Below are 60,948 nucleotides of genomic sequence, written 5' to 3'. Positions count from 1 at the left end.
TGTAATGTTTCTCCTCTTTTGTTGATATGAATGATGCTTTTGCTCAGTAATAAAGTCTAGGCTAGTATCTGTATTCTTTGAAAACATGGAGAACGTTGATGCAGGCCCACTATATTTTAGAATATCCATTGAAAATTCAGGTATTAGTCTAATGTAGTTAATGTTATGTGTGACTTTGTCTTTTTCATTCATAGCTTTTTGTATTTTTATTTCTATGTTCAGTTAGCCTTTGACTATTATGTGTCTACTTGATGTTTTCTATGCTTCTAGTACTTTAACACATATCTCTTTTTGATTTGGTGTGACAAATGCAAAGGATATACAAGGTTAAAGAGAGCTCAGTTTCAAAAATGATTTCCCTTTTTTCTTATATGCAGAGAAACAGAAAGGCTATATATATACCAAGCCACCAGTATATTCTGATCCAGCACCACCAAGAAAGAAATGCTTATTTGGCAAAAATCTTACAAGCATTTATGTCGACAGAAAGCTGCCTGCTCCAATACGTGTGAGTATCATTCTGGCTTTCTGTAGCACCTTTGTTCTCAGTAAGCTATTTAATCAAACTGAGGAATGTTTAGATAACCGATCTATGAGAGTAAGATCATTTTAAAACAGAAATAAGTTCCACTGTAATTTGAATAATGTAATTGAAAGAAAAAGAGAAGAAATACCATTCCCATGTTTTGCACTGACTGCATCAAAGATTCAAACCCACCAGCATGTTGGAGGAAATAATTCTATGGACGTGCCCCACTAATTACCCAACTGTAAAGTCTTGCAGCTTCTTTATGACTCCACATTTCTCTGGAATCTCCCTTAATATCATTTCCTCTGAAATTACTCAATACTTAAAAATATCTGTAGGCTTTTCCTTTAAATTATCAATGAATTAAATGAACACACTTTTTTATATATATATTAACATCATTTATCCTAGTGGACTATATTTAAGTGCCATCTAATATGGCTTAATCCATTTTAAATGAGTTATTAAACTTCTTTGGAAACATATCTTTAGTATCCAACATCTATTTTAGCACTATAGCTGTGTTAGGAATTTATGTTGTTTGTGAACAAATTTATCCTGTCAGACACATGAGCATTACTGCCAATTTCTTAGGTATTTTAGAGCAGAATTTTCTGGTAACCTTGTTTGTATTCATGTAATCAATTTAAAATGGAGTAAACCTATGCATGGTAGTCATGTTTACAGAGTAAATTATGGAAGAATGATAGAAATATGCTTGGGCTTTTAAATGTGAAAGCATCTGTAGACATAGTTGAAAATAAGAAGTCACAGAATAAGGATATAAAAGTCTCAGAAATATGGTGAAAAAATATTTCTTCAAAACACAAAAGTTAGGATTCATAATAGAGGCCAGGATGAACAGTAAGTAAGATAGTGAGTTGATCTCTGGAAGGGAAATATGCCAACATTTACTTAAGATGCCAGGCTTGAGAAAGATATTGATAGAAGGAAACACAAAGTAATAGAGGACCATTCACCAAAATGCTTTGGGGAACAGAAGTCCAACAAAGCCATGATGTGACAAATTGGGGAAAAAATGGACTAGGGAAGAAAATGTATTTGGAAGCTAAAACAGAAAAAAGTTCAATGACTACTTTATTCCTCTCAGTTATAGCTGTGCAGCCAAAACTATCCTTGCTCAGGTTCACAATAAAAGACATATTTGTGCTTCAGGTGTGGATCTCTAATACTACATCTTTATCCCACACAGGACATGTTATCCATAATTGCAGGGAAAGGACGAGAATCAGATCACATATTCGAAATTCTACCTGAAAATTCACACTGGTGCCTCAGAGAGAGGATTGACAGTGAACAACTCATTGAATGGATTAAAGAATGCGTGCTTGTAATAGCATCTGTCTTGAAGGTAAGGAAGGTTTTCACGTCACCAACATTAAGCATCCCTCTAGAGATGCATATGTGCTTTCTGTCCTTAAGATTACATGATGATGACTGTTTCCTAGAACTATGGACACGTGACCTCTTGATTAGAGGCATGGCAGGTAAAAGTCTGACAAACCCAAAGATTCATCATAAAGACACAGGTGAACAGCTTCTGTTGGAAGTTAACATCCTCATATATCAGATGGGCTTTAGTTTGGCATTACAAATATTCCCACTGATTTCACCTCTGAACATACCCTGTGAATTAATAGCTGAACAAGTTATAATGGTGGTAAAAATGTGCTTTATCAAATGCATGTATTAAATAATACTTACCAAAAATATCCTTCACAAATAACAGTTCAAATTGACAAGTCCAACACTCACCTACAATAGGCTATCAATGTTGAACATTACCCTCCTTCTTGTATATACAAAAAATCTTTTACCTTCTCAAACAAAAAATAATCCAGCACTTTCACTTTTGCCAGATATTGCCATTCTAATTCCATGTCAAATATTCAAGTATTAGCCTAACCTACTTTTAACTTGTCTAACACACTAACACTCCTAACTTGCCAGGGAGCTGCAGTGACTCTAGAGCAAATATCATTGTTTTATTTTTACTTGGGTCATGATCTGATTTCACCTTTCAGAAGTCTGTGGAGCTATGGCCCAGACATAAATAGTAAAAATAATGCTCTGGGATTAACCATGCTTACTAACATTAGGTAAAGGTACTGAATGATCCTTCCTTGGCCTTTGAGCTTGCCAAGTGTGTCTGATTCTCATTGCCAGAAACTTGAGACCTTACTGAAGTTAGCCGTGTGTATTCACAGCAATTTACAGGTACAAGGGCACCTGGGATTCTTCCATTTTTATGGCTTGCTATCCTTAGAACAACATGAAAGTTCATTGTTGTATTTCATGCAAAAGACAATTTCTGTTCTTCAAACAATCTGATGCTTACAACTAAATTTAAATAGTTGAATATTTACAAATTTTAAGAAAAAGACATGAAACTGTGAGACCTTCTCACATGGAAAATAAGTAAGCTTCACCACTATTCCTGCTGGGTCTGTAAGCAAGGTGTACGTGTATACAACAGCTTTACGCTGTGTGAGCCTAAAGTACAGATTCAACAATTATACAGTCAGGACGAGTTAATTTTGGGTGCTGTCATTTTTTGATTGTTGCCTATTCCAAGAAGAGGACTTTGGTTTTGGTTTGATTGTTTTGGTGGATTTTTTAAACCATCATCATCATCATCGTCATCGTCATCATTTTACATTTTTTTGTTTGTTCATTTTATGTCTTGTATGCTGCCCCCTACCTATTCTCCCCTCACAGAGTCTCTCTCCTTCCCTGAGCTGAATTGGGGCCCTTGGGTTATCCTCCCACCCAGGCACATGAACTCTCTTCAGGTTTAGCACATCTTCTCCCCCTAAGGCCAGGTGGGGACAGGTTTTCACAGTCAACAGCTTACAGATAGCCCCTGCTCCACATGTTGGGGGACCCACAAGGAGACTAAGCTTTACATTTGCTAGAAATTGTGCTGTAGGTCATGCTGCAGCTGCTGCAGGATTTTTAGATGTTAATTCAGCCTTTGATAGCTCCCAGTGGTGCTGCTTAGTTGATTCTGTAGCTCTTCCTGTGGAATTCCTATCTCCTCCAGGTCATGGAATCTCTCCCCCATTTCTTCCATACAAGCCCTTGATTGATCCATGAGATCCAATGATTGGCTGTGGCTCTACATAGCCTATTTCAGTCAGCTGCTGGGTGGAGCCTCTCAGAGGGCAGTTATGATAGGTTCCTGTCTGGATATTCCACATAGCATCTGGCGTTTTTCAAGGCAGAGAGAGCTTTGGGCTGGGAAGTGGAGTGCAGATCTATGATTGCAAGTCATGGTCAGGAGAGGCAATTTGAACAGACCATAGGTTTATTTCATTGCTATAGCAACTAGGACACTGCTTCATTGATTCTAGTCTTAGGGAAGAAAACACAAGATCCTGCATATAGGTTCCACATTTGAGCCAAGATTCTGGGGAGATAGAAGTTTGGGAGTCTTTTATGTAATATGCTTTCAACCAATGATTCTCAGCCATCCTAATACTGTAACACTAATATATTTCATTATGGTTTGGTGATTACTAACCATTACATCATTTTGCTGCTTTCTCACAACTAAAATTTTGCTATTGGTAAGAATTATAAAGAAAAATGGAGAGAATATCTGACATGGAAGATATATGATATGTGAACCCCTAATGGATTATGACTCCCAAGTTGAGAATCACTGGTCTAAACTGCTAATTTTAAACAAAATGCTTTTCATGTTCTTTCTAAAATGTACATTGACCATTACTTTTTTATTTTCATTTAAAAAAAGGAATTCATTGCAAACACTGAAGGAAGTTTACTTACTTCTGACTTATATGAGAATTGGCTTAGCGTCCCAGATGAAGGAACTCTGGTTGGAAAAATTAATGCCATCCAAAGGTAATGATACAGAAAGCACTTGCGGAACTGTATCAATATAGAAGCAGTGTTTTTGTAAGGTCATAGGCTTGTGTTTACAGTATTATAAGCTGGGGTGATGTCCCATGCCAAGAGGTTTCCTTAGTACAGACATGTATTGTCACTTTTTAAACATGTTCATTTCTCAAACTAGAGTGTTGACCCATGTCTGTAATCACACCTGGGTGTTTTCTTCTTTATAACGGTCACAGTTTAGAAGACAGCCTATGCAACACCTTGTGTGCAGGTCAACCTAGAGTATTGGTTTAGTTCCTGTGTGAAACAAATTAAAAGAAAGAGGTGTGTATAATACCTGTGGATTATTTTCATCCTAGTATTATTACCATGTTACTGTGAATATACCACATGCTAAATATATGTCATTGATTAGAACATGAAGCTATTACTGAATACTTCTTTCTCAAATTTAACTACCTCGAACAGTCTAGGTCAGGTATAGCTTTGACTTCTTTGAATCTTTTTTCTGTGCAATACTCCAGAGAATGATTTTGTGTGTAACAGGAGCATTGAGCTCCACTTGCTATCCAGGCGCCATGGATCTCTGTCTTGTTGTACCAAACCTTTTATAATCGCATCGTGTAGGGTCACTAGAGTGCTTTCTGCTCCTTACGTTCTAGAGTGTCACAAGAATGTTACATGGATTTATACTACATTAGATATTAAATGTGTCTCCACTCCATGGTGCTTGGGAAGATGGATTGATGTTTAATAACACTAGATGTTTTCATACACAGAACACACATGGTCTGCAACAATTCCATTCATTCTAATACCAATATCCTGACACCTTCCTCTGGCTTCTGTAGGTAGCAGTCAAATATCTATTACATAGAAATTCATTCATACTTTTAAAATGTTCCCATGTTTTATACAGTAAAATGATTCGCAGAAAATATTTTTTGTAGTACTCTACCTGTATATTATACGTCTTTTGAATTCTGGTTATACTATGAGTTGGTCTACAAAACATTTGCCCTGTTTCTTCATACTTAGTTTTGTAACTAACATTAGTTTTCAGATGGTTTAAAATAAAATTATACCTTTTCTTCGTTTAGACGTCTACTGAAGATTCCTCAGGCAAACTTTATCCTTCTAAAGCATCTCATTTGGTATTAGTAATAATAAGAGACTCATCCACGAATAATTTAGACACTAACAGGTTATCTATCCGGATAGCTCCTTATGTTTTGTGGGATCAGACTACAAAGGATGCATGGTTTGGGAGTGATGTATCAAGAAAGGTAAGGGGATCTGACTTTTGCCTTTGGGAACAAAATTCTTATTGTAATGCAGGAAGTAGGAACACTTTGGAAAGATCATTTCTGTAAAAGGAAACCCTAGGATTCCATTCTTCTGGAGTGGAGTGGAATATATATAGATCTGTTTCAGGAAGATTTGGAAAGAAAGATGATTAATGTAGTTTAAAATAAGTGAATCATTTCAGTCTTTCTTTTGTTCCTTCTTCATAGATATTGATTTTGACCAAGAGTATACTTCACATATAATGGTAGTCAAAGAAGACTAGAGTGAAGTTTAATAAAATCCTGATTACCCAGGATTTGCTTGTTTTTTTTTTCATTCCAGCCCTCTTTTTGGAGTATATAATAGTTGTGTTTCACAGTAATTAGACTATTATATTATTAAATATTCACATCAAGTGAATTAATGGTCATATAAAAGTACATTTCATATATATATGTATCTCATATGTGTGTGTGCATATTCGTGTGTGTGTGTGTGTATGTAGGTGACAAATTCGTGTATATTATTTTGTATACTTTCAATTATTTACCACTGATGTATTCAAGTGCAGTTTTAAGTTCCTTAGGTCTCAAGGACCTCCACATCAAACCAGACACACTCAAACTAATAGAAGAAAAAGTGGGGAAGCATCTTGAACACATGGGCACTGGAGAAAATTTCCTGAACAAAACAACAATGACTTATGCTCTAAGATCAAGAATTGACAAATGGGATCTCATAAAACTGCAAAGCTTCTGTAAGGCAAAGGACACTGTGGTTAGGACAAAATGACAACAACAGATTGGGAAAAGATCTTTACCAATCCTACAACAGATAGAGAGCTTATATCCAAAATATACAAAGAACTCAAGAAGTTAGACTGCAGGGAGACAAATAACCCTATTAAAAATGGGGTTCAGAGCTAAACAAAGAATTCACAGCTGAGGGATGCCGAATGGCTGAGAAACACCTAAAGAAATGTTCAACATTTTTACTCCTAAGAGAAATGCAAATCAAAACAACCCTGAGATTTCACCTCACACCAGTGAGAATGGCTAAGATCAAAAACTCAGGTGACAACAAATGCTGGCGAGGATGTGGAGAAAGAGGAACACTCCTCCATTGTTTGTGGGATTGCAGACTGGTACAACCATTCTGGAAATCAGTCTGGAGGTTCCTCAGAAAATTGGACATTGAACTACCTGAGGACCCAGCTATATCTCTCTTGGGCATATACCCAAAAGATGCCCCACATATAAAAAAGACACGTGCTCCACTATGTTCATAGCAGCCTTGTTTATAATAGCCAGAAGCTGGAAAGAACCCAGATGCCCTTTAACAGAGGAATGGATACAGATAATGTACATCTACACAATGGAATATTACTCAGCTATCAAAAACAATGACTTTATGAAATTCATAGGCAAATGGAGGGAACTGGAAAATATCATCCTGTGTGAGGTAACCCAATCACAGAAAAACACACATGGTATGCACTCATTGATAAGTGGCTATTAGCCCAAATGCTTGAATTACCCTAGATGCCTAGAACAAATGAAACTCAAGATGGATGATCAAAATGCGAATGCTTCACTCCTTCTTTAAAAGGGGAGCAAGAATATCCTTGGCAGGGAAGAGAGAGGCAAAGATTAAAACAGAGACTGAAGGAACACTCATTCATAGCCTGCCCCACATGTGGCCCATACATATACAGCCACCCAATTAGACAAGATGGATGGAGCAAAGAAGTGCAGGCCGACAGGAGCCGGATGTAGATCTCTCCTGAGAGACACAGCCAGAATACAGCAAATACATATGCGAATGCCAGCAGCAAACCACTGAACTGAGAAGGGGACTCCCATTGAAGGAATCAGAGAAAGGACTGGAAGAGCTTGAAAGGGCTCGAGACCCCATATGAACAACAATGCCAACCAACCAGAGCTTCCCAGGACTAAGCCACTACCCAAAGATTATACATGGACTGACCCTGGACTCTGACCTCATAGGTAGCAATGAATATCCTAGTAAGAGCACCAGTGGAAGGGGAAGCCCTGGGTCCTGCTAAGACTGAACCCCCAGTGAACGTGATTGTTGGGGGGAGGGTGGCAATGGGGGAGGGTGGGGAGGGGAACACCCATAAAGAAGGGGAGGGGAGGGGTTAGAGGGATGTTGGCCTGTAAACCGGGAAAGGGAATAACTATCGAAACGTAAATAAGAAATACTCAAGTTAATAAAGAAAAAAATATTTATTCACCAATTTATTTACTCTATATCCTGATTACAGTCCCTTCCTCCAAGTCCCATCTTCACGACCCCTTCTCCACTCCATTTTCCTTCATCTTAGTAGTGTAGAACTTCCACGAACACCAACTCACTCTCATACATCAGTTCACAACAGGAATAAGTGCATCTCCTCCCACTGAAGCTAGACAAAGCAGCCCAGCTAAAAGAAAGCAATCAAGTGGTAGACAACAGAGTCAGAGCTAGACCGCACACTAATACTTAGGGTACATACCTAAGATCAAGCTGCACATCTGCTACATATATGTAGGGGGCCTAGATCCTGCTGCTGGAGCATATCAAGGGGGAGGTCCTGCAGATTCAAAGCTGAAGGATCACAATGATTTAAAGGCTACAGCAAGATACCAAGATATAGAAGGAGAGGCATGTCTGGGAGGCTCCGGTATTGATGGTGTAGCAAAATCCAGAGGGCTTGAAGCAGGCCAGTGACTTATTTCAATGTACATTTGCAAGTAAACTTTTTTGGACAAAAGGTATAATTTGTGACATAGTATAGCACACCACATCTCACAGACTACATTTTTTAAAAGGATTTTAATTTTTTGTTTGATTTTTAATTTAACTTTAAAACTTTATTTAATTTTAATTTTTGAAGTTTTGCGAGGGGGGATTGTTATCAAGAGATAGTTGGAAGGATTGAAAAATAAAATGAGAGTTACTTGTGAGCATGATGATAAATTTAAAGAGATTCAAAAACAGACATATATTTTGAAAAGGATAAAAGGCAACAAAAAAGTAGAAAATGAAAGAAAGCAGGGTACATTTTAACTAGTAGTTTCCAGGGATTAAGTCCACAGGAAGGACGAATTAGTGATGTCACACACATGAATAGTATTCTCACCCAGGACTCAACTTGGCTTGGACTAGAAACCTACCTTTTATAGGTAATTTCTTATTACCAAGCTCCTGGAAACCTAAAATCCAAGCCTGAATCAAAGTGCATGTCCAAATGAAGCAACAAAATTCATTTTTCACTCTTAATAACTATTAATGATTCTTCTCTTATGGGCAGTTCTTTTTTTTTATTAACTTGAGTATTTCTTATTTACATTTCGAGTGTTATTCCCTTTCCCGGTTTACAGGCCAACATCCCTCTAACCCCTCCCCTCCCCTTCTTTATGGGTGTTCCCCTCCCCACCCTCCCCCATTGCCACCCTCCCCCCAACAATCACGTTCACTGGGGGTTCAGTCTTAGCAGGACCCAGGGCTTCCCCTTCCACTGGTGATCTTACTAGGATATTCATTGCTACCTATGAGGTCAGAGTCCAGGGTCAGTCCATGTATAGTCTTTAGGTAGTGGCTTAGTCCCTGGAAGCTCTGGTTGCTTGGCATTGTTGTTCATAAGGGGTCTCGAGCCCCTTCAAGCTTTCCAGTTCTTTCTCTGATTCCTTCAACGGGGGTCCTGTTCTCAGTTCAGTGGTTTGCTGCTGGCATTCGCATATGTATTTGCTGTATTCTGGCTGTGTCTCTCAGGAGGGCAGTTCTTTTCTAATATATTCTTTTGTATGGTCAAGCATGAAAACAAACAAGCAAAACTATTCTGCAATCTGCATATAAAATATGAATATCTTGTGCAGGACTGCTCAAACATAAACTTAGCTGCATGCTGGTAAGAAATATGTGATGAGTAGAGTTGACTTAACCTAAGCCATCATCTCAGAAGAAAAGTAACTTATCAGTGTTGCTCGATTTAGGAAGTGTTATAATTTTCTATGATTGCTATGACAAAACACTGATAAAAAGCAACTTATGGAAGACAGGTTGCACTCCATGATATACTTGGAGTTACCAGTTAACTCCTGAGAAATATCAGGGCCTAAACTGAAGCAGGGCAGGAACCTGGATTCAAGAACTGAAGTACAAGCTGAGTAGGAGTTCTGCCTCTTGCCTTGTACCTCATACCTTTCATTTTCTGACTAATAGCTCAAGGGTGGCACCATCCTGGAGATCTGGGCCCTACAAATTCCAAGGTTAATCAGGACAATATCCCTTAGACTTCTCTATACATTAGGTCAATCTGATGGAGGCATTTTCCCCATTAAACTCCCTTTTCTCACCAACTTCTTTTCTCAGGCATATTTGTTTTGCCTTAATAAACATCAGGATCTAAAACACTAAACAAAGATTGCACATGGGGGAACCTGTGGCTCCAGCTGAATATGTAGCAGAGGATGGCCTTATTTGGCGTCACTAGGTGGGCAGCTGCTTAGTCCTAAGGATGCTTGATGACCCAGGGTTAGGGAATGCTAGGGTGTTGCGGCCAGAGTGTATAGGTGAGGGAGGGAGCACTGTAATAGCGGCAGGGGGAGGAGATACAGGGTTTGTGGAGGTGAACTATGAAGGGGGATAACGTTTGAAATATAAATAAATAAAATAATCAATAAAAAAGAAAACAATATGACCAGGGAAACTCATTCAAGTAATGGTTCTTTGGGACTTAGAAATGCTGATAGAGTATAGCACTTCAATGTCATGACAGAGGAGCATGTCTGCAGAAAGGGAAAAAAAAAAAACAAACAGCAAGCTGAAACCTGATGTCTCTTGTCTTGGGAAGCAAAAATGTAGCAGAGAAAGTACATTGAAAATGGGCACCTGTATTTTATAATTCCAAATTATAGGCAATGGTATACTTCTATCAGGAGGGCCAAGGGACTTAAGCCACCAGAAAGTCGTCACAAAGAGGGTATTGCCATGCCTGGAACTAGAATGGCATCCCGTTCAAAACTTCCCAACAGAAACCCCCAACCTCCTACCCCCTAAAAATGTCAATGAACAACAGTCATTAATTAGATTAACTCACAGTGTTTTGCAGCACATCAGGTTTGAAATGTTGCTTTGGTTTAGTAGTTCTTCTATTCTTTGCAGTATGCCTTAAATTTTGACAAGTTTTGGTAAAATGCAGAGAACTTAGAGTCTCCATTTCAGAAACTTCATATCATGCATTCCTGTCTGTGGCAACTGTTATTTTCCTCATAGTTTTGGGTTTCATTTTTAAATTTCAATTTTGTAAACCATGTGAAATGACAATCTTGCCTTGTGTTGTTACAGATGTCCATTATACAAATCATGATCGACAACTATCATCAAATATTTGGAAATGATAATATATTTTATAAATGTATTGACAGAAGATCTGAGGATTTAAAGACTTGTGAAGATTCAATAAAATCTTCTGGCAAATCACCTATTATGAAAGAATTCCTAGCTGGCCACAACAAGAAAACATGCGATAATGGTGAAAAATTAAAAATTTCATCCATTGCTCTGCAGGAGGAAGGTCCTACAGGTGAGCCAAGATTTATTTAGTCATCAAATGAATGGAAGGATGACATCATTCACTTATTTCATAAATTTGTAAATATGAGATCAGTTTTGGGCACAAAATGATATTAGAGTATGGGAAAACTTTTTAACCAACACTTTAATTAAATTATACTTAAATTTATGCATATGTATATACAAACCAATATATATGTATATATAATTTATATGTATACACACAAACAGACACACACACACACACAAATACTTAGGTACTATATATACCACATGTAAGTATGACAGACTCTTTATTCAGCCTCTGTAAGAATCCCACAATATTGCCGTTCTTCCTATGGTCTTTAAGTCATAGAGGATTCATGCATGTGAAATTATTATTTTTGATAAGATCATTTAGAAACGATGTTTTAATTTATACATCCATTAGAGATTCTGCCTGTTTAAGTCCTGTACCACTGTCAACATGCTTTTTGATTTTAATGCAAAAATAATAATGTTTGTTTAATTTCCTATGAGAGACAATCTTGCCAAATGCTTAGCGTTGGCATAAATATTAAATTGCACAGGATCCACTACAAAACCTACATGAAGAAAGATAAAGAGGCTAAAACGCACCTGATTAATATGGTAGTACCACTCAAATTCCTATACATTGATAACGCAAGTAATTATTTGTATAGAGTTAAGAAAATATACCGAAATATTACTCTTATCTGAAGTGAAGTGAATCTATCATCTGAGAATGTTTGTCTAACAATGACATTTTATGGTTCATTTAACAGGACAGAACAGAACAACTACCACATATAAGTGGTAGAAGATGACTGAAGACATTATAAGGTCATTCTATTTTAATGTTCCCTTCTACCTTCCACTTAATCATAGCAGAACAATTATTACAACATCCTGCTTCAGCATTCATATGCTATCATAATAAATGTTATAATAAATAAAAGTGTTATTGCTTACACTCCAATGTGCCTTGATCATGATTCTCCATAGTCTGGAAAGTGACATTTTTCTGTCTCTGCCTCTACAGCCCAGTTATACTACTTGCTTTCCCACCTCAGTTTCTAAAGTGCAGCCAAAACTAATGACATTAAATAATCCCTCAGAATTGTGCCCAGGATTCTGTGCCATACAAAGTTCTAAATAAAATTCCATTACCAATCAAACGTAATCATCACACATGATGAAGTTAGAGATGGATCACGGTTGTTAGATTATACAAAATGACCTGAAAAGATCAGTTCTTAAGCAACTGAGATACAGGCTTTGTGACATGAATTTGAGTCATCGTAACATACTTTAGAACACAAACAAAACTGAGTATTGTTGCACAAGCATCTCTAGACCAGAAGCTTCTACCTGGATGGAGGTGGGACTTGGAGACAGTAGTTAACAGAAGCTTATTGGCCAGATATTCCTGACATGTTGTTCAGCAATGATCAAAAGAGACCTTTTGCCAAAAAAAAAAAAAAAAGAAAGAAAGAAACTGAGAAAGACCAATACTGGATGCTCTTTTCAAATGTAAATAAACATGCTTTACACACACGCGCGCACTCATACACACATATATTCATCCTTATACGATATATTTCTTTACTTACATTTCAAAGGTTATTCCTCCTCTTGGTTTCCTGTCCATAAGCCCCCATTTCCTCCCCTTCCCCCCACACAGGTATTCCACCTATGCATTATTAAAAATTGAATTATAGCACTATAGGCTGACTTTTCTCCCTTCAGTCACTGCAATCTCAAACTCATCAATATTGTTTTATATATGTGTTTATTTATGTATATTTGTATCCTAAAAATATGGATACAACTTGAGTCTATTTTCTTGTGTTTATGATTTAGTTTCCATGCTGTACAGTGTGTATTAGACAATCCATATGCAGGTCGTTTCTGTAAAAATTAACCTTCTGACGGTCATCTTTAGATGCCTATAACTTTTGACACATAAATTTTTTCCACTGTTTTACTAGTGCATTGATATTGCTAACATTGTGTTTTTGCACCCATTTTTCTCACAGGAAATTTGAAAACAGACTTTCAAGTATGGTGGCTCTTAAAGTCGTTGTAATCCCTCTTCTACAATGTTCCCTGAGCTATAGAGATTTTTGCTATAATGTACATGTACTCACAGGTGCTGGGTTTTACACAAAGCACTTTGTGTCCAGTTTTTCTTTTCTGTAATGGTCTCCATTTTCTATACAAAGAGACTTCTTTCATGAGGGATGATGGCCCTACTTATTGGTAGATATAATACTAATATTTAGAATCCTGTAAGAAGTGTGGCTAATTCAGTAAATTAATGTGATAAATTTTAAGGTTTATGACATCACTAGTTCCATAAATCTGACTAGATTTCTTGCACCAGCCATGATTTCATTCATTTCGAGAAAAATTCTTCCAGTTGTTAAAGTATTTCATGTGACTTTTTCCAATATATAGATGCTTTAGGTAGCACTTGGATTTCTGTCAAAGTTGGCGCCAGACAAGCTTGTAGCAAGCCTACTTTTCAGGATATAGACACAGCAAGCGTTTCCCATACAGAACCTCACATTCTTGGCGAATTCTCTTTGCTCCCAGTGGGAAAAGCTTGTAGGAAGTTTACTTTCAAGGTAAACACACAGCTAGTGTTTCCCAAAGGGAATTGCTGTTACTTGGTGAATAAGCTTAGTTCTAAGTGGGACTAGATCGTATTAAGCATACTTTTCAAGATATAGACAAAATATGTGTTTCCCGGACAGAATTGCACTTTCTTGGTGAATTCTCATTGTTCCTACTGGACACGCTTTTAACAAGCATACTTTTCAAGATATAGACACAGCAAGCATGTCCCATATAGAATCGCACATTCTTGGCAAATTCTCTTCATTCCAAGTGGGACGCACATGTACCAAGCTTATGTTTCAAGATAAACACACAAGTGTTTCCTGAAGGGAATTGCAGTTACTTAGTGAATAAGGTTAGTTCTAATTTGGACTAGCTTGTAATAAGCATACTTTTCAAGATTTAGACACAACATGCGTTTCCCAGAGAGAATTGCACTTTCTTGCTGAATTCTCATTGTTTCACGTGGGAAAAGCTTGTAACAAGCTTACTTTTCAAGATATAGACACAGCAAAGCGTTTCGCTTACAGAATCGCACATTCTTCGTGAATTCTTTTCGTTCCAAGCGGGACAAGTTTGTAGCAAGCCTACTTTTGAAGATATAGACACAGAAAGCGTTTCCCATATACAGAACCACACATTGTTGGCGAATTCTCTTCACTCCAAATGGAAAAAACTGAGAAAGTTTACTTTCAAGATAAACGCATACCTAGTGTTTTCCAAAGTGAATTGCTGTTACTTGGCGAATAAGCTTAGTTTTAAGTGGGACTAGACGGTAAAAAGCATACTTTTCTATATAGACAAAACATGCGTTTCCCAGACTGATTCACACATTCTTGGCGAATTGTGTTCATACCAAGTGGGAAAAGCTTGTAGGAAGTTTACTTTGAAGATAAACACACAGCTAGTGTTTCGCAAAGTGAATTGCTGTTACTTGGCGAATAAGTTAGTTTTAATTGGGAATAGACGGTAAAAAGCATACTTTTCTACATAGACAAAACATGCTTTTCCCAGACTGAATGGCACATTCTTGGCGAATTCTGTTCATTCCAAGCGGGAAAAGCTTGTAGGAAGTTTAATTTGAAGATAAACACACAGCTAGTATTTCACAAAGTGAATTGCAGTTACTTGGTGAATAAGCTTAGTTTTAAGTGGGAATAGACTGGAAAAATTCATAGGCAAATGGAGGGAACTGGAAAATATCATCCTGTGTATGAGGTAACCCAATCACAGAGCTCTTGAGCTCCTGAGCTGAGAACAGAACCCAGGCCCTTGTGTTTGCTAGGCAAGCGCTCTACCGCTGAGCTAAATCCCCAAACCCTCTCCTTCTCCTTCTTCTCCTTCTTAACCTCTTTCTCCTCCTCCTCCTCCTCCTCCTCCTCCTCCTCCTCCTCCTCCTCCTCCTCCTCCTCCTCCTCCTCCTCCTTCTCTTTCTCCTCCTTCCTCTCGTCCCTCTCCTACTCCTCCTTCAATCAAGATTATAATGTATACAGTTATGTGGTGCCAGTGATTTAGGTTAAGGCTAAATCTTGCTATGAATCCTTGCTGGCCTCGAATCTGTGGTCCTTCTGCCTCAGTCCCTGAAGGTCTGACATTACAGGTGTGTACCACTACACTGGGGTGTTAGGAATTCTTTCCATAGTCATAACTTGACATCTGTCCTTGAGAAATCGCTCTCACTAAAGTCCCATAAAACCGTATCAAAGTTTAGATACCTAAATATAGAAAATCCTTTGCCTTGTAGGTACGAAAACTATGACTTTCAAGACTTTAAGGTCTGAGTCGTCAACTTAGAAATATTCACATATACAGGAAAGTGTTCGAATCTGACCCGGTGCAAAGAAAACATAGCTCCCTAGGATGTCTAAATTCCCTAGGTGTTCCTGGAAAGTCCAAAGCTTATATAATTAGTGAATCACTCCTCTGCTATGTACACAGGGATTAAGTGTTACATGAACTTGTTTCTAAATAGCTTCCAGGATGAGAGAATCCTTAATATCTAAGAAATCACACTCGGGCTTGGTAGTCAGAGAGCTATGCCAGTCAATCTTCAGGGATGGGCTTAGACATTAATGCCCATCTATGAAAACAAAATGAATTTTGCTTCTCATATCTGAAGTTATGTGTAGTGAAGAAGGACTGAAAAGAACATAGAGAGGAGAATGAGAAACCTTTGGGAAGCTAGAAATTAATTCTGTGAACATCGTGTCATTTCCGTTTCTCTTCTGACATTTTATTAAAGGAATTTAAACCTATTTATTGACACAGCGAGAATACGGCAGACACATAGGTGAATGCCAGCAACAAACCTGTGAACTGAGAACGGGACCCCGGTAAAAGGAATCAGAGAAAGGACTGAAAGAGCTTGAAGGGACTTGAGACCCCATATGAACAACAATGCCAACCAACCAGAGCTTCCAGGGACTAAACCACAGCAGGACTTAATGGCCAACATCAGCTCTAACCATGATTCTACTTGCACACTAAACAGATTCCATGAATCATAACCTTTTAGTACAGATTTTAACTTCCTACAAAGGAATGGTTCAACCAGAGGAACCTTTACACAGAACAGCTGACTCGGACCTGCCTCTGTAGATCAGCTGGCCTCTTAAATCACAGCTCCACCTGCCTCTAGAGTTCTGGCATTAAAGGTGCGCACCACCACACTCGGCCAAGCCTTGTTGTTAAATCAAGCTACTACTTTGTTCAATTCCGTTTTCTGAAGGTGGAGTTAGTATGAAAATAAACTACTGTATTTACTTGATAATACATCAATTCTGATGGGGTTGGTTTTAAATATCCATACATTACAGACTCTGATAATCCAAAAGGTTATGGTTTCAGGAAAATGTTCAGGGTGATGGCCTCTCATCAACCTGTGTTTTCACGTTCAGCTCTTTTGAGTATTAAAAACAAGCTAAAACAGACAGGTTATGTAAGTGTTTTATGCATACACTGCATACAAACACACACACACACACACACACACACACACACACACACACACACACACACACAAGCCAGAATGGTCCTTCTGTGTCCCAGTTAAAGATAAGTTCTGACTTGAGTCATGACTGTAAAATCTCCCCAGCGTTTAAGAAAAGCTGTTCTTCAAGCCGAGGAAATACAACATGGTGTCAAGTACTCTACTGTTACAGGAAGCAACTACAGAGAGCTCTCACTCGCTCAAAGGAGTCAGTGCCTTTTGACGCAGAACGAAAACCAAAAATCTCCCAACTACTGCCAATACTTTCAAAACTAGCATATCAGACTTGATTTTCATCAGGATGCTATTTGTTCCACACTAGTAATTCAAAACCCAAGATCCAGATAATATATATATATATATATATATATATATATATATAATATGTGCATTTATATATGCAAACAATTATTGTACTTCATTTCCGTACAAGAATGCCAAGTCAGCCACTCCTCATAGAAGGCGATGACAATCTGAGGCCACTTCATATTCGCCTCCTTTGCTTGTCAGCAGCATCTCTCTTCTTCGATTTGCTCTCATCGGATTCACTATCAGATAAAGATTTCCTTTTTGGACCATCGTTTTCTTTACCAGCTTTTCGAGAATGAAGAAGTGCTTCAATTAATTCTGGACAATCTAAATTTTCTCCTGGTACCCAAGTATTATCGGCATCTGAAAACCCCTTCCACTTCACGAAATAGTTCACTACACAATGGTTCGGTACTTTTTCTACCACAAATTCTTCAGGCTCAGCCTCTTCAACTCTTTTACTCTTTCCATTCTGTTTTTTTTTTCCCATTTTTTTGCAATGTAGTTTTATTGGAGGCCATTTTTAAAATTTAATCGGAGACTTAGAGCGCGCTCAGATGCTCAGGGCCGCGGATTCTGCAGAGTCTCCCGACTGTGTGCTTCAGCTCAGCCACATCCTAGAGGAGGGGTTCCTCTGACATTTTTAAAGTCTATTTTTAGGGTTGGGGATTTAACTCAGTCGTAGAGCACATGCCTAGCAAGCACAAGGCCCTGGGTTCGATCCTTAGCTCTGGGGAAGGAAAAAAAGAAGACAAAATAAAAGTTGTAAAGGCGGGCTGGAAGGATGGCTTAGTGGTTAAGAGCACTGACTGCTCTTCCAGAGGTTCTGAGTTCAAATTCCAGCAATCACATGGTGTCTCACAGTCATCTGTAGTGAGATCTGATGCCCTCTTCTGGTGTGTCTGAAGACAGCTACAGTGTACTTATATATAAGAAATACATCTTTTTAAAAAAGTTGTAAATTCTACTTCTGTTTCTTTGTTTGGTTTGGTTTGCGATGGGTTTTTTAAGGTTGCTTCATTGTTTTGGTTTCAGTGGGCTCCTGAGCTCCGGAGCTCCGGAGCTCCTGAGCTCCTGATTTTGATTGCCTGCCAAGAGCTCTACCACTGAGTTAAATCCCCAACCCCCAAAAGCCTACAGCACCCGGTATCCCAGGTGGTCTCCCATCCACGTACTAAGCATGCCCGACCCTGCTTAGCTTCCGAGATCAGACGAGATCGGGCGTGTTCCGGGTGGTATGGCTGTAGGCTCTTCTGACATTTTTTTAAGGAATATAAAACTATTCATTGACACAGCCAGAATACGGCAGATACATAGGTGAATGCCAGCAACAAACCAGTGAACTGAGCGCAGGACCCCAGTTGAAGAAATCAGAGAAAGGACTAAAAGAGCTTGAAGGGACTTGAGACCCCATATGAACAACAACACCAACCAACCCGAGCTTCCAGGGACTAAACCACAGCAGGACTTAATGGCCAACATCAGCTCTAACCATGATTCTACTTCCACATCAAACAGATTCCATGAATCATAACCTTTTAGTACAGATTTTAACTTCCTACAAAGGAATGGTTCAACCAGAGGAACCTTTACACAGAACAGCTGACTCGGACCTGCCTCTGTAGATCAGCTGGCCTCTTAAATCACAGCTCCACCTGCCTCTAGAGTTCTGGCATTAAAGGTGCACACCACCACACTAGGCCAAGTCTTGTTGTTAAATCAAGCTACTACTTTGTTTAATTCCGTTTTCTGAAGGTGGAGTTGGTATGAAAATAAACTACTGTATTTATTTGATAATACATCAATTCTGATGGGCTTGCTTTTAAACTATCCAATACATTACACACTCTGCTTTATCCGAAAGGTTATGGTTTCAGGAAAATGTTCAGGCTGATGGCCTCTCATCAACCTGTGTTTTCACGTTCAGCTCTTTTGAGTATTAAAAGCAAGCTAAAACAGACAGGTTATGTAAGTGTTTTATGCATACACTGCATACAAACAAACGCGCACACACACACACACACACACACACACACACACACACAAACCAGAATGGTCCTTCTGTGTCCCAGTTAAAAATAAGTTCTGACTTGAGTCATGACTGTAAAATCTCCCCAGTGTTTAAGAAAAGCTGTTCTTCAAGCCGAGGAAATACAACATGGTGTCAAGTACTCTACTGTTACAGGAAGCAACTACAGAGAGCTCTCACTCGCTCAAAGGAGTCAGTGCCTTTTGACGCAGAACGAAAACCAAAAATCTCCCAACTACTGCCAATGCTTTCAAAACTAGCATATCAGACGTGATTTTCATCAGGATGCTCTTTGATCCACACTAGTAATTCAAAACCCAAGATCCAGATCATTCATATATATATAATATATATATATATATTATATATACATATATATAATATTGTGTATTTATATATGCAAACAATTATTGTACTTCATTTCGGTACAAGAATGCCAAATCAGCCACTCCTCATAGAAGGCGATGAAAATCCGAGGCCACTTCATATTCGCCTCCTTTGCTTGTCAGCAGCATCTCTCTTCTTCGATTTGCTCTCATCGGATTCACTATCAGATAAAGATTTCCTTTTTGGACAATCGTTTTCTTTACCAGCTTTTCGAGAATGAAGAAGTGCTTCAATTAATTCTGGACAATCTAAATTTTCTCCTGGTACCCAAGTATTATCGGCATCTGTAAACCCCTTCCACTTCACGAAATAGTTCACTACACAATGGTTCAGTACTTCTTCTACCACAAATTCTTCAGGCTCAGCCTCTTCAACTCTTTTACTCTTTCCATTCTGTTTTTTTTTCCCATTTTTTGCAATGTAGTTTTATTGGAGGCCATTTTTAAAATTTTATCGGAGACTTGAAGGGCGCTCAGATGCTCAGGGCCGCGGATTCTGCAGAGTCTCCCGCCTGTGTGCTTCAGCTCAGCCACATCCTAGAGGAGGGGTTCCTCTGACATTTTAAAAGTCTATTTAAGGGTTGGGGATTTAACTCAGTCGTAGGGCACATGCCTAGCAAGCACAAGGCCCTGGGTTCGATCCTTAGCTCTGGGGAAGGAAAAAAAAAGACAAAATAAAAGTTGTAAAGTCGGGCTGGAAGGATGGCTTAGTGGTTAAGAGCACTGACTGCTCTTCCAGAGGTTCTGAGTTCAAATCCCAGCAACGACATGGTGTCTCACAGCCATCTGTAGTGAGATCTGATGCCCTCTTCTGGTGTGTCTGAAGACAGCTACAGTGTACTTATATATAAGAAATACATCTTTTTAAAAAAAAGTTGTAAAGTCTATTTCTGTTTGTTGGTTTGGTTTGGTTTGGTTAGGGATGGGTTTTTTAAGGTTGCTTTGTTGTTTTGGTTTCTGTTGGTTTGTTACGCACATGGTCTCACTGTGTATCCCTGCTGTCCTGAAATCACTGGCTCCTGAGCTCCTGAGCTCCTGAGCTCCTGAGCTCCTGAGCTCCTGAGCTCCTGAGCTCCTGAGCTCCTGAGCTCCTGAGCTCCTGAGCTCCTGATTTTGATTGCCTGCCAAGAGCTCTACCACTGAGTTAAATCCCCAACCCCCAAAAGCCTACAGCACCCGGTATCCCAGGTGGTCTCCCATCCACGTACTAAGCATGCCCGACCCTGCTTAGCTTCCGAGATCAGACGAGATCGGGCGCGTTCAGGGTGGTATGGCTGTAGGCTCTTCTGACATTTTTTTAAAGGAATATAAAACTATTCATTGACACAGCCAGAATACGGCAGATACATAGGTGAATGCCAGCAACAAACCAGTGAACTGAGCGCAGGACCCCAGTTGAAGAAATCAGAGAAAGGACTAAAAGAGCTTGAAGGGACTTGAGACCCCATATGAACAACAACACCAACCAACCAGAGCTTCCAGGGACTAAACCACAGCAGGACTTAATGGCCAACATCAGCTCTAACCATGATTCTACTTCCACATCAAACAGATTCCATGAATCATAACCTTTTAGAACAGATTTTAACTTCCTACAAAGGAATGGTTCAACCAGAGGAACCTTTACACAGAACAGCTGACTCGGACCTGCCTCTGTAGATCAGCTGGCCTCTTAAATCACAGCTCCACCTGCCTCTAGAGTTCTGGCATTAAAGGTGCACACCACCACACTAGGCCAAGTCTTGTTGTTAAATCAAGCTACTACTTTGTTTAATTCCGTTTTCTGAAGGTGGAGTTGGTATGAAAATAAACTACTGTATTTATTTGATAATACATCAATTCTGATGGGCTTGCTTTTAAACTATCCAATACATTACACACTCTGCTTTATCCGAAAGGTTATGGTTTCAGGAAAATGTTCAGGCTGATGGCCTCTCATCAACCTGTGTTTTCACGTTCAGCTCTTTTGAGTATTAAAAGCAAGCTAAAACAGACAGGTTATGTAAGTTTTTTATGCATACACTGCATACAAACAAACGCGCACACACACACACACACACACACACACACACACACACACACACACACACAAACCAGAATGGTCCTTCTGTGTCCCAGTTAAAAATAAGTTCTGACTTGAGTCATGACTGTAAAATCTCCCCAGTGTTTAAGAAAAGCTGTTCTTCAAGCCGAGGAAATACAACATGGTGTCAAGTACTCTACTGTTACAGGAAGCAACTACAGAGAGCTCTCACTCGCTCAAAGGAGTCAGTGCCTTTTGACGCAGAACGAAAACCAAAAATCTCCCAACTACTGCCAATGGTTTCAAAACTAGCATATCAGACGTGATTTTCAACAGGATGCTATTTGATCCACACTAGTAATTCAAAACCCAAGATCCAGATCATTCATATATATATATATATATATATATATATATATATATTATATATACATATATATATAATATTGTGTATTTATATATGCAAACAATTATTGTACTTCATTTCGGTACAAGAATGCCAAATCAGCCACTCCTCATAGAAGGCGATGAAAATCCGAGGCCACTTCATATTCGCCTCCTTTGCTTGTCAGCAGCATCTCTCTTCTTCGATTTGCTCTCATCGGATTCACTATCAGATAAAGATTTCCTTTTTGGACAATCGTTTTCTTTACCAGCTTTTCGAGAATGAAGAAGTGCTTCAATTAATTCTGGACAATCTAAATTTTCTCCTGGTACCCAAGTATTATCGGCATCTGTAAACCCCTTCCACTTCACGAAATAGTTCACTACACAATGGTTCAGTACTTCTTCTATCACAAATTCTTCAGGCTCAGCCTCTTCAACTCTTTTACTCTTTCCATTCTGTTTTTTTTTCCCATTTTTTGCAATGTAGTTTTATTGGAGGCCATTTTTAAAATTTTATCGGAGACTTGAAGGGCGCTCAGATGCTCAGGGCCGCGGATTCTGCAGAGTCTCCCGCCTGTGTGCTTCAGCTCAGCCACATCCTAGAGGAGGGGTTCCTCTGACATTTTAAAAGTCTATTTAAGGGTTGGGGATTTAACTCAGTCGTAGGGCACATGCCTAGCAAGCACAAGGCCCTGGGTTCGATCCTTAGCTCTGGGGAAGGAAAAAAAAAGACAAAATAAAAGTTGTAAAGTCGGGCTGGAAGGATGGCTTAGTGGTTAAGAGCACTGACTGCTCTTCCAGAGGTTCTGAGTTCAAATCCCAGCAACGACATGGTGTCTCACAGCCATCTGTAGTGAGATCTGATGCCCTCTTCTGGTGTGTCTGAAGACAGCTACAGTGTACTTATATATAAGAAATACATCTTTTTAAAAAAAAGTTGTAAAGTCTATTTCTGTTTGTTGGTTTGGTTTGGTTTGGTTAGGGATGGGTTTTTTAAGGTTGCTTTGTTGTTTTGGTTTCTGTTGGTTTGTTACGCACATGGTCTCACTGTGTATCCCTGCTGTCCTGAAATCACTGGCTCCTGAGCTCCTGAGCTCCTGAGCTCCTGAGCTCCTGAGCTCCTGAGCTCCTGAGCTCCTGAGCTCCTGAGCTCCTGATTTTGATTGCCTGCCAAGAGCTCTACCACTGAGTTAAATCCCCAACCCCCAAAAGCCTACAGCACCCGGTATCCCAGGTGGTCTCCCATCCACGTACTAAGCATGCCCGACCCTGCTTAGCTTCCGAGATCAGACGAGATCGGGCGCGTTCAGGGTGGTATGGCTGTAGGCTCTTCTGACATTTTTTTAAAGGAATATAAAACTATTCATTGACACAGCCAGAATACGGCAGATACATAGGTGAATGCCAGCAACAAACCAGTGAACTGAGCGCAGGACCCCAGTTGAAGAAATCAGAGAAAGGACTAAAAGAGCTTGAAGGGACTTGAGACCCCATATGAACAACAACACCAACCAACCAGAGCTTCCAGGGACTAAACCACAGCAGGACTTAATGGCCAACATCAGCTCTAACCATGATTCTACTTCCACATCAAACAGATTCCATGAATCATAACCTTTTAGAACAGATTTTAACTTCCTACAAAGGAATGGTTCAACCAGAGGAACCTTTACACAGAACAGCTGACTCGGACCTGCCTCTGTAGATCAGCTGGCCTCTTAAATCACAGCTCCACCTGCCTCTAGAGTTCTGGCATTAAAGGTGCACACCACCACACTAGGCCAAGTCTTGTTGTTAAATCAAGCTACTACTTTGTTTAATTCCGTTTTCTGAAGGTGGAGTTGGTATGAAAATAAACTACTGTATTTATTTGATAATACATCAATTCTGATGGGCTTGCTTTTAAACTATCCAATACATTACACACTCTGCTTTATCCGAAAGGTTATGGTTTCAGGAAAATGTTCAGGCTGATGGCCTCTCATCAACCTGTGTTTTCACGTTCAGCTCTTTTGAGTATTAAAAGCAAGCTAAAACAGACAGGTTATGTAAGTTTTTTATGCATACACTGCATACAAACAAACGCGCACACACACACACACACACACACACACACACACACACACACACACACAAACCAGAATGGTCCTTCTGTGTCCCAGTTAAAAATAAGTTCTGACTTGAGTCATGACTGTAAAATCTCCCCAGTGTTTAAGAAAAGCTGTTCTTCAAGCCGAGGAAATACAACATGGTGTCAAGTACTCTACTGTTACAGGAAGCAACTACAGAGAGCTCTCACTCGCTCAAAGGAGTCAGTGCCTTTTGACGCAGAACGAAAACCAAAAATCTCCCAACTACTGCCAATGGTTTCAAAACTAGCATATCAGACGTGATTTTCAACAGGATGCTATTTGATCCACACTAGTAATTCAAAACCCAAGATCCAGATCATTCATATATATATATATATATATATATATATATATATTATATATACATATATATATAATATTGTGTATTTATATATGCAAACAATTATTGTACTTCATTTCGGTACAAGAATGCCAAATCAGCCACTCCTCATAGAAGGCGATGAAAATCCGAGGCCACTTCATATTCGCCTCCTTTGCTTGTCAGCAGCATCTCTCTTCTTCGATTTGCTCTCATCGGATTCACTATCAGATAAAGATTTCCTTTTTGGACAATCGTTTTCTTTACCAGCTTTTCGAGAATGAAGAAGTGCTTCAATTAATTCTGGACAATCTAAATTTTCTCCTGGTACCCAAGTATTATCGGCATCTGTAAACCCCTTCCACTTCACGAAATAGTTCACTACACAATGGTTCAGTACTTCTTCTACCACAAATTCTTCAGGCTCAGCCTCTTCAACTCTTTTACTCTTTCCATTCTGTTTTTTTTTCCCATTTTTTGCAATGTAGTTTTATTGGAGGCCATTTTTAAAATTTTATCGGAGACTTGAAGGGCGCTCAGATGCTCAGGGCCGCGGATTCTGCAGAGTCTCCCGCCTGTGTGCTTCAGCTCAGCCACATCCTAGAGGAGGGGTTCCTCTGACATTTTAAAAGTCTATTTAAGGGTTGGGGATTTAACTCAGTCGTAGGGCACATGCCTAGCAAGCACAAGGCCCTGGGTTCGATCCTTAGCTCTGGGGAAGGAAAAAAAAAGACAAAATAAAAGTTGTAAAGTCGGGCTGGAAGGATGGCTTAGTGGTTAAGAGCACTGACTGCTCTTCCAGAGGTTCTGAGTTCAAATCCCAGCAACGACATGGTGTCTCACAGCCATCTGTAGTGAGATCTGATGCCCTCTTCTGGTGTGTCTGAAGACAGCTACAGTGTACTTATATATAAGAAATACATCTTTTTAAAAAAAAGTTGTAAAGTCTATTTCTGTTTGTTGGTTTGGTTTGGTTTGGTTAGGGATGGGTTTTTTAAGGTTGCTTTGTTGTTTTGGTTTCTGTTGGTTTGTTACGCACATGGTCTCACTGTGTATCCCTGCTGTCCTGAAATCACTGGCTCCTGAGCTCCTGAGCTCCTGAGCTCCTGAGCTCCTGAGCTCCTGAGCTCCTGAGCTCCTGAGCTCCTGAGCTCCTGATTTTGATTGCCTGCCAAGAGCTCTACCACTGAGTTAAATCCCCAACCCCCAAAAGCCTACAGCACCCGGTATCCCAGGTGGTCTCCCATCCACGTACTAAGCATGCCCGACCCTGCTTAGCTTCCGAGATCAGACGAGATCGGGCGCGTTCAGGGTGGTATGGCTGTAGGCTCTTCTGACATTTTTTTAAAGGAATATAAAACTATTCATTGACACAGCCAGAATACGGCAGATACATAGGTGAATGCCAGCAACAAACCAGTGAACTGAGCGCAGGACCCCAGTTGAAGAAATCAGAGAAAGGACTAAAAGAGCTTGAAGGGACTTGAGACCCCATATGAACAACAACACCAACCAACCAGAGCTTCCAGGGACTAAACCACAGCAGGACTTAATGGCCAACATCAGCTCTAACCATGATTCTACTTCCACATCAAACAGATTCCATGAATCATAACCTTTTAGAACAGATTTTAACTTCCTACAAAGGAATGGTTCAACCAGAGGAACCTTTACACAGAACAGCTGACTCGGACCTGCCTCTGTAGATCAGCTGGCCTCTTAAATCACAGCTCCACCTGCCTCTAGAGTTCTGGCATTAAAGGTGCACACCACCACACTAGGCCAAGTCTTGTTGTTAAATCAAGCTACTACTTTGTTTAATTCCGTTTTCTGAAGGTGGAGTTGGTATGAAAATAAACTACTGTATTTATTTGATAATACATCAATTCTGATGGGCTTGCTTTTAAACTATCCAATACATTACACACTCTGCTTTATCCGAAAGGTTATGGTTTCAGGAAAATGTTCAGGCTGATGGCCTCTCATCAACCTGTGTTTTCACGTTCAGCTCTTTTGAGTATTAAAAGCAAGCTAAAACAGACAGGTTATGTAAGTTTTTTATGCATACACTGCATACAAACAAACGCGCACACACACACACACACACACACACACACACACACACACACACACACAAACCAGAATGGTCCTTCTGTGTCCCAGTTAAAAATAAGTTCTGACTTGAGTCATGACTGTAAAATCTCCCCAGTGTTTAAGAAAAGCTGTTCTTCAAGCCGAGGAAATACAACATGGTGTCAAGTACTCTACTGTTACAGGAAGCAACTACAGAGAGCTCTCACTCGCTCAAAGGAGTCAGTGCCTTTTGACGCAGAACGAAAACCAAAAATCTCCCAACTACTGCCAATGGTTTCAAAACTAGCATATCAGACGTGATTTTCAACAGGATGCTATTTGATCCACACTAGTAATTCAAAACCCAAGATCCAGATCATTCATATATATATATATATATATATATATATTATATATACATATATATATAATATTGTGTATTTATATATGCAAACAATTATTGTACTTCATTTCGGTACAAGAATGCCAAATCAGCCACTCCTCATAGAAGGCGATGAAAATCCGAGGCCACTTCATATTCGCCTCCTTTGCTTGTCAGCAGCATCTCTCTTCTTCGATTTGCTCTCATCGGATTCACTATCAGATAAAGATTTCCTTTTTGGACAATCGTTTTCTTTACCAGCTTTTCGAGAATGAAGAAGTGCTTCAATTAATTCTGGACAATCTAAATTTTCTCCTGGTACCCAAGTATTATCGGCATCTGTAAACCCCTTCCACTTCACGAAATAGTTCACTACACAATGCTTCAGTACTTCTTCTACCACAAATTCTTCAGGCTCAGCCTCTTCAACTCTTTTACTCTTTCCATTCTGTTTTTTTTTTCCCATTTTTTGCAATGTAGTTTTATTGGAGGCCATTTTTAAAATTTTATCGGAGACTTGAAGGGCGCTCAGATGCTCAGGGCCGCGGATTCTGCAGAGTCTCCCGCCTGTGTGCTTCAGCTCAGCCACATCCTAGAGGAGGGGTTCCTCTGACATTTTAAAAGTCTATTTAAGGGTTGGGGATTTAACTCAGTCGTAGGGCACATGCCTAGCAAGCACAAGGCCCTGGGTTCGATCCTTAGCTCTGGGGAAGGAAAAAAAAGACAAAATAAAAGTTGTAAAGTCGGGCTGGAAGGATGGCTTAGTGGTTAAGAGCACTGACTGCTCTTCCAGAGGTTCTGAGTTCAAATCCCAGCAACGACATGGTGTCTCACAGCCATCTGTAGTGAGATCTGATGCCCTCTTCTGGTGTGTCTGAAGACAGCTACAGTGTACTTATATATAAGAAATACATCTTTTTAAAAAAAAGTTGTAAAGTCTATTTCTGTTTGTTGGTTTGGTTTGGTTTGGTTAGGGATGGGTTTTTTAAGGTTGCTTTGTTGTTTTGGTTTCTGTTGGTTTGTTACGCACATGGTCTCACTGTGTATCCCTGCTGTCCTGAAATCACTGGCTCCTGAGCTCCTGAGCTCCTGAGCTCCTGAGCTCCTGATTTTGATTGCCTGCCAAGAGCTCTACCACTGAGTTAAATCCCCAACCCCCAAAAGCCTACAGCACCCGGTATCCCAGGTGGTCTCCCATCCACGTACTAAGCATGCCCGACCCTGCTTAGCTTCCGAGATCAGACGAGATCGGGCGCGTTCAGGGTGGTATGGCTGTAGGCTCTTCTGACATTTTTTTAAAGGAATATAAAACTATTCATTGACACAGCCAGAATACGGCAGATACATAGGTGAATGCCAGCAACAAACCAGTGAACTGAGCGCAGGACCCCAGTTGAAGAAATCAGAGAAAGGACTAAAAGAGCTTGAAGGGACTTGAGACCCCATATGAACAACAACACCAACCAACCAGAGCTTCCAGGGACTAAACCACAGCAGGACTTAATGGCCAACATCAGCTCTAACCATGATTCTACTTCCACATCAAACAGATTCCATGAATCATAACCTTTTAGAACAGATTTTAACTTCCTACAAAGGAATGGTTCAACCAGAGGAACCTTTACACAGAACAGCTGACTCGGACCTGCCTCTGTAGATCAGCTGGCCTCTTAAATCACAGCTCCACCTGCCTCTAGAGTTCTGGCATTAAAGGTGCACACCACCACACTAGGCCAAGTCTTGTTGTTAAATCAAGCTACTACTTTGTTTAATTCCGTTTTCTGAAGGTGGAGTTGGTATGAAAATAAACTACTGTATTTATTTGATAATACATCAATTCTGATGGGCTTGCTTTTAAACTATCCAATACATTACACACTCTGCTTTATCCGAAAGGTTATGGTTTCAGGAAAATGTTCAGGCTGATGGCCTCTCATCAACCTGTGTTTTCACGTTCAGCTCTTTTGAGTATTAAAAGCAAGCTAAAACAGACAGGTTATGTAAGTTTTTTATGCATACACTGCATACAAACAAACGCGCACACACACACACACACACACACACACACACACACACACACACACACAAACCAGAATGGTCCTTCTGTGTCCCAGTTAAAAATAAGTTCTGACTTGAGTCATGACTGTAAAATCTCCCCAGTGTTTAAGAAAAGCTGTTCTTCAAGCCGAGGAAATACAACATGGTGTCAAGTACTCTACTGTTACAGGAAGCAACTACAGAGAGCTCTCACTCGCTCAAAGGAGTCAGTGCCTTTTGACGCAGAACGAAAACCAAAAATCTCCCAACTACTGCCAATGGTTTCAAAACTAGCATATCAGACGTGATTTTCAACAGGATGCTATTTGATCCACACTAGTAATTCAAAACCCAAGATCCAGATCATTCATATATATATATATATATATATATATATTATATATACATATATATATAATATTGTGTATTTATATATGCAAACAATTATTGTACTTCATTTCGGTACAAGAATGCCAAATCAGCCACTCCTCATAGAAGGCGATGAAAATCCGAGGCCACTTCATATTCGCCTCCTTTGCTTGTCAGCAGCATCTCTCTTCTTCGATTTGCTCTCATCGGATTCACTATCAGATAAAGATTTCCTTTTTGGACAATCGTTTTCTTTACCAGCTTTTCGAGAATGAAGAAGTGCTTCAATTAATTCTGGACAATCTAAATTTTCTCCTGGTACCCAAGTATTATCGGCATCTGTAAACCCCTTCCACTTCACGAAATAGTTCACTACACAATGGTTCAGTACTTCTTCTACCACAAATTCTTCAGGCTCAGCCTCTTCAACTCTTTTACTCTTTCCATTCTGTTTTTTTTTCCCATTTTTTGCAATGTAGTTTTATTGGAGGCCATTTTTAAAATTTTATCGGAGACTTGAAGGGCGCTCAGATGCTCAGGGCCGCGGATTCTGCAGAGTCTCCCGCCTGTGTGCTTCAGCTCAGCCACATCCTAGAGGAGGGGTTCCTCTGACATTTTAAAAGTCTATTTAAGGGTTGGGGATTTAACTCAGTCGTAGGGCACATGCCTAGCAAGCACAAGGCCCTGGGTTCGATCCTTAGCTCTGGGGAAGGAAAAAAAAGACAAAATAAAAGTTGTAAAGTCGGGCTGGAAGGATGGCTTAGTGGTTAAGAGCACTGACTGCTCTTCCAGAGGTTCTGAGTTCAAATCCCAGCAACGACATGGTGTCTCACAGCCATCTGTAGTGAGATCTGATGCCCTCTTCTGGTGTGTCTGAAGACAGCTACAGTGTACTTATATATAAGAAATACATCTTTTTAAAAAAAAGTTGTAAAGTCTATTTCTGTTTGTTGGTTTGGTTTGGTTTGGTTAGGGATGGGTTTTTTAAGGTTGCTTTGTTGTTTTGGTTTCTGTTGGTTTGTTACGCACATGGTCTCACTGTGTATCCCTGCTGTCCTGAAATCACTGGCTCCTGAGCTCCTGAGCTCCTGAGCTCCTGAGCTCCTGAGCTCCTGAGCTCCTGAGCTCCTGAGCTCCTGATTTTGATTGCCTGCCAAGAGCTCTACCACTGAGTTAAATCCCCAACCCCCAAAAGCCTACAGCACCCGGTATCCCAGGTGGTCTCCCATCCACGTACTAAGCATGCCCGACCCTGCTTAGCTTCCGAGATCAGACGAGATCGGGCGCGTTCAGGGTGGTATGGCTGTAGGCTCTTCTGACATTTTTTTAAAGGAATATAAAACTATTCATTGACACAGCCAGAATACGGCAGATACATAGGTGAATGCCAGCAACAAACCAGTGAACTGAGCGCAGGACCCCAGTTGAAGAAATCAGAGAAAGGACTAAAAGAGCTTGAAGGGACTTGAGACCCCATATGAACAACAACACCAACCAACCAGAGCTTCCAGGGACTAAACCACAGCAGGACTTAATGGCCAACATCAGCTCTAACCATGATTCTACTTCCACATCAAACAGATTCCATGAATCATAACCTTTTAGAACAGATTTTAACTTCCTACAAAGGAATGGTTCAACCAGAGGAACCTTTACACAGAACAGCTGACTCGGACCTGCCTCTGTAGATCAGCTGGCCTCTTAAATCACAGCTCCACCTGCCTCTAGAGTTCTGGCATTAAAGGTGCACACCACCACACTAGGCCAAGTCTTGTTGTTAAATCAAGCTACTACTTTGTTTAATTCCGTTTTCTGAAGGTGGAGTTGGTATGAAAATAAACTACTGTATTTATTTGATAATACATCAATTCTGATGGGCTTGCTTTTAAACTATCCAATACATTACACACTCTGCTTTATCCGAAAGGTTATGGTTTCAGGAAAATGTTCAGGCTGATGGCCTCTCATCAACCTGTGTTTTCACGTTCAGCTCTTTTGAGTATTAAAAGCAAGCTAAAACAGACAGGTTATGTAAGTTTTTTATGCATACACTGCATACAAACAAACGCGCACACACACACACACACACACACACACACACACACACACACACAAACCAGAATGGTCCTTCTGTGTCCCAGTTAAAAATAAGTTCTGACTTGAGTCATGACTGTAAAATCTCCCCAGTGTTTAAGAAAAGCTGTTCTTCAAGCCGAGGAAATACAACATGGTGTCAAGTACTCTACTGTTACAGGAAGCAACTACAGAGAGCTCTCACTCGCTCAAAGGAGTCAGTGCCTTTTGACGCAGAACGAAAACCAAAAATCTCCCAACTACTGCCAATGGTTTCAAAACTAGCATATCAGACGTGATTTTCAACAGGATGCTATTTGATCCACACTAGTAATTCAAAACCCAAGATCCAGATCATTCATATATATATATATATATATATATATTATATATACATATATATATAATATTGTGTATTTATATATGCAAACAATTATTGTACTTCATTTCGGTACAAGAATGCCAAATCAGCCACTCCTCATAGAAGGCGATGAAAATCCGAGGCCACTTCATATTCGCCTCCTTTGCTTGTCAGCAGCATCTCTCTTCTTCGATTTGCTCTCATCGGATTCACTATCAGATAAAGATTTCCTTTTTGGACAATCGTTTTCTTTACCAGCTTTTCGAGAATGAAGAAGTGCTTCAATTAATTCTGGACAATCTAAATTTTCTCCTGGTACCCAAGTATTATCGGCATCTGTAAACCCCTTCCACTTCACGAAATAGTTCACTACACAATGGTTCAGTACTTCTTCTACCACAAATTCTTCAGGCTCAGCCTCTTCAACTCTTTTACTCTTTCCATTCTGTTTTTTTTCCCATTTTTTGCAATGTAGTTTTATTGGAGGCCATTTTTAAAATTTTATCGGAGACTTGAAGGGCGCTCAGATGCTCAGGGCCGCGGATTCTGCAGAGTCTCCCGCCTGTGTGCTTCAGCTCAGCCACATCCTAGAGGAGGGGTTCCTCTGACATTTTAAAAGTCTATTTAAGGGTTGGGGATTTAACTCAGTCGTAGGGCACATGCCTAGCAAGCACAAGGCCCTGGGTTCGATCCTTAGCTCTGGGGAAGGAAAAAAAAAGACAAAATAAAAGTTGTAAAGTCGGGCTGGAAGGATGGCTTAGTGGTTAAGAGCACTGACTGCTCTTCCAGAGGTTCTGAGTTCAAATCCCAGCAACGACATGGTGTCTCACAGCCATCTGTAGTGAGATCTGATGCCCTCTTCTGGTGTGTCTGAAGACAGCTACAGTGTACTTATATATAAGAAATACATCTTTTTAAAAAAAAGTTGTAAAGTCTATTTCTGTTTGTTGGTTTGGTTTGGTTTGGTTAGGGATGGGTTTTTTAAGGTTGCTTTGTTGTTTTGGTTTCTGTTGGTTTGTTACGCACATGGTCTCACTGTGTATCCCTGCTGTCCTGAAATCACTGGCTCCTGAGCTCCTGAGCTCCTGAGCTCCTGAGCTCCTGAGCTCCTGAGCTCCTGAGCTCCTGAGCTCCTGAGCTCCTGAGCTCCTGATTTTGATTGCCTGCCAAGAGCTCTACCACTGAGTTAAATCCCCAACCCCCAAAAGCCTACAGCACCCGGTATCCCAGGTGGTCTCCCATCCACGTACTAAGCATGCCCGACCCTGCTTAGCTTCCGAGATCAGACGAGATCGGGCGCGTTCAGGGTGGTATGGCTGTAGGCTCTTCTGACATTTTTTTAAAGGAATATAAAACTATTCATTGACACAGCCAGAATACGGCAGATACATAGGTGAATGCCAGCAACAAACCAGTGAACTGAGCGCAGGACCCCAGTTGAAGAAATCAGAGAAAGGACTAAAAGAGCTTGAAGGGACTTGAGACCCCATATGAACAACAACACCAACCAACCAGAGCTTCCAGGGACTAAACCACAGCAGGACTTAATGGCCAACATCAGCTCTAACCATGATTCTACTTCCACATCAAACAGATTCCATGAATCATAACCTTTTAGAACAGATTTTAACTTCCTACAAAGGAATGGTTCAACCAGAGGAACCTTTACACAGAACAGCTGACTCGGACCTGCCTCTGTAGATCAGCTGGCCTCTTAAATCACAGCTCCACCTGCCTCTAGAGTTCTGGCATTAAAGGTGCACACCACCACACTAGGCCAAGTCTTGTTGTTAAATCAAGCTACTACTTTGTTTAATTCCGTTTTCTGAAGGTGGAGTTGGTATGAAAATAAACTACTGTATTTATTTGATAATACATCAATTCTGATGGGCTTGCTTTTAAACTATCCAATACATTACACACTCTGCTTTATCCGAAAGGTTATGGTTTCAGGAAAATGTTCAGGCTGATGGCCTCTCATCAACCTGTGTTTTCACGTTCAGCTCTTTTGAGTATTAAAAGCAAGCTAAAACAGACAGGTTATGTAAGTTTTTTATGCATACACTGCATACAAACAAACGCGCACACACACACACACACACACACACACACACACACACACACACAAACCAGAATGGTCCTTCTGTGTCCCAGTTAAAAATAAGTTCTGACTTGAGTCATGACTGTAAAATCTCCCCAGTGTTTAAGAAAAGCTGTTCTTCAAGCCGAGGAAATACAACATGGTGTCAAGTACTCTACTGTTACAGGAAGCAACTACAGAGAGCTCTCACTCGCTCAAAGGAGTCAGTGCCTTTTGACGCAGAACGAAAACCAAAAATCTCCCAACTACTGCCAATGGTTTCAAAACTAGCATATCAGACGTGATTTTCAACAGGATGCTATTTGATCCACACTAGTAATTCAAAACCCAAGATCCAGATCATTCATATATATATATATATATATATATTATATATACATATATATATAATATTGTGTATTTATATATGCAAACAATTATTGTACTTCATTTCGGTACAAGAATGCCAAATCAGCCACTCCTCATAGAAGGCGATGAAAATCCGAGGCCACTTCATATTCGCCTCCTTTGCTTGTCAGCAGCATCTCTCTTCTTCGATTTGCTCTCATCGGATTCACTATCAGATAAAGATTTCCTTTTTGGACAATCGTTTTCTTTACCAGCTTTTCGAGAATGAAGAAGTGCTTCAATTAATTCTGGACAATCTAAATTTTCTCCTGGTACCCAAGTATTATCGGCATCTGTAAACCCCTTCCACTTCACGAAATAGTTCACTACACAATGGTTCAGTACTTCTTCTACCACAAATTCTTCAGGCTCAGCCTCTTCAACTCTTTTACTCTTTCCATTCTGTTTTTTTTTCCCATTTTTTGCAATGTAGTTTTATTGGAGGCCATTTTTAAAATTTTATCGGAGACTTGAAGGGCGCTCAGATGCTCAGGGCCGCGGATTCTGCAGAGTCTCCCGCCTGTGTGCTTCAGCTCAGCCACATCCTAGAGGAGGGGTTCCTCTAACATTTTAAAAGTCTATTTAAGGGTTGGGGATTTAACTCAGTCGTAGGGCACATGCCTAGCAAGCACAAGGCCCTGGGTTCGATCCTTAGCTCTGGGGAAGGAAAAAAAAGACAAAATAAAAGTTGTAAAGTCGGGCTGGAAGGATGGCTTAGTGGTTAAGAGCACTGACTGCTCTTCCAGAGGTTCTGAGTTCAAATCCCAGCAACGACATGGTGTCTCACAGCCATCTGTAGTGAGATCTGATGCCCTCTTCTGGTGTGTCTGAAGACAGCTACAGTGTACTTATATATAAGAAATACATCTTTTTAAAAAAAAGTTGTAAAGTCTATTTCTGTTTGTTGGTTTGGTTTGGTTTGGTTAGGGATGGGTTTTTTAAGGTTGCTTTGTTGTTTTGGTTTCTGTTGGTTTGTTACGCACATGGTCTCACTGTGTATCCCTGCTGTCCTGAAATCACTGGCTCCTGAGCTCCTGAGCTCCTGAGCTCCTGAGCTCCTGAGCTCCTGAGCTCCTGAGCTCCTGAGCTCCTGAGCTCCTGAGCTCCTGAGCTCCTGAGCTCCTGAGCTCCTGAGCTCCTGAGCTCCTGAGCTCCTGAGCTCCTGAGCTCCTGAGCTCCTGAGCTCCTGAGCTCCTGAGCTCCTGAGCTCCTGAGCTCCTGAGCTCCTGAGCTCCTGAGCTCCTGAGCTCCTGAGCTCCTGAGCTCCTGAGCTCCTGAGCTCCTGAGCTCCTGAGCTCCTGAGCTCCTGAGCTCCTGAGCTCCTGAGCTCCTGAGCTCCTGAGCTCCTGAGCTCCTGAGCTCCTGAGCTCCTGAGCTCCTGAGCTCCTGAGCTCCTGAGCTCCTGAGCTCCTGAGCTCCTGAGCTCCTGAGCTCCTGAGCTCCTGAGCTCCTGAGCTCCTGAGCTCCTGAGCTCCTGAGCTCCTGAGCTCCTGAGCTCCTGAGCTCCTGAGCTCCTGAGCTCCTGAGCTCCTGAGCTCCTGAGCTCCTGAGCTCCTGAGCTCCTGAGCTCCTGAGCTCCTGAGCTCCTGAGCTCCTGAGCTCCTGAGCTCCTGAGCTCCTGAGCTCCTGAGCTCCTGAGCTCCTGAGCTCCTGAGCTCCTGAGCTCCTGAGCTCCTGAGCTCCTGAGCTCCTGAGCTCCTGAGCTCCTGAGCTCCTGAGCTCCTGAGCTCCTGAGCTCCTGAGCTCCTGAGCTCCTGAGCTCCTGAGCTCCTGAGCTCCTGAGCTCCTGAGCTCCTGAGCTCCTGAGCTCCTGAGCTCCTGAGCTCCTGAGCTCCTGAGCTCCTGAGCTCCTGAGCTCCTGAGCTCCTGAGCTCCTGAGCTCCTGAGCTCCTGAGCTCCTGAGCTCCTGAGCTCCTGAGCTCCTGAGCTCCTGAGCTCCTGAGCTCCTGAGCTCCTGAGCTCCTGAGCTCCTGAGCTCCTGAGCTCCTGAGCTCCTGAGCTCCTGAGCTCCTGAGCTCCTGAGCTCCTGAGCTCCTGAGCTCCTGAGCTCCTGAGCTCCTGAGCTCCTGAGCTCCTGAGCTCCTGAGCTCCTGAGCTCCTGAGCTCCTGAGCTCCTGAGCTCCTGAGCTCCTGAGCTCCTGAGCTCCTGAGCTCCTGAGCTCCTGAGCTCCTGAGCTCCTGAGCTCCTGAGCTCCTGAGCTCCTGAGCTCCTGAGCTCCTGAGCTCCTGAGCTCCTGAGCTCCTGAGCTCCTGAGCTCCTGAGCTCCTGAGCTCCTGAGCTCCTGAGCTCCTGAGCTCCTGAGCTCCTGAGCTCCTGAGCTCCTGAGCTCCTGAGCTCCTGAGCTCCTGAGCTCCTGAGCTCCTGAGCTCCTGAGCTCCTGAGCTCCTGAGCTCCTGAGCTCCTGAGCTCCTGAGCTCCTGAGCTCCTGAGCTCCTGAGCTCCTGAGCTCCTGAGCTCCTGAGCTCCTGAGCTCCTGAGCTCCTGAGCTCCTGAGCTCCTGAGCTCCTGAGCTCCTGAGCTCCTGAGCTCCTGAGCTCCTGAGCTCCTGAGCTCCTGAGCTCCTGAGCTCCTGAGCTCCTGAGCTCCTGAGCTCCTGAGCTCCTGAGCTCCTGAGCTCCTGAGCTCCTGAGCTCCTGAGCTCCTGAGCTCCTGAGCTCCTGAGCTCCTGAGCTCCTGAGCTCCTGAGCTCCTGAGCTCCTGAGCTCCTGAGCTCCTGAGCTCCTGAGCTCCTGAGCTCCTGAGCTCCTGAGCTCCTGAGCTCCTGAGCTCCTGAGCTCCTGAGCTCCTGAGCTCCTGAGCTCCTGAGCTCCTGAGCTCCTGAGCTCCTGAGCTCCTGAGCTCCTGAGCTCCTGAGCTCCTGAGCTCCTGAGCTCCTGAGCTCCTGAGCTCCTGAGCTCCTGAGCTCCTGAGCTCCTGAGCTCCTGAGCTCCTGAGCTCCTGAGCTCCTGAGCTCCTGAGCTCCTGAGCTCCTGAGCTCCTGAGCTCCTGAGCTCCTGAGCTCCTGAGCTCCTGAGCTCCTGAGCTCCTGAGCTCCTGAGCTCCTGAGCTCCTGAGCTCCTGAGCTCCTGAGCTCCTGAGCTCCTGAGCTCCTGAGCTCCTGAGCTCCTGAGCTCCTGAGCTCCTGAGCTCCTGAGCTCCTGAGCTCCTGAGCTCCTGAGCTCCTGAGCTCCTGAGCTCCTGAGCTCCTGAGCTCCTGAGCTCCTGAGCTCCTGAGCTCCTGAGCTCCTGAGCTCCTGAGCTCCTGAGCTCCTGAGCTCCTGAGCTCCTGAGCTCCTGAGCTCCTGAGCTCCTGAGCTCCTGAGCTCCTGAGCTCCTGAGCTCCTGAGCTCCTGAGCTCCTGAGCTCCTGAGCTCCTGAGCTCCTGAGCTCCTGAGCTCCTGAGCTCCTGAGCTCCTGAGCTCCTGAGCTCCTGAGCTCCTGAGCTCCTGAGCTCCTGAGCTCCTGAGCTCCTGAGCTCCTGAGCTCCTGAGCTCCTGAGCTCCTGAGCTCCTGAGCTCCTGAGCTCCTGAGCTCCTGAGCTCCTGAGCTCCTGAGCTCCTGAGCTCCTGAGCTCCTGAGCTCCTGAGCTCCTGAGCTCCTGAGCTCCTGAGCTCCTGAGCTCCTGAGCTCCTGAGCTCCTGAGCTCCTGAGCTCCTGAGCTCCTGAGCTCCTGAGCTCCTGAGCTCCTGAGCTCCTGAGCTCCTGAGCTCCTGAGCTCCTGAGCTCCTGAGCTCCTGAGCTCCTGAGCTCCTGAGCTCCTGAGCTCCTGAGCTCCTGAGCTCCTGAGCTCCTGAGCTCCTGAGCTCCTGAGCTCCTGAGCTCCTGAGCTCCTGAGCTCCTGAGCTCCTGAGCTCCTGAGCTCCTGAGCTCCTGAGCTCCTGAGCTCCTGAGCTCCTGAGCTCCTGAGCTCCTGAGCTCCTGAGCTCCTGAGCTCCTGAGCTCCTGAGCTCCTGAGCTCCTGAGCTCCTGAGCTCCTGAGCTCCTGAGCTCCTGAGCTCCTGAGCTCCTGAGCTCCTGAGCTCCTGAGCTCCTGAGCTCCTGAGCTCCTGAGCTCCTGAGCTCCTGAGCTCCTGAGCTCCTGAGCTCCTGAGCTCCTGAGCTCCTGAGCTCCTGAGCTCCTGAGCTCCTGAGCTCCTGAGCTCCTGAGCTCCTGAGCTCCTGAGCTCCTGAGCTCCTGAGCTCCTGAGCTCCTGAGCTCCTGAGCTCCTGAGCTCCTGAGCTCCTGAGCTCCTGAGCTCCTGAGCTCCTGAGCTCCTGAGCTCCTGAGCTCCTGAGCTCCTGAGCTCCTGAGCTCCTGAGCTCCTGAGCTCCTGAGCTCCTGAGCTCCTGAGCTCCTGAGCTCCTGAGCTCCTGAGCTCCTGAGCTCCTGAGCTCCTGAGCTCCTGAGCTCCTGAGCTCCTGAGCTCCTGAGCTCCTGAGCTCCTGAGCTCCTGAGCTCCTGAGCTCCTGAGCTCCTGAGCTCCTGAGCTCCTGAGCTCCTGAGCTCCTGAGCTCCTGAGCTCCTGAGCTCCTGAGCTCCTGAGCTCCTGAGCTCCTGAGCTCCTGAGCTCCTGAGCTCCTGAGCTCCTGAGCTCCTGAGCTCCTGAGCTCCTGAGCTCCTGAGCTCCTGAGCTCCTGAGCTCCTGAGCTCCTGAGCTCCTGAGCTCCTGAGCTCCTGAGCTCCTGAGCTCCTGAGCTCCTGAGCTCCTGAGCTCCTGAGCTCCTGAGCTCCTGAGCTCCTGAGCTCCTGAGCTCCTGAGCTCCTGAGCTCCTGAGCTCCTGAGCTCCTGAGCTCCTGAGCTCCTGAGCTCCTGAGCTCCTGAGCTCCTGAGCTCCTGAGCTCCTGAGCTCCTGAGCTCCTGAGCTCCTGAGCTCCTGAGCTCCTGAGCTCCTGAGCTCCTGAGCTCCTGAGCTCCTGAGCTCCTGAGCTCCTGAGCTCCTGAGCTCCTGAGCTCCTGAGCTCCTGAGCTCCTGAGCTCCTGAGCTCCTGAGCTCCTGAGCTCCTGAGCTCCTGAGCTCCTGAGCTCCTGAGCTCCTGAGCTCCTGAGCTCCTGAGCTCCTGAGCTCCTGAGCTCCTGAGCTCCTGAGCTCCTGAGCTCCTGAGCTCCTGAGCTCCTGAGCTCCTGAGCTCCTGAGCTCCTGAGCTCCTGAGCTCCTGAGCTCCTGAGCTCCTGAGCTCCTGAGCTTGAGCTCCTGAGCTCCTGCCAAGAGCTCTACCACTGAGTTAAATCCCCAACCCCCAAAAGCCTACAGCACCCGGTATCCCAGGTGGTCTCCCATCCACGTACTAAGCATGCCCGACCCTGCTTAGCTTCCGAGATCAGACGAGATCGGGCGCGTTCAGGGTGGTATGGCTGTAGGCTCTTCTGACATTTTTTTAAAGGAATATAAAACTATTCATTGACACAGCCAGAATACGGCAGATACATAGGTGAATGCCAGCAACAAACCAGTGAACTGAGCGCAGGACCCCAGTTGAAGAAATCAGAGAAAGGACTAAAAGAGCTTGAAGGGACTTGAGACCCCATATGAACAACAACACCAACCAACCAGAGCTTCCAGGGACTAAACCACAGCAGGACTTAATGGCCAACATCAGCTCTAACCATGATTCTACTTCCACATCAAACAGATTCCATGAATCATAACCTTTTAGAACAGATTTTAACTTCCTACAAAGGAATGGTTCAACCAGAGGAACCTTTACACAGAACAGCTGACTCGGACCTGCCTCTGTAGATCAGCTGGCCTCTTAAATCACAGCTCCACCTGCCTCTAGAGTTCTGGCATTAAAGGTGCACACCACCACACTAGGCCAAGTCTTGTTGTTAAATCAAGCTACTACTTTGTTTAATTCCGTTTTCTGAAGGTGGAGTTGGTATGAAAATAAACTACTGTATTTATTTGATAATACATCAATTCTGATGGGCTTGCTTTTAAACTATCCAATACATTACACACTCTGCTTTATCCGAAAGGTTATGGTTTCAGGAAAATGTTCAGGCTGATGGCCTCTCATCAACCTGTGTTTTCACGTTCAGCTCTTTTGAGTATTAAAAGCAAGCTAAAACAGACAGGTTATGTAAGTTTTTTATGCATACACTGCATACAAACAAACGCGCACACACACACACACACACACACACACACACACACACACACACACACAAACCAGAATGGTCCTTCTGTGTCCCAGTTAAAAATAAGTTCTGACTTGAGTCATGACTGTAAAATCTCCCCAGTGTTTAAGAAAAGCTGTTCTTCAAGCCGAGGAAATACAACATGGTGTCAAGTACTCTACTGTTACAGGAAGCAACTACAGAGAGCTCTCACTCGCTCAAAGGAGTCAGTGCCTTTTGACGCAGAACGAAAACCAAAAATCTCCCAACTACTGCCAATGGTTTCAAAACTAGCATATCAGACGTGATTTTCAACAGGATGCTATTTGATCCACACTAGTAATTCAAAACCCAAGATCCAGATCATTCATATATATATATATATATATATATATATATATTATATATACATATATATATAATATTGTGTATTTATATATGCAAACAATTATTGTACTTCATTTCGGTACAAGAATGCCAAATCAGCCACTCCTCATAGAAGGCGATGAAAATCCGAGGCCACTTCATATTCGCCTCCTTTGCTTGTCAGCAGCATCTCTCTTCTTCGATTTGCTCTCATCGGATTCACTATCAGATAAAGATTTCCTTTTTGGACAATCGTTTTCTTTACCAGCTTTTCGAGAATGAAGAAGTGCTTCAATTAATTCTGGACAATCTAAATTTTCTCCTGGTACCCAAGTATTATCGGCATCTGTAAACCCCTTCCACTTCACGAAATAGTTCACTACACAATGGTTCAGTACTTCTTCTACCACAAATTCTTCAGGCTCAGCCTCTTCAACTCTTTTACTCTTTCCATTCTGTTTTTTTTTTCCCATTTTTTGCAATGTAGTTTTATTGGAGGCCATTTTTAAAATTTTATCGGAGACTTGAAGGGCGCTCAGATGCTCAGGGCCGCGGATTCTGCAGAGTCTCCCGCCTGTGTGCTTCAGCTCAGCCACATCCTAGAGGAGGGGTTCCTCTGACATTTTAAAAGTCTATTTAAGGGTTGGGGATTTAACTCAGTCGTAGGGCACATGCCTAGCAAGCACAAGGCCCTGGGTTCGATCCTTAGCTCTGGGGAAGGAAAAAAAAGACAAAATAAAAGTTGTAAAGTCGGGCTGGAAGGATGGCTTAGTGGTTAAGAGCACTGACTGCTCTTCCAGAGGTTCTGAGTTCAAATCCCAGCAACGACATGGTGTCTCACAGCCATCTGTAGTGAGATCTGATGCCCTCTTCTGGTGTGTCTGAAGACAGCTACAGTGTACTTATATATAAGAAATACATCTTTTTAAAAAAAAAGTTGTAAAGTCTATTTCTGTTTGTTGGTTTGGTTTGGTTTGGTTAGGGATGGGTTTTTTAAGGTTGCTTTGTTGTTTTGGTTTCTGTTGGTTTGTTACGCACATGGTCTCACTGTGTATCCCTGCTGTCCTGAAATCACTGGCTCCTGAGCTCCTGAGCTCCTGAGCTCCTGAGCTCCTGAGCTCCTGAGCTCCTGAGCTCCTGAGCTCCTGATTTTGATTGCCTGCCAAGAGCTCTACCACTGAGTTAAATCCCCAACCCCCAAAAGCCTACAGCACCCGGTATCCCAGGTGGTCTCCCATCCACGTACTAAGCATGCCCGACCCTGCTTAGCTTCCGAGATCAGACGAGATCGGGCGCGTTCAGGGTGGTATGGCTGTAGGCTCTTCTGACATTTTTTTAAAGGAATATAAAACTATTCATTGACACAGCCAGAATACGGCAGATACATAGGTGAATGCCAGCAACAAACCAGTGAACTGAGCGCAGGACCCCAGTTGAAGAAATCAGAGAAAGGACTAAAAGAGCTTGAAGGGACTTGAGACCCCATATGAACAACAACACCAACCAACCAGAGCTTCCAGGGACTAAACCACAGCAGGACTTAATGGCCAACATCAGCTCTAACCATGATTCTACTTCCACATCAAACAGATTCCATGAATCATAACCTTTTAGAACAGATTTTAACTTCCTACAAAGGAATGGTTCAACCAGAGGAACCTTTACACAGAACAGCTGACTCGGACCTGCCTCTGTAGATCAGCTGGCCTCTTAAATCACAGCTCCACCTGCCTCTAGAGTTCTGGCATTAAAGGTGCACACCACCACACTAGGCCAAGTCTTGTTGTTAAATCAAGCTACTACTTTGTTTAATTCCGTTTTCTGAAGGTGGAGTTGGTATGAAAATAAACTACTGTATTTATTTGATAATACATCAATTCTGATGGGCTTGCTTTTAAACTATCCAATACATTACACACTCTGCTTTATCCGAAAGGTTATGGTTTCAGGAAAATGTTCAGGCTGATGGCCTCTCATCAACCTGTGTTTTCACGTTCAGCTCTTTTGAGTATTAAAAGCAAGCTAAAACAGACAGGTTATGTAAGTTTTTTATGCATACACTGCATACAAACAAACGCGCACACACACACACACACACACACACACACACACACACACACACACACAAACCAGAATGGTCCTTCTGTGTCCCAGTTAAAAATAAGTTCTGACTTGAGTCATGACTGTAAAATCTCCCCAGTGTTTAAGAAAAGCTGTTCTTCAAGCCGAGGAAATACAACATGGTGTCAAGTACTCTACTGTTACAGGAAGCAACTACAGAGAGCTCTCACTCGCTCAAAGGAGTCAGTGCCTTTTGACGCAGAACGAAAACCAAAAATCTCCCAACTACTGCCAATGGTTTCAAAACTAGCATATCAGACGTGATTTTCAACAGGATGCTATTTGATCCACACTAGTAATTCAAAACCCAAGATCCAGATCATTCATATATATATATATATATATATATATATATATATATAATATATACATATATATATATAATATTGTGTATTTATATATGCAAACAATTATTGTACTTCATTTCGGTACAAGAATGCCAAATCAGCCACTCCTCATAGAAGGCGATGAAAATCCGAGGCCACTTCATATTCGCCTCCTTTGCTTGTCAGCAGCATCTCTCTTCTTCGATTTGCTCTCATCGGATTCACTATCAGATAAAGATTTCCTTTTTGGACAATCGTTTTCTTTACCAGCTTTTCGAGAATGAAGAAGTGCTTCAATTAATTCTGGACAATCTAAATTTTCTCCTGGTACCCAAGTATTATCGGCATCTGTAAACCCCTTCCACTTCACGAAATAGTTCACTACACAATGGTTCAGTACTTCTTCTACCACAAATTCTTCAGGCTCAGCCTCTTCAACTCTTTTACTCTTTCCATTCTGTTTTTTTTTCCCATTTTTTGCAATGTAGTTTTATTGGAGGCCATTTTTAAAATTTTATCGGAGACTTGAAGGGCGCTCAGATGCTCAGGGCCGCGGATTCTGCAGAGTCTCCCGCCTGTGTGCTTCAGCTCAGCCACATCCTAGAGGAGGGGTTCCTCTGACATTTTAAAAGTCTATTTAAGGGTTGGGGATTTAACTCAGTCGTAGGGCACATGCCTAGCAAGCACAAGGCCCTGGGTTCGATCCTTAGCTCTGGGGAAGGAAAAAAAAGACAAAATAAAAGTTGTAAAGTCGGGCTGGAAGGATGGCTTAGTGGTTAAGAGCACTGACTGCTCTTCCAGAGGTTCTGAGTTCAAATCCCAGCAACGACATGGTGTCTCACAGCCATCTGTAGTGAGATCTGATGCCCTCTTCTGGTGTGTCTGAAGACAGCTACAGTGTACTTATATATAAGAAATACATCTTTTTAAAAAAAAGTTGTAAAGTCTATTTCTGTTTGTTGGTTTGGTTTGGTTTGGTTAGGGATGGGTTTTTTAAGGTTGCTTTGTTGTTTTGGTTTCTGTTGGTTTGTTACGCACATGGTCTCACTGTGTATCCCTGCTGTCCTGAAATCACTGGCTCCTGAGCTCCTGAGCTCCTGAGCTCCTGAGCTCCTGAGCTCCTGAGCTCCTGAGCTCCTGAGCTCCTGAGCTCCTGAGCTCCTGAGCTCCTGAGCTCCTGAGCTCCTGAGCTCCTGATTTTGATTGCCTGCCAAGAGCTCTACCACTGAGTTAAATCCCCAACCCCCAAAAGCCTACAGCACCCGGTATCCCAGGTGGTCTCCCATCCACGTACTAAGCATGCCCGACCCTGCTTAGCTTCCGAGATCAGACGAGATCGGGCGCGTTCAGGGTGGTATGGCTGTAGGCTCTTCTGACATTTTTTTAAAGGAATATAAAACTATTCATTGACACAGCCAGAATACGGCAGATACATAGGTGAATGCCAGCAACAAACCAGTGAACTGAGCGCAGGACCCCAGTTGAAGAAATCAGAGAAAGGACTAAAAGAGCTTGAAGGGACTTGAGACCCCATATGAACAACAACACCAACCAACCAGAGCTTCCAGGGACTAAACCACAGCAGGACTTAATGGCCAACATCAGCTCTAACCATGATTCTACTTCCACATCAAACAGATTCCATGAATCATAACCTTTTAGAACAGATTTTAACTTCCTACAAAGGAATGGTTCAACCAGAGGAACCTTTACACAGAACAGCTGACTCGGACCTGCCTCTGTAGATCAGCTGGCCTCTTAAATCACAGCTCCACCTGCCTCTAGAGTTCTGGCATTAAAGGTGCACACCACCACACTAGGCCAAGTCTTGTTGTTAAATCAAGCTACTACTTTGTTTAATTCCGTTTTCTGAAGGTGGAGTTGGTATGAAAATAAACTACTGTATTTATTTGATAATACATCAATTCTGATGGGCTTGCTTTTAAACTATCCAATACATTACACACTCTGCTTTATCCGAAAGGTTATGGTTTCAGGAAAATGTTCAGGCTGATGGCCTCTCATCAACCTGTGTTTTCACGTTCAGCTCTTTTGAGTATTAAAAGCAAGCTAAAACAGACAGGTTATGTAAGTTTTTTATGCATACACTGCATACAAACAAACGCGCACACACACACACACACACACACACACACACACACACACACACACACAAACCAGAATGGTCCTTCTGTGTCCCAGTTAAAAATAAGTTCTGACTTGAGTCATGACTGTAAAATCTCCCCAGTGTTTAAGAAAAGCTGTTCTTCAAGCCGAGGAAATACAACATGGTGTCAAGTACTCTACTGTTACAGGAAGCAACTACAGAGAGCTCTCACTCGCTCAAAGGAGTCAGTGCCTTTTGACGCAGAACGAAAACCAAAAATCTCCCAACTACTGCCAATGGTTTCAAAACTAGCATATCAGACGTGATTTTCAACAGGATGCTATTTGATCCACACTAGTAATTCAAAACCCAAGATCCAGATCATTCATATATATATATATATATATATATTATATATACATATATATATAATATTGTGTATTTATATATGCAAACAATTATTGTACTTCATTTCGGTACAAGAATGCCAAATCAGCCACTCCTCATAGAAGGCGATGAAAATCCGAGGCCACTTCATATTCGCCTCCTTTGCTTGTCAGCAGCATCTCTCTTCTTCGATTTGCTCTCATCGGATTCACTATCAGATAAAGATTTCCTTTTTGGACAATCGTTTTCTTTACCAGCTTTTCGAGAATGAAGAAGTGCTTCAATTAATTCTGGACAATCTAAATTTTCTCCTGGTACCCAAGTATTATCGGCATCTGTAAACCCCTTCCACTTCACGAAATAGTTCACTACACAATGGTTCAGTACTTCTTCTACCACAAATTCTTCAGGCTCAGCCTCTTCAACTCTTTTACTCTTTCCATTCTGTTTTTTTTTTCCCATTTTTTGCAATGTAGTTTTATTGGAGGCCATTTTTAAAATTTTATCGGAGACTTGAAGGGCGCTCAGATGCTCAGGGCCGCGGATTCTGCAGAGTCTCCCGCCTGTGTGCTTCAGCTCAGCCACATCCTAGAGGAGGGGTTCCTCTGACATTTTAAAAGTCTATTTAAGGGTTGGGGATTTAACTCAGTCGTAGGGCACATGCCTAGCAAGCACAAGGCCCTGGGTTCGATCCTTAGCTCTGGGGAAGGAAAAAAAAGACAAAATAAAAGTTGTAAAGTCGGGCTGGAAGGATGGCTTAGTGGTTAAGAGCACTGACTGCTCTTCCAGAGGTTCTGAGTTCAAATCCCAGCAACGACATGGTGTCTCACAGCCATCTGTAGTGAGATCTGATGCCCTCTTCTGGTGTGTCTGAAGACAGCTACAGTGTACTTATATATAAGAAATACATCTTTTTAAAAAAAAAGTTGTAAAGTCTATTTCTGTTTGTTGGTTTGGTTTGGTTTGGTTAGGGATGGGTTTTTTAAGGTTGCTTTGTTGTTTTGGTTTCTGTTGGTTTGTTACGCACATGGTCTCACTGTGTATCCCTGCTGTCCTGAAATCACTGGCTCCTGAGCTCCTGAGCTCCTGAGCTCCTGAGCTCCTGAGCTCCTGAGCTCCTGAGCTCCTGAGCTCCTGATTTTGATTGCCTGCCAAGAGCTCTACCACTGAGTTAAATCCCCAACCCCCAAAAGCCTACAGCACCCGGTATCCCAGGTGGTCTCCCATCCACGTACTAAGCATGCCCGACCCTGCTTAGCTTCCGAGATCAGACGAGATCGGGCGCGTTCAGGGTGGTATGGCTGTAGGCTCTTCTGACATTTTTTTAAAGGAATATAAAACTATTCATTGACACAGCCAGAATACGGCAGATACATAGGTGAATGCCAGCAACAAACCAGTGAACTGAGCGCAGGACCCCAGTTGAAGAAATCAGAGAAAGGACTAAAAGAGCTTGAAGGGACTTGAGACCCCATATGAACAACAACACCAACCAACCAGAGCTTCCAGGGACTAAACCACAGCAGGACTTAATGGCCAACATCAGCTCTAACCATGATTCTACTTCCACATCAAACAGATTCCATGAATCATAACCTTTTAGAACAGATTTTAACTTCCTACAAAGGAATGGTTCAACCAGAGGAACCTTTACACAGAACAGCTGACTCGGACCTGCCTCTGTAGATCAGCTGGCCTCTTAAATCACAGCTCCACCTGCCTCTAGAGTTCTGGCATTAAAGGTGCACACCACCACACTAGGCCAAGTCTTGTTGTTAAATCAAGCTACTACTTTGTTTAATTCCGTTTTCTGAAGGTGGAGTTGGTATGAAAATAAACTACTGTATTTATTTGATAATACATCAATTCTGATGGGCTTGCTTTTAAACTATCCAATACATTACACACTCTGCTTTATCCGAAAGGTTATGGTTTCAGGAAAATGTTCAGGCTGATGGCCTCTCATCAACCTGTGTTTTCACGTTCAGCTCTTTTGAGTATTAAAAGCAAGCTAAAACAGACAGGTTATGTAAGTTTTTTATGCATACACTGCATACAAACAAACGCGCACACACACACACACACACACACACACACACACACACACACACACACAAACCAGAATGGTCCTTCTGTGTCCCAGTTAAAAATAAGTTCTGACTTGAGTCATGACTGTAAAATCTCCCCAGTGTTTAAGAAAAGCTGTTCTTCAAGCCGAGGAAATACAACATGGTGTCAAGTACTCTACTGTTACAGGAAGCAACTACAGAGAGCTCTCACTCGCTCAAAGGAGTCAGTGCCTTTTGACGCAGAACGAAAACCAAAAATCTCCCAACTACTGCCAATGGTTTCAAAACTAGCATATCAGACGTGATTTTCAACAGGATGCTATTTGATCCACACTAGTAATTCAAAACCCAAGATCCAGATCATTCATATATATATATATATATATATATATATATATATATATATAATATATACATATATATATAATATTGTGTATTTATATATGCAAACAATTATTGTACTTCATTTCGGTACAAGAATGCCAAATCAGCCACTCCTCATAGAAGGCGATGAAAATCCGAGGCCACTTCATATTCGCCTCCTTTGCTTGTCAGCAGCATCTCTCTTCTTCGATTTGCTCTCATCGGATTCACTATCAGATAAAGATTTCCTTTTTGGACAATCGTTTTCTTTACCAGCTTTTCGAGAATGAAGAAGTGCTTCAATTAATTCTGGACAATCTAAATTTTCTCCTGGTACCCAAGTATTATCGGCATCTGTAAACCCCTTCCACTTCACGAAATAGTTCACTACACAATGGTTCAGTACTTCTTCTACCACAAATTCTTCAGGCTCAGCCTCTTCAACTCTTTTACTCTTTCCATTCTGTTTTTTTTTCCCATTTTTTGCAATGTAGTTTTATTGGAGGCCATTTTTAAAATTTTATCGGAGACTTGAAGGGCGCTCAGATGCTCAGGGCCGCGGATTCTGCAGAGTCTCCCGCCTGTGTGCTTCAGCTCAGCCACATCCTAGAGGAGGGGTTCCTCTGACATTTTAAAAGTCTATTTAAGGGTTGGGGATTTAACTCAGTCGTAGGGCACATGCCTAGCAAGCACAAGGCCCTGGGTTCGATCCTTAGCTCTGGGGAAGGAAAAAAAAGACAAAATAAAAGTTGTAAAGTCGGGCTGGAAGGATGGCTTAGTGGTTAAGAGCACTGACTGCTCTTCCAGAGGTTCTGAGTTCAAATCCCAGCAACGACATGGTGTCTCACAGCCATCTGTAGTGAGATCTGATGCCCTCTTCTGGTGTGTCTGAAGACAGCTACAGTGTACTTATATATAAGAAATACATCTTTTTAAAAAAAAGTTGTAAAGTCTATTTCTGTTTGTTGGTTTGGTTTGGTTTGGTTAGGGATGGGTTTTTTAAGGTTGCTTTGTTGTTTTGGTTTCTGTTGGTTTGTTACGCACATGGTCTCACTGTGTATCCCTGCTGTCCTGAAATCACTGGCTCCTGAGCTCCTGAGCTCCTGAGCTCCTGAGCTCCTGAGCTCCTGAGCTCCTGAGCTCCTGAGCTCCTGAGCTCCTGAGCTCCTGAGCTCCTGAGCTCCTGAGCTCCTGATTTTGATTGCCTGCCAAGAGCTCTACCACTGAGTTAAATCCCCAACCCCCAAAAGCCTACAGCACCCGGTATCCCAGGTGGTCTCCCATCCACGTACTAAGCATGCCCGACCCTGCTTAGCTTCCGAGATCAGACGAGATCGGGCGCGTTCAGGGTGGTATGGCTGTAGGCTCTTCTGACATTTTTTTAAAGGAATATAAAACTATTCATTGACACAGCCAGAATACGGCAGATACATAGGTGAATGCCAGCAACAAACCAGTGAACTGAGCGCAGGACCCCAGTTGAAGAAATCAGAGAAAGGACTAAAAGAGCTTGAAGGGACTTGAGACCCCATATGAACAACAACACCAACCAACCAGAGCTTCCAGGGACTAAACCACAGCAGGACTTAATGGCCAACATCAGCTCTAACCATGATTCTACTTCCACATCAAACAGATTCCATGAATCATAACCTTTTAGAACAGATTTTAACTTCCTACAAAGGAATGGTTCAACCAGAGGAACCTTTACACAGAACAGCTGACTCGGACCTGCCTCTGTAGATCAGCTGGCCTCTTAAATCACAGCTCCACCTGCCTCTAGAGTTCTGGCATTAAAGGTGCACACCACCACACTAGGCCAAGTCTTGTTGTTAAATCAAGCTACTACTTTGTTTAATTCCGTTTTCTGAAGGTGGAGTTGGTATGAAAATAAACTACTGTATTTATTTGATAATACATCAATTCTGATGGGCTTGCTTTTAAACTATCCAATACATTACACACTCTGCTTTATCCGAAAGGTTATGGTTTCAGGAAAATGTTCAGGCTGATGGCCTCTCATCAACCTGTGTTTTCACGTTCAGCTCTTTTGAGTATTAAAAGCAAGCTAAAACAGACAGGTTATGTAAGTTTTTTATGCATACACTGCATACAAACAAACGCGCACACACACACACACACACACACACACACACACACACACACAAACCAGAATGGTCCTTCTGTGTCCCAGTTAAAAATAAGTTCTGACTTGAGTCATGACTGTAAAATCTCCCCAGTGTTTAAGAAAAGCTGTTCTTCAAGCCGAGGAAATACAACATGGTGTCAAGTACTCTACTGTTACAGGAAGCAACTACAGAGAGCTCTCACTCGCTCAAAGGAGTCAGTGCCTTTTGACGCAGAACGAAAACCAAAAATCTCCCAACTACTGCCAATGGTTTCAAAACTAGCATATCAGACGTGATTTTCAACAGGATGCTATTTGATCCACACTAGTAATTCAAAACCCAAGATCCAGATCATTCATATATATATATATATATATATATATATATTATATATACATATATATATAATATTGTGTATTTATATATGCAAACAATTATTGTACTTCATTTCGGTACAAGAATGCCAAATCAGCCACTCCTCATAGAAGGCGATGAAAATCCGAGGCCACTTCATATTCGCCTCCTTTGCTTGTCAGCAGCATCTCTCTTCTTCGATTTGCTCTCATCGGATTCACTATCAGATAAAGATTTCCTTTTTGGACAATCGTTTTCTTTACCAGCTTTTCGAGAATGAAGAAGTGCTTCAATTAATTCTGGACAATCTAAATTTTCTCCTGGTACCCAAGTATTATCGGCATCTGTAAACCCCTTCCACTTCACGAAATAGTTCACTACACAATGGTTCAGTACTTCTTCTACCACAAATTCTTCAGGCTCAGCCTCTTCAACTCTTTTACTCTTTCCATTCTGTTTTTTTTTCCCATTTTTTGCAATGTAGTTTTATTGGAGGCCATTTTTAAAATTTTATCGGAGACTTGAAGGGCGCTCAGATGCTCAGGGCCGCGGATTCTGCAGAGTCTCCCGCCTGTGTGCTTCAGCTCAGCCACATCCTAGAGGAGGGGTTCCTCTGACATTTTAAAAGTCTATTTAAGGGTTGGGGATTTAACTCAGTCGTAGGGCACATGCCTAGCAAGCACAAGGCCCTGGGTTCGATCCTTAGCTCTGGGGAAGGAAAAAAAAGACAAAATAAAAGTTGTAAAGTCGGGCTGGAAGGATGGCTTAGTGGTTAAGAGCACTGACTGCTCTTCCAGAGGTTCTGAGTTCAAATCCCAGCAACGACATGGTGTCTCACAGCCATCTGTAGTGAGATCTGATGCCCTCTTCTGGTGTGTCTGAAGACAGCTACAGTGTACTTATATATAAGAAATACATCTTTTTAAAAAAAAGTTGTAAAGTCTATTTCTGTTTGTTGGTTTGGTTTGGTTTGGTTAGGGATGGGTTTTTTAAGGTTGCTTTGTTGTTTTGGTTTCTGTTGGTTTGTTACGCACATGGTCTCACTGTGTATCCCTGCTGTCCTGAAATCACTGGCTCCTGAGCTCCTGAGCTCCTGAGCTCCTGAGCTCCTGAGCTCCTGAGCTCCTGAGCTCCTGATTTTGATTGCCTGCCAAGAGCTCTACCACTGAGTTAAATCCCCAACCCCCAAAAGCCTACAGCACCCGGTATCCCAGGTGGTCTCCCATCCACGTACTAAGCATGCCCGACCCTGCTTAGCTTCCGAGATCAGACGAGATCGGGCGCGTTCAGGGTGGTATGGCTGTAGGCTCTTCTGACATTTTTTTAAAGGAATATAAAACTATTCATTGACACAGCCAGAATACGGCAGATACATAGGTGAATGCCAGCAACAAACCAGTGAACTGAGCGCAGGACCCCAGTTGAAGAAATCAGAGAAAGGACTAAAAGAGCTTGAAGGGACTTGAGACCCCATATGAACAACAACACCAACCAACCAGAGCTTCCAGGGACTAAACCACAGCAGGACTTAATGGCCAACATCAGCTCTAACCATGATTCTACTTCCACATCAAACAGATTCCATGAATCATAACCTTTTAGAACAGATTTTAACTTCCTACAAAGGAATGGTTCAACCAGAGGAACCTTTACACAGAACAGCTGACTCGGACCTGCCTCTGTAGATCAGCTGGCCTCTTAAATCACAGCTCCACCTGCCTCTAGAGTTCTGGCATTAAAGGTGCACACCACCACACTAGGCCAAGTCTTGTTGTTAAATCAAGCTACTACTTTGTTTAATTCCGTTTTCTGAAGGTGGAGTTGGTATGAAAATAAACTACTGTATTTATTTGATAATACATCAATTCTGATGGGCTTGCTTTTAAACTATCCAATACATTACACACTCTGCTTTATCCGAAAGGTTATGGTTTCAGGAAAATGTTCAGGCTGATGGCCTCTCATCAACCTGTGTTTTCACGTTCAGCTCTTTTGAGTATTAAAAGCAAGCTAAAACAGACAGGTTATGTAAGTTTTTTATGCATACACTGCATACAAACAAACGCGCACACACACACACACACACACACACACACACACACACACACACACAAACCAGAATGGTCCTTCTGTGTCCCAGTTAAAAATAAGTTCTGACTTGAGTCATGACTGTAAAATCTCCCCAGTGTTTAAGAAAAGCTGTTCTTCAAGCCGAGGAAATACAACATGGTGTCAAGTACTCTACTGTTACAGGAAGCAACTACAGAGAGCTCTCACTCGCTCAAAGGAGTCAGTGCCTTTTGACGCAGAACGAAAACCAAAAATCTCCCAACTACTGCCAATGGTTTCAAAACTAGCATATCAGACGTGATTTTCAACAGGATGCTATTTGATCCACACTAGTAATTCAAAACCCAAGATCCAGATCATTCATATATATATATATATATATATATATATATATATATATATATTATATATACATATATATATAATATTGTGTATTTATATATGCAAACAATTATTGTACTTCATTTCGGTACAAGAATGCCAAATCAGCCACTCCTCATAGAAGGCGATGAAAATCCGAGGCCACTTCATATTCGCCTCCTTTGCTTGTCAGCAGCATCTCTCTTCTTCGATTTGCTCTCATCGGATTCACTATCAGATAAAGATTTCCTTTTTGGACAATCGTTTTCTTTACCAGCTTTTCGAGAATGAAGAAGTGCTTCAATTAATTCTGGACAATCTAAATTTTCTCCTGGTACCCAAGTATTATCGGCATCTGTAAACCCCTTCCACTTCACGAAATAGTTCACTACACAATGGTTCAGTACTTCTTCTACCACAAATTCTTCAGGCTCAGCCTCTTCAACTCTTTTACTCTTTCCATTCTGTTTTTTTTTTCCCATTTTTTGCAATGTAGTTTTATTGGAGGCCATTTTTAAAATTTTATCGGAGACTTGAAGGGCGCTCAGATGCTCAGGGCCGCGGATTCTGCAGAGTCTCCCGCCTGTGTGCTTCAGCTCAGCCACATCCTAGAGGAGGGGTTCCTCTGACATTTTAAAAGTCTATTTAAGGGTTGGGGATTTAACTCAGTCGTAGGGCACATGCCTAGCAAGCACAAGGCCCTGGGTTCGATCCTTAGCTCTGGGGAAGGAAAAAAAAGACAAAATAAAAGTTGTAAAGTCGGGCTGGAAGGATGGCTTAGTGGTTAAGAGCACTGACTGCTCTTCCAGAGGTTCTGAGTTCAAATCCCAGCAACGACATGGTGTCTCACAGCCATCTGTAGTGAGATCTGATGCCCTCTTCTGGTGTGTCTGAAGACAGCTACAGTGTACTTATATATAAGAAATACATCTTTTTAAAAAAAAGTTGTAAAGTCTATTTCTGTTTGTTGGTTTGGTTTGGTTTGGTTAGGGATGGGTTTTTTAAGGTTGCTTTGTTGTTTTGGTTTCTGTTGGTTTGTTACGCACATGGTCTCACTGTGTATCCCTGCTGTCCTGAAATCACTGGCTCCTGAGCTCCTGAGCTCCTGAGCTCCTGAGCTCCTGAGCTCCTGAGCTCCTGAGCTCCTGAGCTCCTGATTTTGATTGCCTGCCAAGAGCTCTACCACTGAGTTAAATCCCCAACCCCCAAAAGCCTACAGCACCCGGTATCCCAGGTGGTCTCCCATCCACGTACTAAGCATGCCCGACCCTGCTTAGCTTCCGAGATCAGACGAGATCGGGCGCGTTCAGGGTGGTATGGCTGTAGGCTCTTCTGACATTTTTTTAAAGGAATATAAAACTATTCATTGACACAGCCAGAATACGGCAGATACATAGGTGAATGCCAGCAACAAACCAGTGAACTGAGCGCAGGACCCCAGTTGAAGAAATCAGAGAAAGGACTAAAAGAGCTTGAAGGGACTTGAGACCCCATATGAACAACAACACCAACCAACCAGAGCTTCCAGGGACTAAACCACAGCAGGACTTAATGGCCAACATCAGCTCTAACCATGATTCTACTTCCACATCAAACAGATTCCATGAATCATAACCTTTTAGAACAGATTTTAACTTCCTACAAAGGAATGGTTCAACCAGAGGAACCTTTACACAGAACAGCTGACTCGGACCTGCCTCTGTAGATCAGCTGGCCTCTTAAATCACAGCTCCACCTGCCTCTAGAGTTCTGGCATTAAAGGTGCACACCACCACACTAGGCCAAGTCTTGTTGTTAAATCAAGCTACTACTTTGTTTAATTCCGTTTTCTGAAGGTGGAGTTGGTATGAAAATAAACTACTGTATTTATTTGATAATACATCAATTCTGATGGGCTTGCTTTTAAACTATCCAATACATTACACACTCTGCTTTATCCGAAAGGTTATGGTTTCAGGAAAATGTTCAGGCTGATGGCCTCTCATCAACCTGTGTTTTCACGTTCAGCTCTTTTGAGTATTAAAAGCAAGCTAAAACAGACAGGTTATGTAAGTTTTTTATGCATACACTGCATACAAACAAACGCGCACACACACACACACACACACACACACACACACACACACACACAAACCAGAATGGTCCTTCTGTGTCCCAGTTAAAAATAAGTTCTGACTTGAGTCATGACTGTAAAATCTCCCCAGTGTTTAAGAAAAGCTGTTCTTCAAGCCGAGGAAATACAACATGGTGTCAAGTACTCTACTGTTACAGGAAGCAACTACAGAGAGCTCTCACTCGCTCAAAGGAGTCAGTGCCTTTTGACGCAGAACGAAAACCAAAAATCTCCCAACTACTGCCAATGGTTTCAAAACTAGCATATCAGACGTGATTTTCAACAGGATGCTATTTGATCCACACTAGTAATTCAAAACCCAAGATCCAGATCATTCATATATATATATATATATATATATATATATATATATATATATAATATATACATATATATATAATATTGTGTATTTATATATGCAAACAATTATTGTACTTCATTTCGGTACAAGAATGCCAAATCAGCCACTCCTCATAGAAGGCGATGAAAATCCGAGGCCACTTCATATTCGCCTCCTTTGCTTGTCAGCAGCATCTCTCTTCTTCGATTTGCTCTCATCGGATTCACTATCAGATAAAGATTTCCTTTTTGGACAATCGTTTTCTTTACCAGCTTTTCGAGAATGAAGAAGTGCTTCAATTAATTCTGGACAATCTAAATTTTCTCCTGGTACCCAAGTATTATCGGCATCTGTAAACCCCTTCCACTTCACGAAATAGTTCACTACACAATGGTTCAGTACTTCTTCTACCACAAATTCTTCAGGCTCAGCCTCTTCAACTCTTTTACTCTTTCCATTCTGTTTTTTTTTCCCATTTTTTGCAATGTAGTTTTATTGGAGGCCATTTTTAAAATTTTATCGGAGACTTGAAGGGCGCTCAGATGCTCAGGGCCGCGGATTCTGCAGAGTCTCCCGCCTGTGTGCTTCAGCTCAGCCACATCCTAGAGGAGGGGTTCCTCTGACATTTTAAAAGTCTATTTAAGGGTTGGGGATTTAACTCAGTCGTAGGGCACATGCCTAGCAAGCACAAGGCCCTGGGTTCGATCCTTAGCTCTGGGGAAGGAAAAAAAAGACAAAATAAAAGTTGTAAAGTCGGGCTGGAAGGATGGCTTAGTGGTTAAGAGCACTGACTGCTCTTCCAGAGGTTCTGAGTTCAAATCCCAGCAACGACATGGTGTCTCACAGCCATCTGTAGTGAGATCTGATGCCCTCTTCTGGTGTGTCTGAAGACAGCTACAGTGTACTTATATATAAGAAATACATCTTTTTAAAAAAAAGTTGTAAAGTCTATTTCTGTTTGTTGGTTTGGTTTGGTTTGGTTAGGGATGGGTTTTTTAAGGTTGCTTTGTTGTTTTGGTTTCTGTTGGTTTGTTACGCACATGGTCTCACTGTGTATCCCTGCTGTCCTGAAATCACTGGCTCCTGAGCTCCTGAGCTCCTGAGCTCCTGAGCTCCTGAGCTCCTGAGCTCCTGAGCTCCTGAGCTCCTGAGCTCCTGATTTTGATTGCCTGCCAAGAGCTCTACCACTGAGTTAAATCCCCAACCCCCAAAAGCCTACAGCACCCGGTATCCCAGGTGGTCTCCCATCCACGTACTAAGCATGCCCGACCCTGCTTAGCTTCCGAGATCAGACGAGATCGGGCGCGTTCAGGGTGGTATGGCTGTAGGCTCTTCTGACATTTTTTTAAAGGAATATAAAACTATTCATTGACACAGCCAGAATACGGCAGATACATAGGTGAATGCCAGCAACAAACCAGTGAACTGAGCGCAGGACCCCAGTTGAAGAAATCAGAGAAAGGACTAAAAGAGCTTGAAGGGACTTGAGACCCCATATGAACAACAACACCAACCAACCAGAGCTTCCAGGGACTAAACCACAGCAGGACTTAATGGCCAACATCAGCTCTAACCATGATTCTACTTCCACATCAAACAGATTCCATGAATCATAACCTTTTAGAACAGATTTTAACTTCCTACAAAGGAATGGTTCAACCAGAGGAACCTTTACACAGAACAGCTGACTCGGACCTGCCTCTGTAGATCAGCTGGCCTCTTAAATCACAGCTCCACCTGCCTCTAGAGTTCTGGCATTAAAGGTGCACACCACCACACTAGGCCAAGTCTTGTTGTTAAATCAAGCTACTACTTTGTTTAATTCCGTTTTCTGAAGGTGGAGTTGGTATGAAAATAAACTACTGTATTTATTTGATAATACATCAATTCTGATGGGCTTGCTTTTAAACTATCCAATACATTACACACTCTGCTTTATCCGAAAGGTTATGGTTTCAGGAAAATGTTCAGGCTGATGGCCTCTCATCAACCTGTGTTTTCACGTTCAGCTCTTTTGAGTATTAAAAGCAAGCTAAAACAGACAGGTTATGTAAGTTTTTTATGCATACACTGCATACAAACAAACGCGCACACACACACACACACACACACACACACACACACACACACACACAAACCAGAATGGTCCTTCTGTGTCCCAGTTAAAAATAAGTTCTGACTTGAGTCATGACTGTAAAATCTCCCCAGTGTTTAAGAAAAGCTGTTCTTCAAGCCGAGGAAATACAACATGGTGTCAAGTACTCTACTGTTACAGGAAGCAACTACAGAGAGCTCTCACTCGCTCAAAGGAGTCAGTGCCTTTTGACGCAGAACGAAAACCAAAAATCTCCCAACTACTGCCAATGGTTTCAAAACTAGCATATCAGACGTGATTTTCAACAGGATGCTATTTGATCCACACTAGTAATTCAAAACCCAAGATCCAGATCATTCATATATATATATATATATATATATATATATATTATATATACATATATATATAATATTGTGTATTTATATATGCAAACAATTATTGTACTTCATTTCGGTACAAGAATGCCAAATCAGCCACTCCTCATAGAAGGCGATGAAAATCCGAGGCCACTTCATATTCGCCTCCTTTGCTTGTCAGCAGCATCTCTCTTCTTCGATTTGCTCTCATCGGATTCACTATCAGATAAAGATTTCCTTTTTGGACAATCGTTTTCTTTACCAGCTTTTCGAGAATGAAGAAGTGCTTCAATTAATTCTGGACAATCTAAATTTTCTCCTGGTACCCAAGTATTATCGGCATCTGTAAACCCCTTCCACTTCACGAAATAGTTCACTACACAATGGTTCAGTACTTCTTCTACCACAAATTCTTCAGGCTCAGCCTCTTCAACTCTTTTACTCTTTCCATTCTGTTTTTTTTTCCCATTTTTTGCAATGTAGTTTTATTGGAGGCCATTTTTAAAATTTTATCGGAGACTTGAAGGGCGCTCAGATGCTCAGGGCCGCGGATTCTGCAGAGTCTCCCGCCTGTGTGCTTCAGCTCAGCCACATCCTAGAGGAGGGGTTCCTCTGACATTTTAAAAGTCTATTTAAGGGTTGGGGATTTAACTCAGTCGTAGGGCACATGCCTAGCAAGCACAAGGCCCTGGGTTCGATCCTTAGCTCTGGGGAAGGAAAAAAAAGACAAAATAAAAGTTGTAAAGTCGGGCTGGAAGGATGGCTTAGTGGTTAAGAGCACTGACTGCTCTTCCAGAGGTTCTGAGTTCAAATCCCAGCAACGACATGGTGTCTCACAGCCATCTGTAGTGAGATCTGATGCCCTCTTCTGGTGTGTCTGAAGACAGCTACAGTGTACTTATATATAAGAAATACATCTTTTTAAAAAAAAGTTGTAAAGTCTATTTCTGTTTGTTGGTTTGGTTTGGTTTGGTTAGGGATGGGTTTTTTAAGGTTGCTTTGTTGTTTTGGTTTCTGTTGGTTTGTTACGCACATGGTCTCACTGTGTATCCCTGCTGTCCTGAAATCACTGGCTCCTGAGCTCCTGAGCTCCTGAGCTCCTGAGCTCCTGAGCTCCTGAGCTCCTGAGCTCCTGAGCTCCTGAGCTCCTGATTTTGATTGCCTGCCAAGAGCTCTACCACTGAGTTAAATCCCCAACCCCCAAAAGCCTACAGCACCCGGTATCCCAGGTGGTCTCCCATCCACGTACTAAGCATGCCCGACCCTGCTTAGCTTCCGAGATCAGACGAGATCGGGCGCGTTCAGGGTGGTATGGCTGTAGGCTCTTCTGACATTTTTTTAAAGGAATATAAAACTATTCATTGACACAGCCAGAATACGGCAGATACATAGGTGAATGCCAGCAACAAACCAGTGAACTGAGCGCAGGACCCCAGTTGAAGAAATCAGAGAAAGGACTAAAAGAGCTTGAAGGGACTTGAGACCCCATATGAACAACAACACCAACCAACCAGAGCTTCCAGGGACTAAACCACAGCAGGACTTAATGGCCAACATCAGCTCTAACCATGATTCTACTTCCACATCAAACAGATTCCATGAATCATAACCTTTTAGAACAGATTTTAACTTCCTACAAAGGAATGGTTCAACCAGAGGAACCTTTACACAGAACAGCTGACTCGGACCTGCCTCTGTAGATCAGCTGGCCTCTTAAATCACAGCTCCACCTGCCTCTAGAGTTCTGGCATTAAAGGTGCACACCACCACACTAGGCCAAGTCTTGTTGTTAAATCAAGCTACTACTTTGTTTAATTCCGTTTTCTGAAGGTGGAGTTGGTATGAAAATAAACTACTGTATTTATTTGATAATACATCAATTCTGATGGGCTTGCTTTTAAACTATCCAATACATTACACACTCTGCTTTATCCGAAAGGTTATGGTTTCAGGAAAATGTTCAGGCTGATGGCCTCTCATCAACCTGTGTTTTCACGTTCAGCTCTTTTGAGTATTAAAAGCAAGCTAAAACAGACAGGTTATGTAAGTTTTTTATGCATACACTGCATACAAACAAACGCGCACACACACACACACACACACACACACACACACACACACACACACAAACCAGAATGGTCCTTCTGTGTCCCAGTTAAAAATAAGTTCTGACTTGAGTCATGACTGTAAAATCTCCCCAGTGTTTAAGAAAAGCTGTTCTTCAAGCCGAGGAAATACAACATGGTGTCAAGTACTCTACTGTTACAGGAAGCAACTACAGAGAGCTCTCACTCGCTCAAAGGAGTCAGTGCCTTTTGACGCAGAACGAAAACCAAAAATCTCCCAACTACTGCCAATGGTTTCAAAACTAGCATATCAGACGTGATTTTCAACAGGATGCTATTTGATCCACACTAGTAATTCAAAACCCAAGATCCAGATCATTCATATATATATATATATATATATATATATATATTATATATACATATATATATAATATTGTGTATTTATATATGCAAACAATTATTGTACTTCATTTCGGTACAAGAATGCCAAATCAGCCACTCCTCATAGAAGGCGATGAAAATCCGAGGCCACTTCATATTCGCCTCCTTTGCTTGTCAGCAGCATCTCTCTTCTTCGATTTGCTCTCATCGGATTCACTATCAGATAAAGATTTCCTTTTTGGACAATCGTTTTCTTTACCAGCTTTTCGAGAATGAAGAAGTGCTTCAATTAATTCTGGACAATCTAAATTTTCTCCTGGTACCCAAGTATTATCGGCATCTGTAAACCCCTTCCACTTCACGAAATAGTTCACTACACAATGGTTCAGTACTTCTTCTACCACAAATTCTTCAGGCTCAGCCTCTTCAACTCTTTTACTCTTTCCATTCTGTTTTTTTTTCCCATTTTTTGCAATGTAGTTTTATTGGAGGCCATTTTTAAAATTTTATCGGAGACTTGAAGGGCGCTCAGATGCTCAGGGCCGCGGATTCTGCAGAGTCTCCCGCCTGTGTGCTTCAGCTCAGCCACATCCTAGAGGAGGGGTTC

At 42.3% G+C, this 60,948-nt stretch overlaps 17 pseudogenes; all 17 read right to left on the bottom strand.

The window, feature by feature from the left end:
• Nucleotides 1-17,278: 17,278 nt before the first annotated feature.
• LOC148002150 (chromobox protein homolog 3 pseudogene) lies at nucleotides 17,279-17,685 on the bottom strand (annotated as a pseudogene).
• Nucleotides 17,686-18,326: 641 nt separating this feature from the next.
• Nucleotides 18,327-18,444, bottom strand: LOC120096064 (5S ribosomal RNA; annotated as a pseudogene).
• A 2,330-nt stretch (nucleotides 18,445-20,774) lies between these two features.
• Nucleotides 20,775-20,892, bottom strand: LOC148002149 (5S ribosomal RNA; annotated as a pseudogene).
• A 2,338-nt stretch (nucleotides 20,893-23,230) lies between these two features.
• On the bottom strand, nucleotides 23,231-23,348 carry LOC148002148 (5S ribosomal RNA; annotated as a pseudogene).
• A 2,334-nt stretch (nucleotides 23,349-25,682) lies between these two features.
• On the bottom strand, nucleotides 25,683-25,800 carry LOC148002147 (5S ribosomal RNA; annotated as a pseudogene).
• Nucleotides 25,801-28,088: 2,288 nt separating this feature from the next.
• On the bottom strand, nucleotides 28,089-28,206 carry LOC148002146 (5S ribosomal RNA; annotated as a pseudogene).
• A 2,319-nt stretch (nucleotides 28,207-30,525) lies between these two features.
• Nucleotides 30,526-30,643, bottom strand: LOC148002145 (5S ribosomal RNA; annotated as a pseudogene).
• A 2,329-nt stretch (nucleotides 30,644-32,972) lies between these two features.
• Nucleotides 32,973-33,090, bottom strand: LOC148002144 (5S ribosomal RNA; annotated as a pseudogene).
• A 6,367-nt stretch (nucleotides 33,091-39,457) lies between these two features.
• LOC148002143 (5S ribosomal RNA) lies at nucleotides 39,458-39,575 on the bottom strand (annotated as a pseudogene).
• A 2,325-nt stretch (nucleotides 39,576-41,900) lies between these two features.
• Nucleotides 41,901-42,018, bottom strand: LOC148002142 (5S ribosomal RNA; annotated as a pseudogene).
• Nucleotides 42,019-44,395: 2,377 nt separating this feature from the next.
• LOC148002141 (5S ribosomal RNA) lies at nucleotides 44,396-44,513 on the bottom strand (annotated as a pseudogene).
• Nucleotides 44,514-46,830: 2,317 nt separating this feature from the next.
• LOC148002140 (5S ribosomal RNA) lies at nucleotides 46,831-46,948 on the bottom strand (annotated as a pseudogene).
• Nucleotides 46,949-49,319: 2,371 nt separating this feature from the next.
• LOC148002139 (5S ribosomal RNA) lies at nucleotides 49,320-49,437 on the bottom strand (annotated as a pseudogene).
• A 2,307-nt stretch (nucleotides 49,438-51,744) lies between these two features.
• LOC148002138 (5S ribosomal RNA) lies at nucleotides 51,745-51,862 on the bottom strand (annotated as a pseudogene).
• Nucleotides 51,863-54,194: 2,332 nt separating this feature from the next.
• LOC148002137 (5S ribosomal RNA) lies at nucleotides 54,195-54,312 on the bottom strand (annotated as a pseudogene).
• A 2,337-nt stretch (nucleotides 54,313-56,649) lies between these two features.
• LOC148002136 (5S ribosomal RNA) lies at nucleotides 56,650-56,767 on the bottom strand (annotated as a pseudogene).
• A 2,329-nt stretch (nucleotides 56,768-59,096) lies between these two features.
• On the bottom strand, nucleotides 59,097-59,214 carry LOC148002135 (5S ribosomal RNA; annotated as a pseudogene).
• Nucleotides 59,215-60,948: the final 1,734 nt, after the last annotated feature.

The sequence above is a fragment of the Rattus norvegicus genome, chromosome 12, assembly GCF_021556685.1.
Source record: "Rattus norvegicus strain SHRSP/BbbUtx chromosome 12, alternate assembly SHRSP_T2T, whole genome shotgun sequence".
Taxonomy (NCBI): Eukaryota; Metazoa; Chordata; class Mammalia; order Rodentia; family Muridae; genus Rattus; species Rattus norvegicus.
This window is presented reverse-complemented; position numbering and strand designations above follow the sequence as displayed.